This window comes from Salvelinus namaycush, chromosome 26 (assembly GCF_016432855.1).
Source record: "Salvelinus namaycush isolate Seneca chromosome 26, SaNama_1.0, whole genome shotgun sequence".
Taxonomy (NCBI): domain Eukaryota; kingdom Metazoa; phylum Chordata; class Actinopteri; order Salmoniformes; family Salmonidae; genus Salvelinus; species Salvelinus namaycush.
This window is the reverse complement of record NC_052332.1, coordinates 19,782,310-19,849,698: the sequence shown is the minus strand read 5'-3', so window position 1 is coordinate 19,849,698 and position 67,389 is coordinate 19,782,310. Positions and strand designations below refer to the sequence as shown.

Here is a 67,389-nt window from a genome sequence, read left to right as displayed (position 1 = left end):
CTAGCACACAGCTCAGACACCCATGCTTACCCTACAAGACATGCCACCAGAGGTCTCTTCACAGTCCCCAAGTCCAGAACAGACAATGGGAGGCACACAGTACTACATAGAACTCTATTCCACATCAAGTAACTGATTGAAGCAGTAGAATCAGATTTAAAAAACATAAAAATACACCTTATGGAACAGAGGGTACTGTTAAGCAACACAAACATAGGCACAGACACATGCATACACACACATGACCACATATGCACTATACACACACGTACGCATGGATTTTGTGTTGTAGATATGTGGTGGTTCAGTATGGGCCTGAGGGCACACACTTAGTGTGTTGTGAATTCTGTAATGAATGTATTGTAATGTTTTTAAAATTGCCTTAATTTGCCCGGACCCCAGGAAGAGTAGCTGCTGCCTTGGTAGCAGCTAATGGGGATCCATAATAAATACAAATACAAAACCTTGTGTTGTCAGGGATATTACAGAGTTTAACCGGTGCTGTACCCAGTTTGGGTAAGAACATGGGAACACATTGATGGTTAAATTAAAGTGCTATGCACATAGCCTACAAATGAAAGTTCCATTTTCCTAGTACCATACTTCTCTTTTAAAAGATGAAGTGGACGATGTTATGCCAATGAATTGATAAATGGCCAAATAAGTCAGTTACTGAAACGTCGGCATAGGTTACAGTTCATGGTTCTTATTGATATGCGTTATTATTTTGACGTTCACAGGTCCAGTGTGGCTCAGTTGGTAGAGCATGGCACTGTTGGGGGTTCAATTCTCAAGGGGGACCTGTATAAAGGAAAACGTATGAGCTCAACAACTATAAATAGCTAAATTGTAGAAATATAAACACTACTGAAGGCCATTAGGTTATCCCAAGACATTTGAAATATCTTCATGCCTAGAAGAGGATCCAGGCTTCTGTCAATTCTGAATGAGGAAAAAAATTATTACATGGGCAGTTTGGTAGAACTAATCCAGTCAAAATCGTCCACTGTAAAAACGGACATGTTGGGGTAATAATTACATAGCAAACATTCTATACTAGTCCTGTGCGAATAGGGCTTTAAATAATCCCACAGCACCCATGAATATGCTGATAGCCATTTAGGAGAAATGTACTTACTATGATTGTGATATATGAAATCAAATTAAGATGAATGCACTGTAAGTCGCTCTGGATAAGAGTGTCTGCTAATTGACTAACATTTGCTAAAATGCTAAAGTTGTCCGTGATGAGATTCGAACAAGCAACCTTTGGGTTGCTAGATATTTGCATTCTATAAATCTATCTCCCACCATTTAGTATGATTTGTTATGTTTTGTATGGTATGTATTCATTTGTGCATGTCCATCATCCATTTAGTATGATCACTTACAAATTGCAATTCATATGATATGTTATAATTTGCAATTCATACAATATGCTACGAATTTGCAATACGTATGATATGTTACGAATTCCAATTTGTTGTTGCTAATGTTAGCTAGGTGGCTAAAGCTAACGTTCACTAAGTGGCTAACGTTAGCTAGGCTAAGGGTTAGGGGTTACATTTAGGGTTAAGGTTATGACTTAGGTTAAGAGGTTAAGGTTAGGGTTAGGGGAAGGGTTAGCTAACATACTAAGTAGTTGCAAAGTAGCTAAAAAGTAGTAAGTAGCAAAAATGCTAATTAGCTAAAATGCTAACATAACATATCATACTATTTTGATTGTCCCAAATTTACCCATGCTGCCTATGAGACAAGGCTGGATGATTCGCACATTTGATGTGCAACCACATTACTAGTGTACCTGAAAGTATTGTAGTACACTTGTGTAAATAACAAGTAGGCCTATAAATAATTAATGGAGTGTTTTTTAAGAGGTACTTGTATGAAAGGAGAGGGATAATGAAGATTGTCTTTCGTATTTTTACCCCAATAAACCTTGGTTTGAATCGTCAAGCAGACATTTATCATTTGCAGTGCAGTCCACCAAAATCTTCTATTGTTATATTGTTGTAAGTCTGTCAAAGCAGCTCAGCTGACAAAGCTAGAACTTGCGGGAAATTAACAATTACTTAAAATACAGAGTCAGGGAAATGAGTCAGCAAAAATACATTTTGTTATGATAATGAGCACCTCCTCAGTATGAAGGAGGCTGCCCCTCCTCAGCGGTGGAGAATTCAATTTATTCACCATTAATGCAGCAACATGGAACAGCACTTTGCTGTTCTGAAGAGAAGACATCCTGGATATCAGTTTAACCCGCATTAACATGTGCTCAGAGGACGGTAATTGCAATGGCATTAGGATATTATGTCACTTAATTTCAATAGCTCTTTCTATTAAGGAGTTCTATTACCTAGGAATGGATGGGTCTGAATCCCTCTAGGAATCACTGTGTACAATATGTGCAAACATTTACTTACAAATACACTTCCCTTAGGCAGCATGGGGACACTTTGTAAACAGTGCTGAGTGTCTGCTGTGCTGCTGGTTTCTTAGAATTATACTGGAGATAAATGGAGTCTGCAGTGTGCAGTGTGCACTTCCCTACATACTTCTCTCTGGCTGATATCATGAATGGGTCATGAACATACTGACCATGCACCACAAACACTTCTCCCAATCTCCTTCTCTGTGCAATAACATAATGCCAGGGTTTAATTACCAAAGCCTAGCTCTTTCCAAAGGCAAATTACCAAGCCAGGCTGCCTTTTGACATGTACATACCTCATAAGCATATATACAATGGAGATAAGTGTTTTATGGGAAAGTGTTGTTCTTTACAGATGGCCTTGCTGGAGAAACATCTGGAAGCTGTTGAATGGGAGGCTGTAAGAGTCACTTGCAGGGCTGATAAAAGGGGGCTCAATTTTGTTTTCATTTAAATGACTGCGGATGTTATCGCACTAAAATACATCTGGAAAGGTTGTTTTTCATATGAATAATTAGAATAATTGAATCAGGACGCATATTCAAAACGTTAACATGACTGACCAAGGGCCAATGGTTTAAGTATAATCTCTAAATGTCTTTGTTGAACTAAACTGGACCCAACAGTTAAATGTTGCATGTATTGTTAGTCTTGGCCTTTTTCCCCTTTCTTCAGTATATGGAATACATTTTCTGTTGCATGTTCCGTTTATTCTACAGCATAAACAGATAAAGCCAGGTATAATGGTATCTGACTCCTTGTTTAAACAGATATTCTCTTCATCTTGTAATGTCCAGCCGCTATACAGTAACTACTGCTACATTAAGCTTACACAAAACCCTTTGGTTTCTTTATAGGAGACATGGTAAGGCCTTGCCTGAGCGGCCTCCTCTGTATTTTCTTCCTGCAGAATGGTGCTATTAATAGGTGCGAAACAGCAGGGGAAAGGTTAGCTTTCCATTGAAATTGTCTTAACGACTCCATTATCAAGGGGTGTCAAGCTCTACCACGACTCTGCTACCTACTTTGTGCCCATGCCCCAGAACAATTCCAGTTCAAAAGAGCCAGGCTTTCTAATAGCTCTGATTTGACACTCTCAAAGAAAAGGGGAAAGGATCAGGCCATTGGTTTGTTTTGTCTTATGCTCATGACAAGGAGATAATGATTGAATGGCGCATATACTGATTGGGTGTATCCTACTGACTTTGTTAAGATGAAATGTGTTAGTCTTGAGAGTCCAAACAATGACAATTGAGGAGGCTTAACATCTTAATCGTGAGATGGCACCATGTGATGTAGTGTTTTATATTACAACCACTAAACCCAAGTGTTATGCTGATGAAACCCAGAGTGTTGGCCCAGGTACAGTATGTCGCTACCACAGTCCCACACTCACAGTACGATTCCCACACTCACATTGTCAATGCTTTCTTCACCATCTGCCTAAAACAGAACAGAGTGCGAGTTCATTTATTGAGATATTGCTTGTCCTTGTTCATTGTTTAACTCATGTACAGTAAAGTGGCTCTTTCACTGCAGTTGAGTTGAGGTGAATGCCTTGTCTCAATCCCCATATAGGACTTGGTCATGGACAAAAAGTATAGATTTGGAGATCACAGGAACCTTGCCAGGAGAGATAGTGCATGTGATGATTTTTCATGCAGAAAGCTGCCGGTCCCTGTGAAGAATTTTGGTCATTATGTTACTTGGAGCTGGGCTCCTGCACCTTGGGTCAAAAGGAGAGGCAAGTGGAGCTGAGCTCCAGCATGGGTCCAAAGAGATAAGCATGATAAAAGGTACAATAAAAGTATGATAAACCAAGATTAGGGTTAGGGCAATGCAAAAAGTGTGTCAGGCATAACCCTAACTTTAGCCTTATGTTGGACACCTAAGTGGCGCAGCAGTCTAAGGCACTCCATCTCAGCACTAGAGGCGTCACTACAGACACTGGTTCGATTCCAGGCTGTATCACAACCGGCCGTGATTGGGAGTCTCATAGGGCTGCGCACAATTGGCCCAGCGTCATCCGGGTTTGGTTGGGGTCATTGTAAATAAGAATTTGTTCTTAACTGACTTGCCTAGTTAAATAAAGGCAAAATAAAATACAAATGAACCCTATCATCCCAAAATAGGTCTCCCCCACCTCTGAATTCCCAATTTAACCGCTGATTATTGCCTTCAAAATGCAAAAGACAGACTCTTGTGGTTTATGTAATGAAAACAATAGAACATAGATAACATTTTAATGAACTCAGTCAATCATTTGATATAGTGAAATCTGATGGATAACACTCTGTGATGTTTTGTCTTGGGCAAAAGGCAGAGGAACAAGAGTTATGTTCAACAGATGGTGGAGACCATTTGGATGGAGGGAGGCATTCTTTGCAGTGGGGGTGGAGCCATGAGCCAGTCTGAAATGCTTGAAACAGCTGACATAGTGAAAGGAGGTTAGCACGTGAAGCCTATTTATAGTAGGCCAAGAATTGTCTTTAAATTGTCTCACCTAGATTTGGTTTGTTTAACAGTGCTTGTTTTGCAGTTGAAAAATCATATCTAGAAAAAAATGTTAAAGAAAGAAAAATGTATGCACTCAATACTGAAGCTTCGTTGCTCTGGATAAGAATGTCTGCTGAAGGACTCAATTGCAAATGTAAATGTAAGAAATCAATGGTTAAATGTCTGGTCAAATCCCAAACAGACACAAATCTTTGCATTGTTTCACCAAATTTTAACAAAATTATTGTAGCGTTCGTTGTTTGAAGTAGAAGGGAACCAAGGTGCAGCGTGGTAAGCGTTCATGATATTTAATCAAACTGAACACTGAAACAAAATAACAAAGTGGAACAAAACAAAACCCAAACAGTTCTGTCAGATGCAGACACAAAACAGAAAACAACTACCCACAAAACACAGGTGGGAAAAAGATAGACAGCTGCCTCTGATTGGGAACCACACTCGGCCAAAAACAAAGAAATAGAAACATAGAATGACCACCCTAATCACACCATGGCCTAACCAAAATAGAGAATAAAAACCTCTCTATGGCCAGGGCGTGACAATTATAATTTCTTGTTTCAGGCCAGCAGGCGGGAACTGTCTGTAAATCAATATTTGTATGGCAAATTTCTAAGTGAAATACATCATAAATAACTTTTTTAACGTAATCAACTTGAATGTATTCCTTTTTACTTCATGAAAAACCCAAATATATTACTTAACCTTAACCATAACACCCTGTACATAGCCTCTTTATAATTATTTCATTGTGTTACTTTTTTTAAACTTTAGTTTATTTAGTAAATATTTTCTTAACTCTATTTTCTTAACTGCATTGTTGATTAAGGGCTTGTAAGTAAGCATTTGACGGTAAGGTCCACACCTGCTGATTTGATTTGAGTTGAGTTGAAAGGAGTAGAAATAGAAGAGAAGGGAACACATTTAATGAAAAGAACGGACCTTGAAACAGAGAAGTCTATTGGTGGTCGTAAAATGAAATGCAAATTGGATTTGTACTCCATGAAAGGGTACATTCCCTGCATACTTTTCATCAGTAGGAGGAAGAAGGAAACTTTCCTTCTTGGCTACAAATAAACAAAATATGCATAAATGAAACATCATCTTTAAACCTGGTGGTCCAAGTATTCAATTTGACATGGTGCTTTCTATTTTCAGCTAATCATGTTTATGTGAAGGAAAAAATATTTAATTTTGGATGGATTGTTGTTAGCAGAATCCAACCTTGGCGCAATACTTATTATGGAGAGGGGATGCATCTACAGCGATACGAGACATCCATTGCTTTGAAATGTGTTCATATAGTGCCAAGGCCTCAATGTTCTACAGCTTCAATAAAAGTAGTTGCTAAATACTCACACACACTTTGTATAGATTACATTAATATCTCAGGTCATATCTCAGTCCTCTTTTTTTCAGGGGGCAAAAACTTGTCATGGTACTGGATAGTGGGAATTTGATTTAAAGCACATGACATGTCTATTTGAGACAACCCTGTCTCATTAGCCCTGTTTGTACCTGGTTCTCTAACTTGCGTCCTTTGCCCTCTTCATGTCCACATTCTGATTGTGCCCACATTTTTAGAAAGGTGTAGACACTCAAAAGACACAATGTCATCTGATTGTGATCAGATCATCCTGGCCTGCCTCCGGAGGATAGTGAGACACACATTGTGTCTGGATATCTTACAAGTGTAGACAGCTCGTGAGAGAGAAACCATTTCAATCATAAATATTCCACCCTCTAAAATCATTGGCAGGTGGCATCATTGACTGATTACATCAATATGTGTCTTACAATAAATAAATAAATTGTATTTGGAAAGAATAGCTGTGAAATCATTTGCATAAAGGAAGGGACCAGGAAATCTGGTCACAATGCAGACACAGTGGACAGATAACAGACACATTTTAATACCATGTGTAGACACATTTCTGGAAATTTAGGCACAATCAGAATGTAGACAAGATAAAGACAAAGGACCCATGTTAGCACCAGCTATAAACGGGGCTTTAGTTACTGTCACTCGTTACATCCCAGCGAGCAACAAACGTTTCCAAAACTTTTGAGAACTTTCCCTTAAACTAACGTTTTCATAGGAATGTTCCAGTGATGTGCAAGGACTGTTTTCAAGAGACCATTCCTTTAATGTCAAATAGAACTTACCCAGAATGTGGTTACCATGTTCACCGAATATTTAATATTAATGTTATCCAAACGTTTCATTGGAACGTTGCAAGAGTCTTCCAGTTTTCAGTCTTCTGAGGGTTAGGAGAATATTCCATCAACGTCACACCAAACATACACAGAACATGGTTCCCATGTTCTCAGAATATAAGATATTAATGTTCTAGACACGTTTCATGGGAATGTTGAAAGAACATTCATGTGTCCAATGATGTTTAAAACAAAGGATGTTCTGTCATGGTCCCCTGTAGGTTTTTGTCTAGTTTCCAGCGTGTTTCGGTGACGTCCATAAAGACGTTTTGCAGTGGAGAGGATCAAAAGCTTCAAGTTCCTCAGCGTGAACATCACTGAGGACCTGAAATGGTCCCTCCATAATATATTTTTTACTTTTTGTTTATTGTTTATTGTATTGCTGGATATTACTGCACTGTTGGAGCTAGAAACATAAGCATTTTGCTGCACCTGCAAATAACATCTGAAAATCTGTGTACGCGACCAATAACATTTGATTTGGTTCACCATTCAGGGCCTTGATGGGCTCGGCAACAGTTATAAGGGGTGATCTGTAATGAAACACGTTTTTGGGGGGGAGAACGTCTCTTTGGGACTATCAGGCGACGTCCTAAAAACGTACTTACGGAAGTCACTGGAACAAGCCGGGAACTAGACAAAAACATCCAAGGTACCATGACAGAACGTCATATATTTTAAACGTCCTTGGACACATGCATATTTTGGCAACATTCCAATGACTCATGTCTCGAACATTAATATCTTATATTTTGAGAACACGGCAGCCATGTTCTGTGTATGTTTGATATGACGTTGATGGAATATTCTCCCAATCCTCAGAAAATTGGACACATGAAAGTTATTGCAAAGTCCCATGAAATGGGTCTAGAAAATGTATATTGGATATTTTGAGAACATGGTAACCACATTCTGGGTAAAATTCTGTTTGACATTAAGGGAATGTTCTCCTAACTCTAATGCCAAACATCATAAATAGGTTCTCAGGAGGTTTTTGCTAACATACAGTAACAGCCAAAAGTTGACACACCTACTCATTCCAGGGTTTTTCTTTATGTTTACTATTTTCTACATTGTAGAATAATAGTGAAGACATCAACACTATGAAATAACACATATGGAATCATATAGAACCAATCATTTTTTTCAACAAATGTAAATATATTTGAGATTTGAGATTCTTCAAAGTAGCCACCCTTTGCCTTGACGACAGCTTTGCACACTCTTGGCAGTCTCTCAACCAGCTTCACCTGGAATGCTTTTCCAACAGTCTTGAAGGAGTTCCCACATATGCTGAGCACTTGTTGGATGATTTTCCTTCACTCTGCAGTCCAACTAATCAAATGGCTACCCAGACTATTTGCATTGCCAGTACATCCTACCCTTGGATCTTTTGAACCATCAGTGTAAATGGCCACAAAATCGTGATACACAGTATCCAGATGTCTCTTAAACAAATCAGATGGATCGACACCCTCCCTATCTTTCTGTAGTCTCTCCAACACTTCTAGATCAACTACTGGAGGCGGGAGTAGTCAATTTGGGTTTACAGGAATAGCTACCGTTGGACTAAACTCTCTTCCATACAGTCCATTTCCCTCGGCTTTGTAGTACCCACCCACCCAAAGTTTGTGTTCTGTCCTTGCTCATGTTCCGAGCATGCCTGTAAAATCCCTTTCGAAGGATGAGACACCCCATGTCTCTGTAGGTTGACCCAATAATTAATTGCCAGCTGCTGTCTCCTAATCTACAATGAGATATCCCCCATCTCCACCTGTAGTGCAGACACTGGGGAGGACTGAAACGATCCACTACATATTCTGAGTCCTTGCCCCTGCATGACATCTAGCCTTTCCAATGAGGCCTGGGCTGCCGAACCATACACTATACTGCCATAGTCTATTACAAATCGGATCAATGCAACATACATGGTCCTCAATGAGTAACGCCCAGCCCCCAGTCCTTCCGGGTCAGCCTAGTGTCAAAGTATACCCCAAGGAACCTGATGGCCCCCACCCTCTCCAAGTTTCTCCCATATAACCTCAAGCGTACCTCATCTCCCACCTTCCTCCTGGTAAAGAACAATGTCTGAGTTTTCTCTACAGATAACCTGAATCCTCACATTAACTCCCACTGTTCTACCTCATCAATTGCTTCCTGTACTTCCTGACTATGTATGGCACATTTCTTCCCCTCTTCCATAAGTCCCCATCATCTGCAAATAACGACCTCCCAATATCGATCCTTACTGGAGAGTAAACAGCATTGATCATGATTGAGAACAACAGAGGACTAATCACGCTCCCCTGCGGTGTACCGTTATCCACCAGGTAGCTACCTGATAGACTTCCCCACCCTTACCTAGATAGACCTTCCAAACAGGAAATACTTTATCCAGTTGTACGTTCTATCCTCCTACCCCCATAATATCAAGCTTTATTAACAACCCCTCCTTCCACATCATATCATATGCCTTCTCCACTTCAAAAAAGACAGCTCAACAGTCTCCTTGTTCACCTGAGCCTTCCTGACCTCTGTTTCTAAGCAGAGCACTGGGTCCATTGTTCCCTTAACCTTCCTGAACCCAAATGGTTGTGGCGATACCTGCTCTCCAGGAATTAAGTTAGCCTCTCCATAATCATACACTACATGATCAAAAGTTGGAAGACCCAGCCACGACCCATCTTCAATGCTCTTACTGAGGGAAGGAGGTTGTTGGCCAAGATCTCGCGATACATGGCCCCATCCATCCTCCCCTCAATACGGTGCAGTCGCCCTGTCCCCTTTGCAGAAAAGCATCCCCAAAGAATGATGTTTCCACCTCCATGCTTCACGGTTGGGATGGTGTTCTTGGGGTTGTACTCATCCTTCTTCTTCCTCCAAACACGGCGAGTGGAGTTTAGACCAAAAAGCTCTATTTTTGTCTCATCAGACCACATGACCTTCTCCCATTCCTCCTCGATCATCCAGATGGTCATTGGCAAACTTCAGATGGGCCTGGACATGCACTGGCTTGAGCAGGGGGACCTTGCGTACGCTGCATGATTTGAATCCATGACGGCGTAGTGTGTTACTAATGGTTTTCTTTGAGACTGTGGTCCCAGCTCTCTTCAGGTCATTGACCAGGTCCTGCCGTGTAGTTCTGGGCTGATCCCTCACCTTCCTCATGATCATTGATGCCCGACGAGGTGAGATCTTGCATGGAGCCACAGACCGAGGGTGATTGACCGTCATCTTGAACTTCTTCCATTTTCTAATAATTGCGCCAACTGTTGTTGCCTTCTCACCAAGCTGATCGCCTATTGTCCTGTAGCCCATCCCAGCCTTGTGCAGGTCTACAATTTTATCCCTGATGTCCTTACACAGCTCTCTGGTCTTGGCCATTGTGGAGAGGTTGGAGTCTGTTTGATTGAGTGTGTGGACAGGTGTCTTTTATACAGGTAACGAGTTCAAACAGGTGCAGTTAATACAGGTAATGAGTGGAGAACAGGAGGGCTTCTTAAAGAAAAACTAACAGGTCTGTGAGAGCCGGAATTCTTACTGGTTGGTAGGTGATCAAATACTTATGTCATGCAATAAAATGCAAATTAATTACTTAAAAATCATACACTGTGATTTTCTGGATTTTGTTTTAGATTCCGTCTCTCACAGTTGAAGTGTACCTATAATAACAATTACAGACCTCTACATGCTTCGTAAGTAGGAAAACCTGCAAAATCGGCAGTGTATCAAATACTTGTTCTCCCCACTGTATGAGTCCGTTTCAGTACTCTAAATGCCCTGTTCCTACTGCTCACCATTACTCCACATTCCTCCGTCCACCATGGGACTGCTTTCCTCCTCCTTCTCCCATTCTTAGGTATAGCCTCAGTAGCTGCCCCCACTAAAGCTGTTCTAACCCAGTTAATCATACTGTCCACATATCCCCTCTCATATCCACCTGCTCACTCAGCTCCTGAAACTGATCCTACTTTGCCCTTCCAAACACCCACCTGCCTACTCCATCCACTGACACCTCCTCCTCTCTCCGGCCTACTTTGCATACTATGGGATAATGATCACTCCCCACTGTCGACTCCTCCCATACCTCCCACTCACAGACTACTGCCATCGCACTAGATACCAGAGTGAGGTCCCCTACAAAAGTCCAACGTTGGTTTGAGCAAATTTTCCTGCACACAAATAAATTCAGGCTTAATTTGCATATCCACAATGAACTGTTTGAACTCCTGCCCATTAGCCAACAGGCTTCGAGCATTCAATTGTAGTATTACCACCATAACTAAGATCCAGTAATACATGACTTCAGCCTCGGGTGATTGAGGTCATCTCAAACCTTTCCCATGTCAACCCTGACACTCAGATGTCTCTCAGCATATGACACCCTTCTCTACACTCTCACTTGCTGCACCTCCGCTGCCTGCTTCATTGCCTCACACCCACCATATGCCACACTATGAGCACCCCCACAGCACTTTGGTTGTACACCATCCCCACACTTCCCATGCGCATGTTCCCCTCCACACCTGGCACACCTCTTTTTCTCTTTCCTTGCTGTTGCCACATGCCCAAACCTTTATCACAGCTTAAAGGCTTCGGTACATAAGCCCTCACATAATAACTCCTATATCCTATGGTTACTTTATTTGGCAGTATCCACTTGGGGCTCCCGTGTGGCGCAGCGGTCTAAGGCACTGCATCCCAGTGCTAGAGGTGTCACTGCAGACCCTTGTTTGATCCCGGGCTGGGTCCCATAGGGCAGCGCACAATTGTCCCAGCATTGTCCGGGTTAGGGGAGGCCGGGGTAGGCCGTCATTGTAAATGAGAATTTGTTCTTAACTGACTTGCCAAATTAAAATTGGGCTATCTAACTCCATCTCTTGTTGCTTGCAATCTTTGAACATTCACTAGAACGCCTCCTCTGAAGTTGTAGCATACCTCCTTAGTGCTAACACTCAGAGGCACTCCTGTTATCACCCCTTTAATTCACTGCTTCCCTGCTTGATCAGTCCAGCTGCTCGACACCACTTTACACTTCCCTATTTGCTTCACTCTGAGAGCGTTTTCTCTCTGCGCCATGTCCTGACAGAACACCAACAAGATCCCATCTCTTCACACTTTAGCATAGACAACTTCCCCAATCAACTCTTTTATCACAGCCGTCAACCTTCCCCAATCAGACTCATTGCCCCAATTCCCCCTTCCTCCCTAAACTTCAGAATCACTTTATGCTCCTCCTCACCTCCATGCTACCCTCGCAACTTATCTTGCCCTTCCTCGGCACTCTTTACCTCCAAACTGCTGTACCACTATGCTCCATACTTGCCTCACTTTCTTCTCCATCCTTATCTCCTTTCATCTCTGACCCAGTCCCAGCACAGCTGTCCCGAACCGCCACCACACCAAGTAAAGTTTGATTGTTTGCTTATCAACGATTGATACCAGAGCTCCGATCAACCCACATTACATCTCAACCGAGTTCAGATTCCTATTCAGATTCCCCCAACGGCATAAGACAAGGGTAAGTGGACGAGGGTGTGTCTTTTATGAGTTTGAACCGCAGCCCTTGAGTCTTATCTCCCTGGTGTTTCATGACTTTCTGCCTGACTTCATGACTTTCATGACTTTCTGCAACCAAATACTGCACAGAAATTGACCATGATGATGAATCAACTAGTTATCAACACTGTTATCATGCAGCTTGAGGTAGAACTCAGCTGTTGTTGAAAGAATTGATGCTGTGGTCTTCCAACATGGCCACCAGGAGGCGTCGTGCGTCAACTGGCAACCCTCTATTGAGGCTAAAACGCATATGGTACACTTCTCTATGGTCCATTTCCTGCTTTGACTTCCTGCTTTGATTTCCTGCTTCTACTTCCTGCTTTTATTTCCTGCTTTGCTCCTATGAGTACACTCCATAGAGAATGACAGAGGCCTCTAGTGGCCAAAAGGCTGTTTTAGCATGAACGTAGCCATTGAGGGCTTCCACCATTTTAATGTAATCAACTGGGGGTGGGACAGACGGCTATATCAGTCCGCTAAAACAGGACTATTAAATGCACATTTTTCTCAAGTTTTTTATTTTGTTTTTATTAATATTTTGTTTCAATTCAGATTTTTCATGGGGTGCTGCAGAACCCTCAGCACCCCTACTTCCCATGGCTATGTAACGTGGCCAATAGCGTTAGAGCAGGTATTCCCAAACTGGGGTACGCGCAATGCCGTCGGGGGTACGCCAAATAGAAATGTGATTCACATTTTCAAACAGTCCATTTATATTTTCCAACCGGTCTATACATTTGGGTGAGGTTTTGTTCTCGCCTGAGTGGCCTCGTTTCACTGGCAAAAATAAATTTAAACCATCTAGTGTTCAGCGAAATAACAACACAATTTCAAATACAGGTAGCCTAGTTAAATAATTAACATCCAATCATTAACCGTTACTCCGCGTCCATAGAGACACATACCAGCTCTACTGGTAGTACTGCTACTACCATCAGTACTACACCTGCAACTGTTGACGACGCAAATTGTTCTGCTTCCACGAGCACATCCAATGCTAGCATCAGTAATTCTACATTTGTTGTTAGCCCAGCAAGCATAGTATCTGTACTGATGGTGCAAAAGCCATGACAGGGAGACATGGTGGAGTGGTAACGCACGTGCAAGCAGTTGCTCCCAACACCACTTGTGTACACTGCAGCATCCACCGAGAAGCTCTTGCTGCCAAAGGAATGCCTGACAGCTTGAAAGATGTTTTGGACACTACAGTGAAAATGGTTAACTTTGTTAAAGCAAGGCCCCTGAACTCTCGCGTATTTTCTGCACTATGCAATGATATGGGCAGCGATCATGTAATGTTTTTACAACATACAGAAGTGCTCTAATTATCAAGGGGCAAAGTATTGACAAGTTTTTTTGAATTGAGAGACGAGCTTAAAGTTTTCTTTACCGACCATAATTTTCACTTGTCTGACCACTTGCATGATGACGAGTTTCTCACATGACTGGCCTATCTGGGTGATGTTTTTCTTGTCTGAATGAACTGAATCTAGGATTACAGGGACTCTTCACAACTATTTTCAATGTGCGGGACAAAATTTAGGCTATGATTAAGAAGTTGGAGCTCTTCTCTGTCTGCATTAACAAGGACAACACACAGGTCTTTCAATCATTGTATGATTTTTTTGTGTGCAAATTAACTCAAGCTTAAGGACAATATCAAATGTGATATAGCGAAGCACCTGAGTGAGTTGGGTGTGCAATTACGCAGGTACTTTCCCATTAACGGATGACACAAACAACTGGATTCATTATCTCTTTCATGCCCTGCCTCCAGCCCACTTACCGATATCTGAACAAGAGAGCCTCATCGAAATTGCAACAAGCGGTTCTGTGAAAATTGAATTTAATCAGAAGCCACTGCCAGATTTCTGGATTGGGCTGCGCTCAGAGTATCCTGCCTTGGCAAATCGAGCTGTTAAGACACTGATGCCCTTTGCAACCACGTACCTATGTGAGAGTGGATTGTCAGCCTTCACAAGCATGAAAAAGAAATATAGGCACAGACTGTGTGTGGAACATTATTTAAGACTGAGACTCTCTCCGATACAACCCAACATTGCAGAATTATGTGCATCCTTTCAAGCACACCCTTCTTATTAACCTGTGGTGAGTTATTCACAATTTTCCATGAACAAATAAAGTTTTATATGTAAGATGGCCCTATAAAGAGGAAAATTATTGATTATTAATATATTATTATTTGTGCCCTGGTCCTATAAGTGCTCTTTGTCACTTCCTATGAGCTGGGTTGTGACAAAAACTGACACTCATTCTTATGTTTAATAAATGTTTCGTATAGTGTGTGTGTGGCAGGCTTACAATGATGGCAAAAAAACAACATTTGTGAGTGCGCTGACCCTGGTGCTAGAGGGGGTACGCAGCTGGAGGTTGAATGTTTGAAGGGGTACGGGACTATAAAAAGTTTGGGAACCACTGCGTTAGAGGATGGAAGCCCTTCTTTTGATCCTAAAATGAACACCATTGGCACAAAACGGTAGGAGTAGACCCTCCTGCAGCTGAGAGGCTTATGGTAGGCATATTATACAGATGATTTAGCCTACCGTTTTGGTTGGATCTTGAAATTATCCTATAAACATTAACCTCTCCCTCAATGTGAGCAAGACAAAGGAGCTGATCGTGGACTACAGAAACAGCCGGGCCGAACAGGCCCCCATTAACATCGACGGGGCTGTAGTGGAGCTGGTCGAGAGTTTCAAGTTCCTTGGTGTCCACATCACCAACAAACTATCATGGTCCAAACATACCAAGACAGTCGTGAAGAGGGCATGACAAAACCTTTCCCCCTCAGGAGACGATTTGGCATGGGTCCCCAGATCCTCAAAAGGTTCTACAGCTGCACAATCGAGAGCATCCTGACCGGTTGCATCACCGCCTGGTATGGCAACTGCTCGGCATCTGACCGAAAGGCGCTACAGAGGGTAGTGCGAACGGCTCAGTACATCACTGGGGCCAAGCTTCCTGCCATCCAGGATCTATATAATATGCAGTGTCAGAGGAAAACCCATAAAATTGTCAGAGACTCAAGTCACCCAAGTCATAGACTATTTTCTCTGCTACCGCACGGCAAGCGGTACCGGAGCGCCAAGTCTAGGACCAAAAGGCTCCTCAAAAGCTTCTACCCCCAAACCATAAGACTGCTGAACAATTAATAAAATCGCCACCGGACAATTTACATTGACCCCCCCCTCCCTTTTGTACATTGCTGTTACTCGCTGTTTATCATCTATGCCTAGTCACTTCACCCCCACCTATATGTACAAACTACCTCAACTAACCTCTACCCCCGCACACTGATTCGGTACCGGTGCCCCCTGTATATAGCCTCATTATTGTTATTCTTATTGTGTTTATTTATTTTTTACTTTTTATTTTAGTCTACTTGGTAAATATTTTATTAACTCTTCTTGAACTGTACTGTTAAGGGCTTGTAAGTAAGCATTTCACGGTAAAGTCTACACTTGTTGTATTCGGCGCATGTGACAAATAAAGTTTGATTTGATAGGCTAACTTTTAAACGAATAACCTATCAATTTACATTCCCATGGTGACTTTTCTAGTTGTATTCAAATCCAAGGCTTTACTTGTAGGCTACTTTAGGTGGGTACCTCAATGAGTATAAGAAAGGTATGAATTCCTTGAGTTTATTTTTTTTCTTCCCTTCATCCTTCATTAGGCCTAATTAAGGAATGACAGCGCTCAATGCCATCATAACTGCTTCAATTCCTTGATCCATCATTCATCCTTCCAGTGCCTAACTTACATAGCTACTGTGTTCTATTTGTTGTATTTTGGTATGTGCTTTTGTATATGCAATGCAGCTTTCAGCTGCCATGTATAGAATACATTTTTTGAAACAAAAAAACAACAAGGAATGCACTGCAGCCACAATGACTGCTTCCTCCATCAAACAGAGAATAAATCAAATCAAACTATTAAGCTAGAGAGCATTTTCTCAAATATCCCAAAGGTTTTAGTGCAATAAAATCTTGAATGCTAGCTTGAGCCAGTGATTTTAATGCTCTGAACAGTGAAGATCTTTCCAGCACTCCTGAAGCACTTATTTCAGAGCAGAGAGCTAGCTTTTAAATTGGCAATGTCATCCCTTCGCTCTTGGCTTTGTTGTAGAATATGTTGATTTTCCACAGTGTTTCTACTGTGTATACCTTCAGCTGGACTTCCCAGAAATGAGAGAGAAGCAGATCAGCAGGAGAGCGGAAATACCCCACACTTTCTTAAAATATGCAATGCTTGTTTCATCATGTTTTTAAACCTGGACTGAGGGCTGGGTATATTCTGGATTTGCCTGTCTGTTTTAGTCAGAGCCAGCTCAACCGTCGCTGCCTTGTTTGGCATTACAACGACAACAGTCCTGGCTAATGCTGAAGCAAATTGGAAGCCAGTCTGTTGTGCTTTAGCTTTTATGACACATGGACATTACAAAAGGCCTGTTATGAACCAGGGTCCCACTGGGCACAGACATCATTTCAACTTCCAGTTTCGATTTACATTTGGTTGAGTTTTCAACTAACATGAATTCAACGTCAAATAAACAAAACATTTCACCATGTCATTGGATTTAGGTTAAAAGTTGGGTGAAAAAAAGATGAAATTCCCTTACGTTGATCATTTTTTGTAAATCCATTCAGTATTCCACGTTGATTCAACTTCATCACAATTGTTTTTAAATGACGTGGAAGCAACATTGATTCAACCAGTTTTTGCTCAGTGGGCTAGTTTTAATAGTTATTGATGAGTGGTCAAAAGCTGTTGCAATCCTGAGAAGACAAGTCGATGGGCCTCTCAAAGTGTCTCTTGAAGGTAGATGAGTTTCTCTGAGCTGTGGGATTAAACATCCGGTCAAATGGATGATTTCAAATTAGTCTATTCTCAATTTCTGTGTCGAGCACAAGAATGTTTACTTTAGATGTGTGCTGTTATGAATGCTATTTTATGGGTAATAACCTACATTTACTCTGTCTGGGCTTAGCCACTTACAACCCTGTTGATGTAGCACTTATAGAACAGGCTGAATAAAACCGATGTTGTCAGATGTCCTCTGTAATCTCCATCTGAGATGTATTGTTTTTTAAAGATTAAATAAATGGTCACAAGTTCCCTTTATTGGAGTCCAAGACTGGAATATGAAATATCAATTCAGATTTCACTGTCATTTATCTCCCCATAAATGGCCCCCTTTGTGACAAAAGCTTTAAAATCCCGTAACATTTTCCCATTCTCTCGTCTGACCGAATTAAATGGGGTTACATAACTTTTCAATTGACACCTCTACAGTCCTTCATTCATGTCCTGGACATCGGTTGTAATGATACGACCTAAGGGAGTTGAATGCCCATCTCTAAAGACTGCGCCAGGATACTGTGGCGGGGTGCGTTCCACAGCTGGATCAATCATTCAGTTTCAGTGTCAGGTGCCCTTGTCTGGCTCCACGGGGCTGTGTGACATCATCGCCCACCACCCGCCCATCTCTAAAGGAGGCATCGGCTGGTGAAGGGTCTCGTGAATAATTTAGGAGCTCTGGTGCACTTTATAACCTGGCCTGCAAGGCTGCTTGAGACATTCACTGTAAGTGCATTAGTATGATAGTAGTAGGGAGAAACAAGCCTTTATTGACTAATTTAATCAATAGCAGCACTTCTGTTGAAAAGGACTGGGGGTGCGCTGGACAGATGATTATATAGGATAAGATTAACTACAGAGCATTGGTGGCAGTGAAAGAAACAGTTCTAGAATACTTTTCTAATTGGGGTGAATTAGTTTCCCATATTCTGTTGAATAGGCCTACCAATGAACAGATGTTGGCTGCAAAACAGACAATAAGAAAAGTTATTCGTGATGATTCACACCGAGTAATTTACCATTAATTTCCTTGTCTGAGCGAAGAGCCATCTGTGACAAAATCCACACATAACATCCTCATGGCAAGGAGATTACTTTTTTCAACAAGATAAAATCAAATCAAAATCAAATCAAATGTAATTTGGGCTCCCGAGTGGCGCAGCGGTCTAAGGCACTGCATCTCAGTGCAAGAGTCACTACAGTCCCTGGTTCAAATCCAGGCTGTATCACATCTGGCCGTGATTGGGAGTCCCATAGGGCTGTGCACAATTGGCCCAGGTTTAGCCGGGGTAGGCTGTCATTTAAAATAAGAATTTGTTCTTAACTAGTTAAATAAAGGTTCAAATGAAAAAATATAAAAAATGTGCCGAATACAACAGGAGTAGAACTTTACCGTGAAATGCTTACATACAAAAATATGTACAAAATAAACTAAAGTAAAAAATAAGTAACACAATTAAATAACAATAACGAGGCTATATACAGAGGGTACCGGTACTGAGTCAATGTGCAGGGGTACGGGTTAGTCGAGGTAATTTGTTCATGTAGGTAGGGGTAAAGTGACTATGCATACATAATAAACAGTGAGTAGCAGCAGTGATAAAAGCAAAGGGGTGTGAGTGTCAATGCATATAGTCCGGGTGGCCATTTGATGAATTGTTCAGCAGTATTATGGCTTGGGGGTAGAATCTGTTAAGGAGCCTTTTGGACCTGGACTTGGGGCTCCGGTAACGCTTGCCATGCGGTAGCAGAGAGAATAGTCCATGACTTGGGTGACTGGAGTCTTTGACAATTTTTTGGGCCTTCCTCTGACTCCACCTAGTATAAAGATCCTGGATGGCAGGAAGCTTGGACCCAGTGATGTAACGGGCTGTACGCACTACGGTCGGATGCTGAGCAGTTGCCATACTAGGCGGTGATGCAACCGGTCAGGATGCTCTCGATGGTGTAGCTGTAGAACTTTGAGGATCTTGGGACCCATGCCAAATCTTTTCAGTCTCCTAAGGGGGAAAAGGCATTGTCGTGCTCTCTTCACAACTTTCTTGGTGTGTTTGGACCATGATAGTTTGTTGGTGATGTGGACACCAAGGAACTTGAAGCTCTCAACCTCTTCCACTACAGCCCCGTCGATGTGAATGGGGGTGTGTTCGGCCCTCCTTTTCCTGTAGTCCACGATCATCTCCTTTGTCTTGCTCACGTTTAGGAAGAGGTTGTTGTCCTGGTACCACACTGCCAAGTCTTTGACCACCTCCCTATAGGCTATCTCATTGTTGTCGGTGATCAGGCCTACCACTGTTGTGTTGTCAGCACACTTAATGATGGTGTTGGAGTTGTGCTTGGCCATGCAGTCGTGGGTGAACAGGGAGTTCAGGAGGGGACTAAGCACGCACCCCTGAAGGGTACCCCTGGGGTGGCCCGTCAGGAAGTCCAGGATCCACTTGCAGAGGGAGGTGTTTAGTCCCAGGGTCCTTAGCTTAGTGATGAGCTTTGTGGTCACTATGGTTTTGAACACTGAGCTGTAGTCAATGAACAATATTCTCACATAGGTGTTCCTTTTTGTCCAGGTGGGAAAGGGCAGTGTGGAGTGAGATTGAAATTGCGTCATCTGTGGATCTGTTGGGGCGGAATGCAAATTGGAGTGGGTCTAGGGTTTCCGGGATGATGGTGTTGATGTGAGCCATGTCCAGTCTTTCAAAGCACATCATGGCTACCAACGTGCCAGGGGTCGGTAGGCATTTAGGCAGGTTACCTTTGCTTTCTTGGGCACAGGGACTATGGTGGTCTGCTTGAAACATGTAGGGTTTACAGACTTGGTCAGGGAGAGGTTGAAAATGTCAGTGAAGACACTTGGCAGTTGGTCCGCGCATGCTCTGAGCACATGTCCTGGTAATCCATCTGGCCCCACAGCCTTGTGAATGTTGACCTGTTTAAAGTTCTTGTTCATATTGGCTACGGAGAGCGTGATCACACAGTCGTCCGGAGCAGCTGGTGCTCTCATGCATGCTTCAGTGTTGCTTGCCTCGAAGCGAGCATAAAAGGCATTTAGCACGTCTGGTAGGCTCAGGTCACTGGGCAGCTCGCAGCTGGGTACGTAATAGTTTGCAAGCCCTGCCACATCCAACGAGCTTCAGAGCCGGTGTAGTAGGATTCAATCCTAGTTCTGCATTGACACTTTGCCTGTTTGATAGTTCGTCTGAGGGTATAGCGGTATTTCTTATAAGTGCCCGGATTAGTATCCTGCTCCATGAAAGCGGCAGCTCTAGCCTTTAGCTCGGTGTGGATGTTGCCTGCAATCCATGGCTTCTGGTTGGGATATGTACATACGGTCGTCGATGCACTTATTGATGAATCCGGTGACTGAGGTGGTATACTCCTCAATGCCATTGGATGAATCCCAGAACATATTTTTTTATTTCACCTTTATTTAACCAGGTAGGCCAGTTGAGGACAAGTTCTCATTTACAACTGCGACCTGGACAAGATAAAGCAATGCAGTGCAACAAAAAACAACACAGAGTTACACATGGGATAAACAAAAGTACAATCAATAACACAATAGAAAAATATATATACAGTGTGTGCAAATGGAGTAAGGAGGTAAGGCAATAAATATGCCATAGTACCGAAGTAATTACAATTTAGCAAATTAACACGGGTGCTAGATGTGCAGATGATGATGTGCAAGTAGAAATACTGGTGTGCAAATGAGCAAAAAAGTTAATAAAAACAATATGGGGATGAGGTAGGTAGTTGGATGGGCTATTTACAGATGGGCTATGTACAGCTGCAGCGATCGGTAAGCTGCTCAGATAGCTGATGCTTAAAGTTAAAGCGATTTTTGCAATTCGTTCCAGTCATTGGCAGCAGAGAACTGGAAGGAAAGGTGGCCAAAGGAGGTGTTGGCTTTGGGGATGACCAGTGAGATATACCTGCTGGAGTGCGTGCTACGGGTGAGTGTTGTTATGGCTACCAGTGAGCTGAGATAAGGCGGAGCTTTACCTAGCAAAGACTTATAGATGACCTGGAGCCAGGGGGTCTGGCGAGAGCCAGCCGACGAGAGCATACAGGTCGCAGTGGTGGGTGGTATATGGGGCTTCGGTGACAAAACAGATGGCACTGTGATAGACTGCATCCAGTTTGCTGAGTAGAGTGTTGGAGGCTATTTTGTAAATGACATCGCCGAAGTCGAGGATCGGTAGGATAGTCAGTTTTACGAGGGTGTGTTTGGCAGCGTGAGTGAAGGAGGCTTTGTTGCGAAATAGGAAGCCGATTATAGAATTCATTTAGGATTTGAGATGCTTAATATGAGTCTGGAAGGAGAGTTTACAGTCTAGCCAGACACCTAGGTATTTATAGTTGTCCACATATTCTAAGTCAGAACCGTCCAGAGTAGTGATGCTAGTCGGGTGGGCGGATGCAGGCAGTGATCGGTTGAAGAGCATGCATTTAGTTTTACTAGCGTTTAAGAGAAATTGGAGGCCATGGAAGGAGTGTTGTATGGCATTGAAGCTCGTTTGGAGGTTTGTTAACACAGTGTCCAAAGAAGGGCCAGATGTATACAGAATGGTGTCGTCTGCGTAGAGGTGGATCAAGGAGTCACCTGCAGCAAGAGCAACGTCATTGCAGAGAAAAGAGTCGGCCCGAGAATTGAACCCTGTGGTACCCCCATAGAGACTGCCAGAGGTTCGGACAACAGGCCCTCCGATTTGACACACTGAACTCTATCTGAGAAGTAGTTGGTGAACTAGGCGAAGCAGTCATTTGAGAAACCAAGGCTGTTGGAGTCTGCCGATAAGAATACGGGGATTGACAGAGTCGAAAGCCTTGGCCAGGTCAATGAAGACGGCTGCACAGTACTGTCTTTTATCGATGGCGATTATGATATCGTTTAGTACCTTGAGCGTGGCTGAGATGCACCCGTGACCAGCTCGGAAACCGGATTGCACGAAGGTACGGTGGGATTTGAAATGGACAGTGATCTGTTTATTAACTTGGCTTTCAAACACTTTAGAAAGGCAGGGCAGGATAGATATAGGTCTGTAACAGTTTGGGTTTAGAGAGTCACCCCCTTTGAAGAGGGGGATGACCACGGAAGCTTTCCAATCTTTAGGAATCTCGGATGATATGAAAGAGAGGTTGAAAAGACTAGTAATAGGGGTTGCAACAATGGTGGCAGATAATTTTAGAAAGAGAGGGTCCAGAATGTCTAGCCCAGCTGATTTGTACAGGTCCAGGTTTTGCAGCTCTTTCAGAACATCTGCTATCTGGATTTGGGTGAAGGAGAAGTTGGGTAGGCTTGGGCAAGTAGCTGCGGGGGGTGTGGAGCTGTTGGCCGGGTTTGGAGTAGCCAGGAGGAAAGCATGGCCAGCCGTAGAGAAATGCCTATTGAAATTCTCAGTTATCATGGATTTATCGGTGGTGACAGTGTTTCCTAGCCTCAGTGCAGTGGGCAGCTGGGAGGAGGTGATGTTATTCTCAATGGACTTTAGTGTCCCAGAGCTTTTTGGAGTTAGAGCTACAGGATGCAAATTTCTGTTTGAAAAAGCTAGCCTTTGCTTTCCTAAGTGACTGTGTGTATTGGTTCCTGACTTCCCTGAAAAGTTGCATATCGCAGGGACTATTCGATGCTAGTGCAGTACGCCACAGGATGTTTTTGTGCTGGTCGAGGGCAGTCAGGTATGGAGTGAACCAAGGGCTATATCTGTTCTTAGTGCTACATTTTTTGAAAGGGGCATGCTTATTTAAGATGGTGAGGAAATTACTTTTAAAGAACAACCAGGCATCCTCTACTGACGGGATGAGGTCAATATCCTTCCAGGACACCCGGAAAGGTCGATTAGAAAGGCCTGCTCGCGGAAGTATTTTAGGGAGCGTTTGACAGTGATGAGGGGTGGTCGTTTGACCATCCTGATTGAAAACAGCAGAGGTGTATTTGGAGAGCAAGTTGGTCAGAATAATATCTATGAGGGTGCCCATGTTTACATATTTAGGGTTGTACCTGGAGGGTTCCGTGATGATTTGTGTGAGATTGAGGGCATCTAGCTTAGATTGTAGGACGGCCGGGGTGTTAAGCATATCCCAGTTTAGGTCACCTAACAGAACAAACTCTGAAGATAGATGGGGGGCAATCAATTCACATATGGTGTCCAGGGCATAGCTGGGAGCTGAGGGCGGTCTATAACAGGCGGCAACAGTGAGAGACTTATTTCTGGAGAGATTAATTTTTAAAATTAGAAGCTCGTACTGTTTGGGCATACACCTGGAAAGTATGACAGAACTTTGCAGGCTATCAATGCAGTAGATTGCAACTTCTCCCCCTTTGGCAGTTCTATCTTGACGGAAAATGTTGTAGCTGGGGATGAAAATCTCCGAATTTTTGGTGGCCTTCCTAAGCCAGGATTTAGACACGGCAAGGACATCAGGGTTGGCGGAGTGTGCTAAAGCAGTGAGTAAAACAAACTGAGGGAGGAGGCTTCTGATGTTAACATGCATGGAACCAAGGCTCTTACGGTTACAGAAGTCAACAAATGAGAGTGCCTGGGGACACACAGGGCCTGGGTTAACCTCCACATCACCCGAGGAACAGAGGAGGAGTAGGATGAGGGTACAGCTAAAGGCTATCAAAACTGGTCATCTAGTGCGTTGGGGAGAGAGAATAAAAGGAGCAGATTTCTGGGCGTGGTAGAATAGATTCAGGGCATAATGTACAGACAGGGGTATGGTAGGGTGCAGGTACAGTGGAGGTAAACGCAGGCATTGAGTGACAATAAGAGAGGTTTCATCTCTGGAGGCACTAGTTATGCTAGGTGAGGTCACCCCATGTGTGGGAGGTGGGACAAAATAGGTATCTGGGGCATGTTGAGTGGGGCTAGGGGCTCCGGAGTAAAATAAAACAATGATAACTACTCTAAACAGTATACAAGGCATATTGACATTAGAGAGAGACTTAAAGCGAGGCATAAAGCAATCACAGGTGTTGATTGGGAGAGCTAGCTAAGACAACGGGTAAGACAGCAACAGCTAATCAGCTAAGACAACAACAGTAAAATGGCGATGAATGGGCAGAGAGGGTCAGTTAACTACACACAGGGCCTGAATTCGAAGGCTGGGGCCGACAGATAAACAAAATAAACAAAATGGAATACCGTGATTAATGAACAGTCCAGCAGGCATCAGCTATGTAGCCAGGTGGTCATAGGGTCCAGTGAACAGCAATAGATGAAACAGGGAAGTCGTTACTACACAAGCAAGCGGGACACACTCTGTTCATAAAGTTAGCAGGCCGGGGCTAGCAGAAGCGTCTTCACCGACATCCGACAAAGGCCGGTTGAGGGCACATCGGACGGAATTACGTCGGCAGACCAGATGTGATGGATCGGCGGGGCTTCGTGTCGACAAAGGGTCCAGGCCAATTGGCAAAAGAGGTATTGTAGGTGGAGTAATTTCGTATGCTAGCCTGGCTCGAGGCTAACTGGTGCTAGCTTCGGGACAAGGGCATTAGCCACTATAGACACTCGGTAACAGCTAGATAGTTGCGATGATCTGATGCAAAGGTCCAGAGCTTACGGCAGGAATCCGGCGATGTAGTGGCTTCTAGTCGTGTTAGTGAAGAGTCCGGGAGGCATCAGCTGTGTAGCCGAGTGATCATAGGGTCCACTGAGCAGGCCGGGAGATGGGCCTGGCTCAAAGGCTAGCTTCGGGGCTGGGTCACTCGGTAGCAGCTAGCTAGCTGTGATGATCTGGAGTAATGGCGGAGAAAAGCAGTCCGGAATTCTCAGGATTGATATCGCGCTGTGCAGACTGGCGGGTATTATCCAGGGAAAAAGCGGCTGGTGTCTGAGCTAGAGGTAAAGGCCGCTAACAATGACTAAATAGCTAGTAGCTAATTGGCTGGTTAGCATCTGATGGCTAGCTTCTGATTGAGGTTCTAGCTATAAGGTCTAAAAAATAGCAGATCCGCATCACATTGGGTGAGGCGGGTTGCCGGAAGGTATATTTAATTTAAACATGGAAAAAGAGATTGAAATATATACAAATATATATATATATATATATATATATATATACAAAATTTACACAAGACAACGACAAACACGTCTGCACTGCTACGCCATCTTGGATAGGGTATTCAAGTTTGTGCTAGCAAAATAGTCCTGTAGCGTAGCATCCGTGTCATCTGACCACTTCCGTATTGAGCGAGTCACTGGTGCTTCCTGCTTTAGTTTTTGCTTGTAAGCAGGAATCAGGAGGATATAATTATGTTCAGATTTTCCAAATGGAGGGTGAGGGAGAGCTTTGTACGCATATCGGTGTGTGGAGTAAAGGTGGTTTAGAGTTTGTTTTCCTATGGTTGCACATGTGACATGCTGGTAGAAAGGAGGTAAAACAGATTTAAGTTTGCATGCATTGAGGTCCCCGGACACAAGGAGTGCCGCTTCTGGATGAGCATTTTCTTGTTTGCTTATGGCCTAATACAGCTTGTTGAGTGACGTCTTAGTGTCAAGCGTTTGTGGAGGAAAATAGAGGGCTGAAATGAAAACTCTCTTGGTAGATAGTGTGGTCTACAGCTTTTCATGAGGTACTCTATCTGAGACGAGCAATACCTTGAGACTACCTTAATATTAGACATCGTGCACCAGCTGTTACCGACAAATAGACACACACCACCACCCCTTAGCTATTCTCTCCTGCCGATGCATGGAAAACCCAGCCAACTGTATATTATCTGTATCGTCGTTCAGCCACGACTCGGTGAAACATAAGATATTACAGTTTTGATTTCCCGTTCCTAGGATAGTCTCGAACGCAGCTCATCCAGTTTATGCTCCAGTGACTGCACATTGGTTAGTAGAACGGATGGCAGAGGTGGGTTCCCCACTCGCCGACGAATTCTCACAAGGCACCCTGATCTCCGCCCCCGGTATCTCCTTTATTCATGTGAATGACAGGGATTTGGACCTTGAATTTCCATCTTTTCTTCAAGCGAACGATGGGGATTTGGGCCTGGTCTCGGAGAAGCAGTATATCCTTCGCGTCCGACTCATTAAATAAAAAGTCTTAGTCTAGTTCGAGGTGAGTAATCGCTGTTCTGATATCCAGAAGCTCTTGGTTGTAAGACAGAGAAATCCCGAAAATCAGTCTTCTCACAAAATCATCTGTAACATCCGAATGGTTTGGCCTACAAACTATTATGACCCCTCTATGGAAAGATGAGACTCTCAGGAACACCGTGGTGTACTCGTCTGAAATCGGTACAGCTGATCTGCCAACTTCTGTCTGTAGTGTCTGAACAGTTTGGGTTACACACTAATATGACCCCTCTATGGAAAGGTGAGACTCTCACGAACACGTACCCAAGGCATCACAAGACTTGTCTTAAGATTCCTGGTACCAGTTTTTTTTTTTTTATGAATGGAAGTAGACATGGAGACAGTTATTGCCAAAAAAATAAAATACAAATCCTGATCTTTCATACAGCTCTCAGATATAGGACAGACACTTCAGAACAAACTTCCTTTAGATTTTTGGGGGGAACTATCTGTTTTTCCATGTAGTTAATCAGTTATTCAATGCGTTTGTATGAGCTAATAGCAGTAAAATAAAATTTAAAAAGTATCAAATAATTGTCTGAAATATTATTTTTTATACTTCACAGGGTCTTAAAATTCAAAATCAAATAGCTAAATGATCATTGCTATTAACTTCTTTAAACAATTCCATATAGCTTAGTATAACCCCCCCTCCCCAGTTTAGACAGGGCTTAGACTGTAGAGGGTTAAGGCTTAGATTCAATCAGATCTAGTGATAGCAGACACCTGCATAGAGGATGTTTGGCGGTGTAGGAGGTGGAACTGCGTTTAACCTGGTGAGCAGCTGCTCTTGCAATCATTGTCACAAAGCCACATCCATCCCACTGGCCCGATGTTCAGAGCGAAAAAGTGTCGGCTGTATAGAAAGAATTACGCTTAAATTGAAAATACCTTTAAATTGAATAAGGGTGTAGATTACGTAAAATATTAATGTCACATGCACAAGTTCAGTAAAATGCCTTTATTGCAAGCTCTAAACCCAACATGGCAGTGATCAATAACAATGTAACTGTCACGCTGGTATGAACGATTCGGGAGACAGGCGCAAGAACGCGTAATATTTTTTTATTTATTACGCCGCAATTTACGGCGTGCAGTGTAAAGGCACGCGGACGAAGACCAAAGGAACACGTAACAAAAACACAGGGTTGAAACCCAAACAAAAGAGCGTAAAGAGAGAGTACCTCGAATAAATAACACTAGCGGACAATGATTAACACACGGGACGAGACCCGTAATCATCTGCACAATCCACAAGGGCACGAACGCCAAAACACACAGCACAGGTACGGTCATAGTAACAATAATCGACAGCACCATGGTGAACAAAGGGCACGTTATACAAATACAATCAGTGGGAATAGGGGGCAGGTGTGCACAATGAATGTTCCAGAGGAATCCGTGACAGTAACACTAAAAATAACAAGGTAAATCAAAACACACAAGATATAAAAATAAGAAGAACACAATAAAGTAAGTAAGCATACAATAGACAGGGTCAGTTCCAGCACCATATTTACAATGTGCAAGGATACTTGATCGATAGAGGTAGATATGTATAGGGGTAAGGTGATTAGGCATCAGGATATACTTTTGTATATATAGTGTATGTGGACACCCCTTCAAATTAGTGGATTTGGCTATTTCAGCCACACCCTTTGCTGACAGGTTTATAAAATCGAGCACACAGCCATGCAATCTCCATAGACAAACATTGGCAATAAAATGGCCTTGCTGAGGAGCTCAGTGACTTTCAACGTGGCACCGTCATAGGATGCCACCTTTCCAACAAGTCAGGTTGTCAAATTTCTGCCCTGCTAGAGCTGCCCCGGTCAACTGTAAGTGCTGTTATTGTGAAGTGGAAACACTAGTGGCCCTAGTGTTGTACTGGGCTGTCAGCACCACCCTCTGTAGCGCCTTGCGATTGAGGGCAGTGCTATTACCATACCAAGCAGTGATGCAGCCAGTCAAGATGTTGTCAATGGCACAGCTGTGAACTTTTTGAGGATTTGATGGCCCGTGCCAAACCTTTTCAACCTCCTGAGGGGGAAGAGGTCCTGTCTTCACGAATGTTTGGACCATTTTAAGTTCTTAGTGATTTGGATACCGAGGAACTTGAAGCTCTTGACCTGCTCCACTGCAGTCCCATCGATGTGGGTGTGCTCGTCCCCGTTTCCTGTAGTCCACGATCAGCTCCTTGGTAATACTGACGTTGAGGGAGAGGTTGTTGTTCCGGCCAGGTCATTGACCTCCTCCCTGTAGGCTGTCTCATCATCGCCGGTGATCAGGCCTACCTTCGTCGTGTCGTCAGCAAACTTGATGATGGTGTTGGAGTCTTGCGTGGCCACGCAGTCATGGGTGAAAAGGAAGTACAGGAGGGAACTAAGCCCACACCCCTGTGGGGCCCCGTCTTGAGGATCAGCGTGGCGGAGGTGATGTTGCCTACCCTCACCACCTGGGGTCTTGTCGGCCGGTCAGGAAGTCCAGGATCCAGTTGCAGAGGGAGGAGTTCAGTCCCTGGGTCCTAAGCTTAGTGACGAGCTTGGAGGGGACAATGGTGTTGAACGCTGAGCTATAGTCAAAGAACAGCATTCTCACATAGGTATTCCTCTATAGGTGGGTGAGGGCACTGTGGAGTGCAATTGACATTGCGTTGTGTATGGATCTGTTGTGGCGATGTACGCAGGAGTACGGAGATCTGATTTACAGAATGGAGGACGAGGGAGGGCCTTGTATGCTTGCTTGTGGGTAGAATAACAATAATCTAGGACTTTATCGCCCCTAGTAGTGAGAGAAATGTGTTGATGGAAGTTGAGCATCACGTGCCTTAATGACACAGAATTAAAATCTGTGGCAACCAGAAAAGCATCCTCTGGAAGTAAGTTTTTCTGCTTGGTTATAGCCTCGTACAGTTCGTTAAGTGCCAGCCTGTTCTTGTCCTGAGGTGGAATGTATACAACAGTTACAGTAACAGCTGAAAACTTCCTCGGGAGGTAAAAGGATCGGCATTTGACCATCAGGTATTCGAAGACGGTTGAACAATGGGTTGGCACTTCAACCAAGCTCGAGTCAGCAAACCAGTTGTGGTTTGAGGCTAACCCCTCCCCCCCTCGATTTCCCCGACTCCACTGTCCTGTCGGGATGGTGAATGGAGAGTCTATCGAGTTGGAAAGCCATGTGGTGTATCTTGTCCGAGAGCCATGTTTCAGAAAAGCAGAGAATATTGCAGTTTCGAGAGTCCCGTTGGTAGAAAATCCGCGAATGGAGGGAAGAGGTGGTCGGTTTTCCCTTCAACTTAATCTCGCCAGGATCCCCCTTTCTTGCCTCTGTAACGTCGTCGTTTCCTCTTGGGTAGCCCGAAAATTGCCCGGAATTACAGAAAGAGCCCAGGGCAGATGAGTCGAAGTTGAAGCTGGAATTGAGGTAAGTAACTGCCGATCTGATGCTCAAAAGTTCTTGTCGGTTGTAAGAAATGATAGAGGATACATTTCGAGAAAATAAAGTAAAAATACACAACAAAAGAATTACAAAATAGCTAAGTTGCTAAGTTGCCAAGGAGCTTGCATAACAACGGCCATCCTGTATGGCTCCATTTATTTAAATTTTATTTTTTTACATCTCACATTCCAGTGTTCGAACTTGTTAAAAAGGCTGCATGGGATTTCTATCAATGTGACTATTTGCACCCAATGGCAATGTTCGGTTTAGGTATAATGCCGGGAGCCACTTATGGATTTGTAAGGTCTAATGCAATTCCACCTCCGAACACAGCCAAAACAACCACCTTGCGGATGTCGGCTGAAGCAGATCTGATTGAATAGAGCCCATATTAGGCTACCTCTATACTATCCACTGCAAACTCAGAGTCATTGAGGGAATTGTTTATTAGTTTATTTATTTATTTTTTATTTCCCCTTTATTTAACCAGGTAGGCCAGTTGAGAACAGGTTCTCATTTACAACTGAGACCTGGCCAAGATGAAGCAAAGCAGTGCGACAAAAACAACAACAACACAGAGTTAGTGGGACGTATTGGGATAGAAGCTCAAGGTAATTTCTAAGAGAATGATGAGAGATGTAGAATATAGAAAATCTCAAGAGCTTAATCATGTTGATAGTAATGGATTGTCTCTTGAAGGGAATTGCCTACCGTTCTTGTAAGGTGAAAGTAAAAGAAAAGTGAGGCTCCATGCCATTCTAATTTATGGATATGCTTACTCAGCAATGTGCGTCCACGCAGTGTTTTGGCGAGCTCTGCGTTACAAATTCACTACACAAACACACTGCTCTTACAATTAGGTCATCCCAGCTGATGCTAGAAAAACTTTTACTGACATTTTTTTTTACATGGACATATTCATCAATTTAATTCTCCATCATGTTAGGTAAGGAAACAGGTAACGGATAGGCATGTGTTATCTCATTCCGGTTAATTGAAACACAATCAAAGTCATGATTGAATTATGATGATGCATGGACAGCTGTTCTCTAAAGAATGCATTTTGATTGGTAGAGAGGTGAACACACTCACAGGAACAGTGTCCAGGTGCAATGGCCTTCTCGGGGAATCTACTGCCACACACACTCACAAAAACGAAGGAGACGACCAAGTGACCCCAGAGGTAGATTTACAATGTGTCAGCAGCAACCTCCCCCTCCTCCCTACACACCACTGAGGATTTATAACATGACTGGAGAAGTTTTGGTTTGGCTGACTGACTTACCGAGGTCAAATTACAGCATCTTGCAGCCTGCTCTAGCCACATGATGAAAGAGTAATCATACAGAATCTTAACGTCACTCTAATATCTGCCCATAGACTTCCGGCTACATCTGGGGACTTTTACACTATGGTTTCAATGTTGGGTAGACTTGAAATCCTACGAAGTCAGAGCCAATTGCTCCTTCGTATTGTGGTGTACGTGTCTAAGTCAGTCTGGAATATAACCAGTCTGGTATTAATAAATTGTGTATAGGGATTGGGGTGGAAATATGGTTTTGGGAATCAAGAGTGGAGCTATCTTGAGCATAGATTACAGTACAGGACATGGTGGGGATAGACTGATAGTATAGAATGATATGTTTTGGAAATCTGCCATTTTCTGTCAGATTTTGCACTTCCTTCCTGGTTGAACAGCATTTTCCACAGAGGGTTTCTTCATGAAACCCAATGGGACAGCTGAAGAACACTTTTTTTTTTATCCCTGTTGCTAAAAATCTTGTTGTATCCTATGTTTTACATGAAATGTTTCTTGATGTAGTCATACTGAGAAAGCCAGTGGTTCCAAGAATGAAGGGGCAAAAATGTTGGTTTAAAAATAACTAAATAAAACAAGACTTACGGGCAATCTTGGTCTCATTATTTCACATATCGTAAACTCAAAACATCAACAAAGTACATTGGCATTAATCCCTCAAAAATGTGACTATTACTTAGAAGGGTTTGATTCAACTCATGATAATAATGGAGTAAAATGCTAACTTACATAACAGGCTCTAGCACAACAACACAGTGTCAATGTATCACATTTCTATGGATAGAAATGCAAAAAAAGGGTATTACAATTTATCGGATTTGACTGATCAAATATAAAGCTAACTATCATCAACGTCATGCAATGGCAGCTTTGCCATTTTGACAAGGGAATTAATATACAAATACTATGTTACCAGTGTATCTTGTGTATGGTTACAAAGTCAGATGAATTGGGAAGTTCTCAGTTCTTTGAGCAAAGGCATCCAACAAACAATTTCAACCTTTTAATTTACTGAGTGGGTTTGGCTTAGTCAGACAATGCGCAGTGTAAGGATTCATGTTGTACAGGCTGTTCAACAAATGTGAGGGTATGAACTTGGTTGGATAAAGAAGATGAAAGAGCTGTTGCCATTCAATTCTTACACAGAGAGGTTACGTCATTTAGCAAATGCTCTTACCCAGAGCAACTTGCAGTAGTGAGTGCATAAATGTTTAATACTGGTCCCCCATGGGAATCAAACCCACAACCCTGGCATTGCAAACTCCATGCTCTACCAACTAAGCCACACTGGACCTGTGTGTTCCACTCACTAAATTGGAATGAACCAATGAGTGATTCCTTTTCACACCTGGTTGAAACAGACCAGTGTTCATGCCACAATAGGAGCCTTTCTTTCCTTCATGTGCCATTGAGCAGCAAAGGTTGGTAAAGTTCAGGAGGCACACCAATTTTTATTTAAAAATCTATAAATTGTGAAAATGAATGCCCCTGTGTTTATTTGTGCTTCACTTTTAGGGCCAGAGACTTCAGTCCGGTTGCCAGCTGCAGACCTATTAGTACCCCACAAAACCCCCTAACATCACAGCTGTGGCGTTGTGTTTGTTTGACTTTGTCATTATTGAATTGAGACATGCAAGCACAGTGGATGTGAATTGAGAATGTGTATTAACTCATTTTGAAGGGTGCACTTGTTAAGTCCTGACCATCTCGGATAATGTTTAGACTGAGAAACACTTCCAAACTGTTGACTCTGGTCTTGGACAATTCAACTTTGGGTGAGTTATGTATCTCAGAAATTTGAAAGGTGTTTCTGAGGCCAAGTTTTCCATTCTTTCTGGACCTCAATGCTGACTCCTGAATTCATTTATTGAGGAGGGCTTGAATAAACACAGAATATGGCATGAGCTTTTGTGCCTTAGTGTTGATTGAATATGTTTGAATAAGGATTATCCCAAAGCTGCCTTCAAGCTGTCATCAGAGAGTGTGTAATTTGATGTAATTCTTCACGAATCATAAATACAGTTTTGACATATGGTATATGGTTGTTATTCAATATTCAAACAATAGCACACAGGGTAATGAGAGAGCGGTCATTCAACACTACGGTTGAGTGGTCACTCCTCTTTTCTATCTGCTATTCCACTATGTCATACGACCGGTTTCCATGAAACTTCCACAAAAAAAACGAAAGGCCAAAAATCCAGTGTTCCAAGCTGCTTCAACCGTACGGCTTCAAGCTCCACAGGAGGAATCTGTCTTGTAAACTGATCTGGCTGGCCAGTCATGACCTCAGCCTTCAAGCATGAGTTCTCAGCATGGGTCTGGGTTTAAAAGAACAGCTTTCCAGTGTAACTGAGACTAATTAGCATCTGTCCCTATGGAGAGCAGCAGAAGGTACAGTAGAGCTGAAAAGATGAACCTATAGACACTCTTTAAGTAACATCCCCTTATGCCTATGATGACAGAAGGTAGGCTAAAGAAAATAGGCTAAGGAGCTATTTGTTTTCTGAAGGAGATTATTTTATTTTTCCCCACTTTGCATTTATTGTGATCTTAAAGCAATTTACTAAAGCGATGTTTTTGTTTTTTAATTCTGCAACAGATTCATATTTCTCTGAGTGCTGCAATGTTAACTCGCAATGTGAACTGTACAACAAACTACAATAAACCAAGTTTTCAATGCCAAATAAAAACTTATCTTTGTAATATTGCTCAGTTGGTGACAGCTTAATCACAGTATGTTGCCAAGCTGTTGTCCAACAAACAGGTTGAGAGCTGTCAGCAGATCTGTGAATGATGGTCTGTGATCATGACGGATACAGAGGGAACTCTGTGAGATGACAGGTGGCCGTGAACAGCATTAGCTCTCTGAGAATCCTCTTGGGGGTCTCATGGAACAATGGTCCCTTGAACCTCAGCTGTGGATGGGCTAAAGTGATAACTTTTGCCTCTGCTGTGTCCATTAGCTTGATGTGATCAATTGTAATTGACGCTGCTTGCTCCAGGACGGATTGAGTCCTGTTCTTTTAATGGGATCCTCATATTCCTCTTGAGAATACTCAAGGTCTTATTCTACAGCTTTGCTTGCAATGGAGCCCCCGAGCAAAAATATTCACTACAGTGCCTGAAATAAAGCAAGGTGACATTGTTCCTAAACCAGAATGTGGGTTCAGAGGGTAGGCTAAACTCAGAATGTGGGTTCAGAGGGTAGGTTAAACCAGAATGTGGGTTCAGAGGGTAGGCTAAATTCAGAATGTGGGTTCAGAGGGTAGGCTAAATTCAGAATGTGGGTTCAGAGGGTAGGCTAACCTCAGAATGTGGGTTCAGAGGGTAGGCTAAACTCAGAATGTGGGTTCAGAGGGTAGGCTAAACCAGAATGTGGGTTCAGAGGGTAGGCTAAACCAGAATGTGGGTTCAGAGGGTAGGCTAAACCAGAATTTAATTACGTTTGCAATCGCAACAAATAATCTGCTCAGACCCCAACCAAGGAGCATCAAAAATCGTGCTATAAATTCTCAGACAACACAAAGATTCCTTGATGCCCTTCCAGACTCCTTCTGCCTACCCAAGGACGTCAGAGGACAAAAATCAGTTAACCACCTAACTGAGGAACTCAATTCAACCTTGCGCAATACCCTAGATGCAGTTGCACCCCTAAAAACTAAAAACATTTGTCATAAGAAACTAGCTCCCTGGTATACAGAAAATACCCGAGCTCTGAAGCAAGCTTCCAGAAAATTGGAACGGAAATGGCGCCACACCAAACTGGAAGTCTTCCGACTAGCTTGGAAAGACAGTACCGTGCAGTATCGAAGAGCCCTAACTGCTGCTCGATCATCCTATTTTTCCAACTTAATTGAGGAAAATAAGAACAATCCAAAATGTCTTTTTGATACTGTCGCAAAGCTAACAAAAAAGCAGCATTCCCCAAGTGAGGATGGCTTTCACTTCAGCAGTAATAAATTCATGAACTTCTTTGAGGAAAAGATCATGATCATTACAAAGCAAATTACGGACTCCTCTTTAAATCTGCGTATTCCTCCAAAGCTCAGCTGTCCCGAGTCTGCACAACTCTGCCAGGATCTAGGATCAAGAGAGACACTTAAGTGTTTTAGTACTATATCTCTTGACACAATGATGAAGATAATCATGGCCTCTAAACCTTTAAGCTGCATACTGGACCCTATTCCAACTAAACTACTTAAAGAGCTGCTTCATGTGCTTGGCCCTCCTATGTTGACCATAATAAACGTCTCTCTATCCACCGGATGTGTACCAAACTCACTAAAAGTGGCAGTAATAAAGCCTCTCTTGAAAAAGCCAAACCTTGACCCAGAAAATATAAAAAACTATCGGCCTATATCGAATCTTCCATTCCTCTCAAATTTTTTTGAAAAAGCTGTTACGCAGCAACTCACTGCCTTCCTGAAGACAAACAATCTATACGAAATGCTTCAGTCTGGTTTTAGACCCCATCATAGCACTGAGACTGCACTTGTGAAGGTGGTAAATTACCTTCTAATGGCGTCAGACCGAGGCTCTGCATCTGTTCTCGTGCTACTAGACCTTAGTGCTGCCTTTGATACCATCAATCACCACATTCTTTTGGAGAGATTGGAAACCCAAATTGGTCTACACGGACAAGTTCTGGCCTGGTTTAGATCTTATCTGTCGGAAAGATATCAGTTTGTCTCTGTGAATGGTTTGTCCTCTGACAAATCAACTGTACATTTCGGTGTTCCTCAAGGTTCCGTTTTAGGACCGCTATTGTTTTCACTATATATTTTACCTCTTGGGGATGTCATTCGAAAACATAATGTTAACTTTCACTGCTATGCGGATGACACACAGCTGTACATTTCAATGAAACATGGTGAAGCCCCAAAATTGCCCTCGCTAGAAGCGAGGGCAATTTTGTGCCATCCACTTCCTTATGTCTGTGTTAAGGAAGCCATCCACTTCCTTATGTCTGTGTTTCAGACATAAGGAAGTGGATGGCTGAAAACATTCTACTTTTAAACTCGGACAAAACAGAGATGCTTGTTCTAGGTCCCAAGAAACAAAGAGATCTTCTGTTGAATCTGACAATTAATCTTGATGGTTGTAAAGTCGTCTCAAATAAAACTGTGAAGGACCTCGGCGTTACTCTGGACCCTGATCTCTCTTTTGACGAACATATCAAGACTGTTTCAAGGACAGCTTTTTTTCCATCTACGTAACATTGCAAAAATCAGAAATGTTCTGTCCAAAAATGATGCAGAAAAATTAATCCATGCTTTTGTTACTTCTAGATTAGACTACTGCAATGCTCTACTTTCCGGCTACCCAGATAAAGCACTAAATAAACTTCAGTTAGTGCTAAATACGGCTGCTAGAATCCTGACTAGAACCAAAAAATGTGATCATATTACTCCAGTGCTAGCCTCCCTACACTGGCTTCCTGTTAAGGCAAGGGCTGATTTCAAGATTTTACTGCTAACCTACAAAGCATTACATGGGCTTGCTCCTACCTATCTTTCCAAGTTGGTCCTGCCGTACATACCTACACGTACGCTACGGTCACAAGACGCAGGCCTCCTAATTGTCCCTAGAATTTCTAAGCAAACAGCTGGAGGCAGGGCTTTCTCCTATAGATCTCCATTTTTATGGAATGGTCTGCCTACCCATGTGAGAGACGCAGACTCGGTCTCAACCTTTACTGAAGACTCATCTCTTCAGTAGGTCATATGATTGAGTATAGTTTGGCCCAGGAGTGTGAAGGTGAACGGAAAGGCTCTGGAGCAACGAACCGCCCTTGCTGTCTCTGCCCGGCCGGTTCCCCTCTCTCCACTGGGATTCTCTGCCTCTAACCCTATTACAGGGGCTGAGTCACTGGCTTACTGGTGCTCTTTCATGCCGTCCCTAGGAGGGGTGCGTCACTTGAGTGGGTTGAGTCACTGACGTGGTCTTCCTGTCTGGGTTGGCGCCCCCCCTTGGGTTGTGCCGTGGCGGAAATCTTTGTGGGCTATACTCTGCCTTGTCTCAGGATGGTAAGTTGGTGGTTGAAGATATCCCTCTAGTGGTGTGGGGGCTGTGCTTTGGCAAAGTGGGTGGGGTTATATCCTTCCTGTTTGGCCCTGTCCGGGGGTATCATCGGATGGGGCCACAGTGTCTCCTGACCCCTCCAGTCTCAGCCTCCAGTATTTATGCTGCAGTAGTTTATGTGTCGGGGGGCTAGGGTCAGTCTGTTATATCTGGAGTACTTCTCCTGTCTTATCCGGTGTCCTGTGTGAATTTAAGTATGCTCTCTCTAATTCTCTCTCTCGGAGGACCTGAGCCCTAGGACCATGCCTCAGGACGACCTGGCATGATGACACCTTGCTGTCCCCAGTCCACCTGGCCGTGTTGCTGCTCCAGTTTCAACTGTTCTGCCTGCGGATATGGAACCCTGACCTGTTCACCGGACGTGCTACCTGTCCCAGACCTGCTGTTTAACTCTCTAGAGACCGCAGGAGCGGTAGATATACTCTTAATGATTGACTATGAAAAGCCAACTGACATTTACTCCTGAGGTGCTGGCTTGCTGCACCCACGACAACTACTGTGATTATTTGATCATGCTGGTCATTTATGAACATCTTGTCCATGTTCTGTTATAATCTCCACCCGGCACAGCCAGAAGAGGACTGGCCACCCCTCAGCCTGGTTCCTCTCTAGGGTTCGGCCTTTCTAAGGAGTTTATCCTAGCCACCGTGCTTCTACACCTGCATTGCTTGCTGTTTGGGGTGTTAGGCTGGGTTTCTGTACAGCACTTTGATATATTAGCTGATGTAAGGGCTATATAAATACATTTGATTTGATTTTAATGTGGGTTTAGAGGGTGGGCTAAAATCAGAATGTGGGTTCAGAGGGTAGGCTAAACTCAGAATGGCTGTTAGGCTAACTGGAAGTGTAGGACACGTGTTTTTTTGAAGGTTGAACAACAAAAATGTAATTGTAGAGGATACAGATCAATGGAAAGATCTACATCCTTGGGGAATAAAGATTCATGAACAGTTTAGACTACAGGTAGTCTAGCGGTTAGCCAGTAAGCAAAGGTCGGTTTGAATACCTGAGCAGACATGGTGAAAATGGGCAATGTACCCTTGAGCAAGGCACTGAACACCAAGTCGCTCCAGTTCTATGGCTAACCCTGTAAAACACATTTGGGATTACCAGGTCATTGTTACCTTGGGTTCAGATCCAGACCCTTCCATTTTTGGGGTTACAAAAGCAGAGGACTTTGATGGACCAGAGGCTGACCAACAGCAGAATAGAACTGACCTGAATAATGTCTGTACAGATGCTCCTTAGAGTGCAGTGAGAGGCCTTGAAAAGGAGCCGCTCTGAGCAACTGGGTCAGCCCAGCCATGTCCCAAAAAAAAAAAACGCCTTACAGCTTGAGTGTCTGTAATGCATGTGAACACCGGCCATACTCAGTTGCCATTTCCCCTCTAAGCCAGTCAAAATGTCATTACTCAAGCAGTTGAATGCCTACGAGAATTTGTGCTCTTTGGCAGATGTTCAAGTGATAGCTAGAAAAAAGCCAATTGTAAATGTGCCATGCAAGCACCAATAAAGGAAACTAGCTGCACATCACATGAAATTGCCAAGACAGCAACTAATGCACTAGCTCCTTCTAGTGGACAAGAGTAAGTATTACAATAAGAATACCTTCAAAATCAAAGTATTAAACAAAAGCATAATTTAAAAGTTTATAAAATGTTTATTGACATTACATGAATATACAGTCTTGATCATACATGCAAGTTACATTGATGGCCAAGTAGAACTTACCCACTTTAGGTCAATGCATTTAATTACCAGGAAGTCCAACACCCAGGTGTTGGAACACAAGCTATACACTTCCCAACACTAACATTTCTCCCACAATCATTAAAACTTTACTAAAAAAATTAAAATCACATAAGTCATACATTCTGTACAGTACAAGCAGCACATAGCTCCAGTAGGCATCTCATAGGGTGAGTTGTTTTGCAAGGTCCTTGATCAATGAAGACTTAAGCTGTGAAATAGTGGCAATTCTCATCTGCTTCTGACTAGAGTACTTGTTCTTAACCGTCTGAAACAGAGTTAAAAATCAGGGGGACAAGGGCAATTTCGTAGAATCATTTGAACGCTAATCATTGGTGCATGTATAGTGACATTCACAAAGCAAGCGGCAGTACTTTGTATGATACTCACCATGTGCTTAGTTTGTCCCTCGTTCACCTTCAGAACATTTTTTGCGATGTGCTGCATGGCAGGGACCAGGCTGTCTTCTGTGTAGTTCATGTAATGCTGTAGTGTGGAACTCTGGGGTGAGGACAGAAATACAGCAAGTAAGAAGACTAAGCAATAGCGAACAATGTCCTCGTTTCACTGGTCAGGAAAGCTTACAAAATGGTGGATGCCATTCAGAAAAGTGAAGAGAATTTAATAAACTGATGACATCTTACCCATTCACCGCAGTTGAAGACCTTCAGGGTGAGGGCAAAGGCTGCACTGGCCACCTGGGAGGGAGGGAAGTGCACCATCTCGTAGTCTACCATGGTGAGCTCCACAAAGTACTTTGCCAGGGTGTGGTGCTCAGCAGTCACCTGGAGAGAATTTAATTGGTGTGAATACAGGCCAGGGCTGTCCAACCCTCTTCCAAAGAGCTACAGTCCTATAGATTTTTGCACTAAGGCTAATCTAGTGCACCAGATTCTAATAATTAGCTGGTTGATAAACTAAGCAAGTTACACCTGTGGTTGGAGCAAAAACCTACAGGAAGGTAGCTCTTTCAGAACAGGGTTGGAGAGCAACACAAATGGGTGTCAGTATTGAAGGGGGTTGGCATACCTCGCCAATCTTTGAGGCCCTTCTGAGGAACTGGAGGGGGAGAGGACGGCCAAAGCTGAACTTGAGCACCCTTAGGATCGTCATCTCCATGTCCCTGATCTGTGCAGTGGTGTAGGCCTGGTCGGTAACATAGGCGAAGTCTAAGATCTCCGGAGGGTACATCTCCTCGTATTTGGAGGCAATGAACATGGCTGTCACACCAACAAGCTGGAGCTGCTTTTTGGGCAGTGGGTTATCCTGGTGAACGAGATGTCAATCAATTGGGACCTTTCACACACATAGTAATAGGGGCAAATTATTTGTGGTTCTGTCAAACCCATTTTGTTGATCTGCCCCAACTTGAAATACTGGATTGGCAAAAAATAAAGCCTACTAGCGGGTTAAATGACATGTCTGCTACATTCCCACCACGTGGCCTCCTGAGTGGCACAGTGGTCTAAGGCACTGCATCGCAGTGCTAGCTGTGCCACTAGAGATTCTGGGTTCGAGTCCAGGCCCTGTCGCAGCAGGCCGCGACCGGGAGGCAGCGCACAATTGGCCCAGTGTTGTTCGGGTTAGGGGAGGGTTTGGCCGGCAGGGATATCCTTGTCTCATAGCACTAGCAACGCCTGTGGCGGGCTGGGCACAGTGCACGCTGACACGGTAGCCAGGTGTACGGTGTTTCCTCCGACACATTGGTGCGGATGGCTTCCAGGTTGGATGGACATTGTGTCAAGAAGCAGTGCAGCGAGGTTGTGTTTCGGAGGATGCATGGCTCTAGACCGTCGCCTCTCCCCGAATCCGTACGGGAGTTGCAGCAAGACTAACTACTACCAATTGGATATCACGAAATTGGGGAGGAATAAAGGGGTGAAAATAAATTCCCACAACACTTCAAATAGTTTCAGATCAGGATGTCTAGGATATAGTTGGTCAAGGGAAAATTGCCACTGACTTATTACCTGAAGGAAGCGATCAATGATTCCCACAGTCATGAACATGGTCTCCTGCAGCAGGCGGAACTTGATTTGGACCTGGACAAGCCAATCGATGAGGATAGCACGCATGTTGCCTGTAATTTCCTGTCCCTCCAGATATTTGGGTTTGACAGCCTGATCAATCTGCAAGGGGAGATGACAGAGGGTCATGTATGCAACAGGCACATGCGCAGTAAGATAATGCATTTGCTGGACATAGTTACGCCATTTCAGAACACCAACCTCAAGTTTCTGGAGATATTTGTAGATGTCCTTCACATAGTCACTGCAGAGCATGGGGTTGTCATAGTCATCAGCATCTACATCCTTGATATTAAGTAGGACATCTGAGAAGGCCTGGCACAGCTCGTTGGGAGCACAGCCAGATGTCTCCATAGGTGTGGGAGACATTGGCTCAGGCAAAACCTGTCAGATAACACCCAACGTTCATATTCAATATGGGGTGTAGTGGTGAACAAAACGGGAATGGAGAGTTCAGCAGATTGAAGGCAAACAAAAATATGAAGCAGACAAATTGCCCATCACCCCAGAAGTCTCACCTGAACAGGGGGAAAAACTACTATTTTTGGTGCTTGAACCACCTGGGCCTTTTCAGTCCGCGTGCTGGTCTTCCTGTCAACCACCTTAGTGGTTTCTGCCTTTGCATTCTGTAGAATAATTGAAGTGCAGTATTTTAGTACAAAAACAACAAAAAAAGACATGGCAACTAGATCGTAAGCCATACATATAGAATACGTTTCCGGAATCTCACCTTTTTCAGAGTCTGTCTGGGGACTCCAACATTTCCGATTTCGCCGAGCGCCGCTCGTTGTCTCAGTGTAGGCTTAGTTCCCAGAACAGCCTTGCCCGGCAGAGTAGTTTGGTTCTCTGAGGAAGCCAGACGACTCTACCGCAATAAAAGAAACCATGTAGCTAGATTGATTCACAGTCAAATAAAACAAGGGATATCGAACTCTGAATGATTACAGTACGCAAGAATGTCACGAGAAGGAAACATTTTTGCAGATGCACGAGGCGATTCACTCATCGCCATTTGAGCTCCAAAAATTCTAAACTAATGCATAGAAAAAATGAATCAAATACTACGACTACATTACGAGAAATTCCGCAAAATATAAAACTTACTCTGGTCATAGGGAGAGCCATTTCGAAAGGTGAGTTGGTTTGCTGAAGACAGAATACACTGATCTGTACAATACCAAAGGGTGAATGACCGTGGTTTAAATGCAGGCTTACTCGAATCTCATTCGCTGCGTTCCCAAATTCATTGTCATCTGATTGGATGATATGCAGCCGCTTAGAATGCGTTCCTAGGACAACCAGTAATGACGACAGAATTCATCTTTTTTTTAAGACTTCCGCCTCCTTATAAATAAGAAAAATACGTTTTGTTTCAGTTGAAAACAAAGGCACTTTATTGTACTTAATTACGGTTTACCAACTTGTTTTTTTGTTTGTTGATGTTTTCTACTATGTAATGAATTATATATTTGCAAAGATCTTTTTATTTATTTTACTAGGCAAGTCAGTGAAGAACAAATTCGTATTTACAATGACGGCCTACCGGGGAACAGTGGGTTACCTGCCTTGATCAGGGGCAGAACGACAGATTTTTATCTTGTCGGCTTCGGGATTCGATCCAGCAACCTTTCGGTACTGGCCGAACTCTCTAACCACGAGGCTACCTGCCGCCCCTAGGAGCACCATCAGCTGCTAATTTCCCCAAAGATTCTTAAAAACCTTCGATTTTGGCTCTGCTTTTCTTTGATAACTCCACCATCACAGTTGCATTTTATGTAATAAAGTGTACACTTGTACTGCACTGTTATTTGACTATTTACGGTCTTCTTATTACTGCATTTGTGCTAGTCATGTAGGAAACAGGACATCATGCCCATACAACACACATTTATTATATTGTGTTAACCTCTGATCCCATAAATGTGCTCTGGAGGCACATCAGGCTCTCCACATATCTTGTGCATAATTACTCTTCTAAAAAAATGGAGGTGGAATAATCAAAGAACATAATAAAGACAGTGGTTGTAGTCCAACCATGATAAAAGTTATATATTCAATTTTTATTTCACATGAACTGCACACACACATAAATGCAAAAAAAAAAAAAAAAAAAAATCTAAAATTTGATTTGGTACCACAGAATAAGTTACATGATACATGTTCCATCTTTCAGATAATTCATGGACTCCATTTGTTGTGTCATTGCCAGAACATCATGGAATCCAGTAGTGAGGCCAGACATGTGCTGGAAATAGGCCTCCTTCTCCACCTGGACAGATAGATTATTCACCCCGGCATCTTTCAGAATAGCAGTCACCTATAAATGACAACATGAAAATGGTTTGAGATGTATTATTCATGAAAACACAATTAACTTAACCCAATAAATAATCAAGAAACATTTTTTTTCCCACTCGCCTGCTGTATGATCCTCTGCTCCACAACGTCTGACATCAGCTGCAGGTGAATCGTTCCTGCGATGACACTGGCTGAGTGTCTCCAAAAGTGAGGGTCGCGGTAAGATAGCACACCTTCTACTTTCTCAATCTGAAAGAACACAAAAATACCCAACCTGATTATTCATTGTATGGTCCGCTCTTCAAACAATATCAATCAACCCAACATGATTATTCATTGTATGGTATGGTCCACTCTTCAAACACTATCAATCAACTGAACACAAATCTAATGTACTTAATTACAATATTTCAATTTTGATTTACTTTACTATGTAAGTACAGGTTTTGCTATCCAACCTTTTCCAGGGCGATGTTGAGGTCCTTCTCATGTTCAGGAGGCGTCCTCAAGAGGAGGACCTCGGCTGCATCTGTCAGCAGCGGGATGACACTGAGGAAGATGAGGGTGGAGATGAAGAGGGAACAGATGGGGTCAGCGATCAACCAGCCAAACTGACGAATGAGAATTGTGGAGATGATCACACCAACACTGCCCAGGGTGTCAGCCAGCACGTGCAGAAAGACACCTGGAAAAAAATACGCATTTAAAGCCGTGATTAAACACTGACTGTGGTCCGTCATACAGTTGAAAACAACGAAGAGCAAATGAGCACCTAATTTGGACGTACATTCATAACACCTCTCTTCAGCTCAGCTCTACAAGGAATTATGAACAGCTTTTATAATGTGGATCACTCACCTCTCATATTGGCATTCATGCCCCCGCCATGGGAGTGGCCATGGCTGCTTCCATGACTGTGTCCATGACTGCTCTGCCCATGCCCGTTTCCACTGTGCCCATGTCCCCCATGAGAGTGCCCGTGCTCGCTGTGCCCATGCCCGTGGGAGTGGCCATGATCATGTGATGAACAGTTGCTTTTAGCGGCACCGTGGGAGTGGGCGTGGCTGAAGGCACAGATACCCACTAGGTTGACGAGGAGCCCTCCAACTGACACAGGCTAGGGAAAACACAGATGCTGTGTTATCAGGGTTACCAGACGAACATTTGTTTAAACTCTTTTGGACAACCTACATATTATTAGGTAGAGAAACTTGAATATGTTTGATACAAATGTTAACATGATGAACATAAAGAGGCATTATGAGAAGCTGTAGACATGGTTAACTTACTGTCAACATGTCTGTGTTAATGTTGGGAGGGTCTACGAGTCGTGTGACCGACTCCACAAAGACAAAGAAAGCTATGACCATGAGGAACAAGCCATTGATGAATCCAGAGAGAATTTCAACTCGGCCATATCTGCAAATTGAAACAGAACATTGATCAATCACATTTGAATTTCTAAACTTGACAATAATAGCTCCAGATAAGAATGAAGACGTCCAATTAGGGCTGGGCGATATGACGATATATATCGTGTGACGATAGAAAAACTTCTATCATTTCATATTATGCTCTATCGTTTATTTCGTTGTGTCGCAAATCACACTCTATACGGCAATATTTTTCGTCGATTGGACGACGCTTTGCGTTCTTCCACACGTGCAGAAGGAAATTTGCAACACAAACAAACATGGAGGAGAGTGAACATGACACAAAGCACGGAGCCCGTATCTAAAAGAGGGGCTACTTCGGTCGCTTGGACGTGGTTTGGGTATCAAAAGTCTGACACGGGCCAGAAAACCGTCCTCTGCAAAATATGCCGCAAGCCGGTCCCGAAAACAGGCTCAAACACCACTAACCTCTTTTACCACCTACACAAGAATCATGTGAAACAGTACGGAGAGAATCTAAGGATGAGACCCAAAACAGTACAATCGAGTGCTCAAAACAAACCACCGACTCAGACATTGCAAGAGGCTTTTGCCCACGGCACACCACATGGCAAAGAATCACAAAGGTGGAAGGAGATAACAGCTGCCGTTACAACTTACATCTGCAAAGACATGGCCCCAATATACACTGTCGAGAAACTGAGGTTTCGTGAGTTGGTGCCAACACTCGACCCAAGGTACCAAATGCAAATTGATAAGTGACAAGTATTAATGCCAAAATAACATGCAAAACAGGCAAGCCCCCCCCAATTTTTTAAAATATTATATATATATTTTTAGGCCTATATTTATTTTGCTTGCAACTATAGTTGAAGTGTTTTCTATTTACCTTTTTAGGTTTCATAAATTTGGTTACATTCTTAATTGAAAATGTGCACAAAGGTTCTAAATAAAAGGAGAAATAATCATATGAGTAAGTACCTTTTATTTGTTGATTATAACTCAAAATGTAATAAGAAATAGGCCTTTACATGTGGTCATTTCATATAAACTATTTATTCATTGAATTTACAGAAAATGTGCTATATCGTGATATGATTCGTTATCGGGATATGAAATTACTTATAAATCGGGATATGAGATTTTGGCCATATCGTCCAGCCCTACGTCCAATACCTCTTAGAGCAGCTTATCTCCATTACTGAGCTTACCCATAAGAGAATATCCTGGTTGCTTTCCAGCGTGTCATGAGAGCTGCGAAGAGGCCCAGCACGAGAGCAGAGCAGTCAAACAACATGTGGAAGCCATCAGAGATCAGGCCCAGGCTGTTGGTCCACACACCGTAGAAGAGCTCCACAAACGTGAAAGCCTAGAACGTGGAAAACAAGAAGTAACAAGCAATTTAGTCAACTAATCTTAATTTTTAGCCACCGCAAAAAGCTCTGTAGATAAGACATGGTACTGAAATTCTCAAGTCTAGATCACCCAGTCCAGTCATCTGATATTCAGTCCTGTGTATTCTCATACCTGAGGTTCTACTTACCAGATTGAGACAGAGGAAGTAGAAGATCTGTCTGGAATCATACTCCTCCAGGATCTGTTTGAGGGAGTCTTTGATGAAGCGGGGCAGAGACTGGGACGTGTGCTGCAGGGCGTCCCCCATGAAGTTATACAGAGGGGTTCCCTCGGGGGAATACCCCACCAAGGTCCCCTTCTGACCCTTCTTCGATGGTGACGACAAGATGCTGTCAGCTGAAAACAGTGAGAGAGGGGGATTTACGGTATATGACATGCTCAATGAATGCCACCTGAAAGTTAGACTACTTAATGTCAGTCCTTGCTCTGACAAAAACTGTCTAGCCACCATGAAGTCAGTCATTACTACTGCCGGTACTCTCACTCACCCATGATGAAGAAGACTGCACTGACCAGCACCCCCCCAGAGAGCACATGCTCTGTCTCTGTGCTCTCTTGCTGGGGGGTCTTGCTCATGGTCCGGAGCTGTTCCGTCAGCGGGTGGGTCCAGAAGTTGGCCAGCAGCAGCCCGCTGAGGAAGAGAAAGATGGAGCCGTAGCGGGCACACCTGGGAGCCTCCATCTTGGTGATGCAGATGGACTCTACATAGAACTCCAGGATCATTACAGAGAAGATGATCATCCCAAATGGCAGGATAAGAGCCGACCATGACTCCACTTTGCTCTGGAAATTTAGAATAACAGTTTAGGCACTTTGTACTCTTTATGCAGTAACAAATACCCAATTGTTTGGGCTCTTAACCTTACTGAGACAAAATATTTGTAAAAAATCTGATAAACCTGCATTATAGATGCCTTAGAACTGTGCTTTCCCATATTATCCATCTCTTACCTCTGTGGTGGCTGAGAGCACTATGACCCAGGGCAGCAGGACTATGGAGGAGACCAGGTTATCCAGGGCATAGAGGCGTTTGGCTCCCCCGATCTCCACAGACAACTTCCTGGAAGCTGTGTGGAAGCCAATCTTCAGGCAGAGAGACACCACCAGCAACACAACCCCACCCTGAGAAAGAGAGCATTAGTGGCTTAACTTTTCTCAAAGTGTGGAGAAAGGAGAGAAGATGGAGTTGAGGCACAGGGAAGATTACATCCACTAGACAAGCAAATACTGTACTTGTGATGTGATTGATTTCCTTACCTTGTGATCTGCTACCCCCAAGAATGCAATAGCAGTATAGAGAGCATGAGTGAGGGCACTGTCATGGTGTCCTTCAGCTAGAAGAGCAGATGATTAAGGGAAAGACTATAGAGGTTAGACATTATGATCACCCATTCAGAAAAAAAATAATGCACTTGTATACCCCTATTCTATCATGCATTTCAGAAAGGATACGATGTTCCGCCATCTTCGCCATGAGGTCATCATTGTCAAAGAGAAGGAGACAGATGACAGCGATAATGAAGAGAGCAGCACCTCTGGTCTACAACACAAACAGACATGTTGTCATTCACAACATCCACTGGGGTTTGGAAGACATTGAAATGAAGATTGATAAGACTGTTTAGAAAGAACATTAAAAAAACAGATGCACACGAGTGCTTACCTTGGAGGGGCCACCTCCTGAGCTTGTGAATAGAACACTGAGGAGTGCGATGACCACCACATCGCTGTGCTCAAACAGTAACAACGTCCTGAGCAAGAAGGGAAAAAATAGGATCTTATCAAGGAGTGTCTGAGGTCGTACAAGTAATGACATCAAGAAACAAAACCCTCCATTCAATCAGACGGCTGACATGACATCTTACCTTAAAGGTCCACAGAGAGTGAGACCAAAGAAACCCAGGAGGGAAATGATGCAGCTGATGACCGAATGTTTGAGAAGCTTGATCCACTGCAATAAAGATGGGTGAGGGTCACGTGATTACTCCTGGAGTGCACATGCTGTCTATGACACATTATTTGTGTCTCCGAGTAAGACCTGAAAGCAAGGCAAAAGCATACCTGTCTCTTTGAAATTGCTTTCCCAGAAGAGAATGGTTTTTGGAAGAAAACCAAAATCACTGCACACCTAGACAGGAACAAGAGACAGATGTACTTTCCATTCATAACAGAATAAACTCAGATTTTAAATCGGAGGAGAAAAGGGTAACCAGGAGCTACTCACCCCAATTTTAGTATGAAGATGAACTGAACAATATGGACAACTTTAAGGAGGTCATATGATTCAAAGATCCCAAGTGCCTTCAACACCTTGGACACAAGCAGTAACACTATGTACCTGGTTAGCCTGAAAGAGAGAATACCAAATGCAATCTGAGATCATGAATTTGCCCACCTAGCTAAGGACGACTAGTGATGACAATCAGTGACATAAACACAGCCATGATGTAAACAATAGCCTCACTTCTACTGTAGGCTAGCATTGAACAGAACATACAAGCAAATACTCTGAATTCAACTAATGTGGTACAATCGTCACAGGATAAATAGTTAGTCAGCGAAGAAAGCAACTGACCTAGCTGAGGAACGCTCAGCTCTGTTCTCTCTTGAGCATTCCTCAGCTACAGCTAACCTAAGCTGCCTAACCACAACAATTTAACGTTACTAGAAAACTAGAGGGCTTACCTGGCATTCGGTACTTCAACCCTGCCAAGCTGTCCACTGGAAAGTACATTGCTGCTGTATTTGTCATCCATTTTTAAAGCTAGGCTGAAATTCAACAAATGTAATGATCCATGCGACCAGGCTGGTGGTTGCTAGCGAACGTTGGCCTTGTAAAGTTGTGTCAAAGAGATTAACGTTACTATAGTAGCTGTTGTTAGCTAGCTAGCCGGCTAGCTTATCATATAATTCAACAAGGCATCGTAGCTAGCTAGTTAGCAAGACCTCCCTCTTACAATACAGATGCAGACCATGTTCGTTCAAATATCCGGCATAATTAAGAATATGGTATCATAAACTATTTGTAAAATTGCTTCCAAAGGAAAGAATACCATCCCAGATGGTTGCGGCCACACTTCCGGATACTGTAAACGTTTCCACGTCACAAATTCGCGAACCTAATGCCGCGTTCAAACAACTTGGAGCACGGAAAAATACGAGGTCAAATCATGACGTTAGTGATCTTCAGGTCGGAAAGTCGGAGCTCTAGGCATAGGCCCGAGCTCACGAGTTGAATTCCGATTTGGATGACCATTCAAATCGATTTTTCTCAGTCGACGCTTGTTTTTTCCGAGTTCCCAATGGTTTTGAACGTACTAGAGTTCCCAGGTCCGAGTTCCCATCAGTTCTGCTTTGTGCAGCCAAAGTGAAATTATAGCCTTTCCCCAAAACATTTTATATTTAGACTTTGGATTACATATTTTATACTGCTGTAGGATACCTAAAAAGATACATTGATTACTGCTCTTACAAAGAGTTTTATGAATACATAATTCCAATATACTTATTTAGTAAACAAACCACATATGAAGGCAGCACTAGCTGTCAAGCTCTTATCTGTGCTTTATGTATGCAGCTATTTGTAAACAGGTAGGCCTTCAATATTTTCAATATGTTTTTATTTATTTTAGTAATGCAAGAACATTTGGTATGTACAGTCTTCAGAGAGGTCCGCACAGTAAAAGCAGGATTTTCTCATAATATCCCTTGTCTCCTCCTGTTTCACAAAGGAAACGGGGTAATGAGTTAATGTCAAAATAATTTAATAAAAAATCTCCAACTTTCTCCTGATTCTCACCCAGTGTTGTGTTGTGTAATTCACCAGGGTGTGCTCCTGTAGGTTTTTTTTGTACATGGTCTCAAACTCTTCCATCACCTTCTTCAGGTCCACCTCAGAGCGGCTCAGCAGGCATCCTGATCAGAGTTTCATCACACGTACCGTAGCCCTGGAGAGGAGTTTTATATCTTTACCAAATACACCATCTAATACAGGTAAGCACCAACGCACACACGCATGAACACACACACACACACACACACACACACACACACACACACACACACACACACACACACACACACACACACACACACACACACACACACACACACACACACACACACACACACACACACACACACACACACACACACACACACACAGATGAAGAAAGCAGGCTTGCAGCAGACACTTTACTACACTATCAAAGACATACAGATCAGTTGAATATAAATCACAGAAATAGAGTACAATGTATCAATCATGATAGTGGAGATGACCTCACCAATGTCTATGAGGCAGTCCTCAACGTCCCCCTTCGGCTCCAGGTCGAGTGCTTTGGGCAAAGCCACAACACTGAAATCAGAATACTTCTGGAATGCTAGGAGATAAAAATAGACATTGATTCATTCATGATTAAGGACAGTCTTAAGAATCTTTCTTTCTGTGTGTCCGTTTTATGTGTGACCTGTTTGTGTGTGGTTACATTACACCTGTTTGTCTGGGTGTGTTTGGACCTCTGTTGTGTGTTGGAACCTATGTAGTTATTTTGTACCTGGCTATTTTGGAGACTCTGCAGGCCTTCTGTGTGTTTGTGTGTGTTTGTACTCATTAATATGCCTTACCTTTGGCGAGCTGTGGGCCGCTCCTGCTGCAGGAATGTCAATGAAGACGGCGACATCAGTCCCTTTGGTATTCTCTCCTGCCTCAAAGAGAGCCTAGGAAACAATTTTACCACATTAGAGACTGACTATGTGCCCAGACATTATCATGGAGTTATATTATTGCATCTACTATGTTGTTAAAGGTCCTACCCTTGCACCCTTTTTGGCAAGATCGATGTCCACGTCAGTGTCTTTACTCCTGTCAGCCTTCAGAAGGGCCAGAATTGCGGGGGTGAAGTCTCCACTGGTCTCACATTTAATGACCTTGTCCAAGTCCTTCTGGTATTCTGTAGGAGAAAGCGAGCGAGACATTTATAACGCTTCAATACATCCTTACACTCATGATCGATCTTGAAATGAACACATATTCACACTATCCATGAAGGTCCTCTTGATCTGACAAATCTCCTCGTGTGTCCTTGATGCCATAATTTCTACCAGAAGATCCTAATTTGTGCCCAAACGCTATTGAACAAAACAAGAACCATATCGAATAGCAATTGAAGCATAGACCTGCCCTACAGTACATGATAATATTGGTCACAATTGGTCACCAAATAAAAGGGTGTGTGTGAACATTTGCAATTTCTTTCAACATGGCGCAGGATAGACAGCAAGGGAGAGGAAGAAATCAAAGAGCTCGTAGACAAGGGGCCTGTCAAAGAGGTCAAAGAGGTGGGCATGGGCCCCGTCAAAGAGGTGGGTATCAGAGAGAGGGAGGCAGACGACATGGAACATGTGTCTAAAGTCCAGGCCATCGTCGTTGACCATGTGGTAAACAGAGGCCTTACCATGGCAGAGGCTGCTAGATTAATTCACCCCAATCTGAAAAGATCAACTGTCAATTCGATCATGAGAACATTTCGCCAAGAAAACCAGTAAGTCTGCAGAATATGCACTCTGCTTTATCATTACATTTACAGTAAATTACATGTTACAGTAAATTACATACAGTAAAAAAACATGTTAGTGTTCTTACAGTATGATCTATTGACAGTATACACTGTTCTACCCTCAGAATTGACAGAAGACCCTGTGGCCGTGTGCTGACCGACCAGCAGGAGTGAGCAGTGGTGGAAAAGGTGAGAGCCAGCAGTGACATATGGCTGTTCAAAATAAAGCAGGCCATTGAGGAGACCGATGACACCTTTATCAATGTGGCATCCACCAGCTTAACAACAATCATCTGCCTTTCGAAGAGGCACCAGGTATCTATGAAACACATTTACCTTGTGGCTTTTGTGAGAAACAACGACTGGGTGAAACAACTGCGGGCCTAGTATGTTCAGGTACAGCACTATATTGTAAGGCTCTGTATTTATTTTCTTAGTCAACCTTGTGTTCTGTTTCTTTGTGTTCTTGAACATAGCCCTGTCTTTCATTTTTGCTCGTTGATTTCCCCTGTGTTAGTTACTCACCTGGTCTCATCAGCTCCTTATTTAGTTCAGTTCATTCTGTTTGTGCCTTTGTGAGGTATTGTTCGCTTTGACTCTACTAAGCCTTCTCCTAGCTCGTTTGTGAGAAACAGTTATAGCCTCCAGTCCTAGTTTTGATTCACCTGCCTGTTTGCCTACCTGTGTATGACCATTGCCTGCCTGTGACCACGATTCCTGCCTTCTGCGAAATAAACACCTGCTGCGCTCTGCGCGTGAATCTACACCTTTTTCTCCCTGAGTGTTCATTACATATATACTGTATTACTGTTACTATTTGATGTACACGTTACTTCACAATATCATATTGGAACTATACTGTAAAAATAACTAACAAAAATATATTTTAGAGGGTGATAGTGCTTGATGCTGCTGTGAACTATCACAAGTATATCTTTGTTGATGAAGCGGGCTTTAACCTGGCCAAAACTTGGCAACTCATCGGCCAACGGGCGACCGTCCAAGTGCCTGGACAACGTGGGGGAAACATCTCCATGTGCGCAGCTATCTCTGAAGATGGTGTGGTATAACGTAGGTCATTACTTGGATCCTATAACACTGCACACCTCATTGTGTTTCTCAATGAAATTGAGCAGGACTGTCAAGGTGGAGAAGTCACCGATGACATTGTGTGGGACAATTTCAGGTTCCACCATGCAGAGGGGGTTCAGGCATGGTTTTGGGCCCATCCCCGATATGTGACCCTGTTCCTGCCCCCATACTCTTCTGTCCTCAACCCTATTAAGGATTATTTTTCAGCATGGATGATCGCCGTCCTCATGAGCTTGCCACCTTCCTTCTGGCAATGGACGAGGCTTACGACGACATCAATGCAGACCAACGTCAAGCTTGGATTTGCCAAGCCAAAAGGTTTTTCCCGCGATGCATGAACAATGAGATTCACAGTGATGTGGACGAGAATGTATGGCCAAATGCTCAAGAAAGGCTTGATGCAAATGAATGCGTGCTAAATGTTATTTTATCTTAATTAATTTAATTTGTTTCATTTGAACACGTATCTTGCATTGGATGAACTGGTAGTTAAAACGACTAAGTTGAAAATATAGAATTATGTGATTAAACCAATGTTCTCATTAGATTTCACAATAAACGTATATTTTGAATCAGTGGTTGTGTGGTGAGAGATGTTCACAATCCAAATGAATGCACAACGGCAAGTTTTGAATGAAAGACTGGCTGTGTTACAAGTGTGACCAGTTTGGAGTTTTGTACTAAGAGTTGTGAAAATATACCAAAAAACTGTATTGCTGTTTACCTTTGTAGCTTGTCTGAGCTGGTGGGCATCAAATTAGTCAGGGGTCATCAGCAGGGCCAAAACCACATCCTTCAGATCTGACCTCAGAGCTGACTTCAGGTCATCAGTCAGAGCCTGAAACAAGTTAGAGGGGAGGGGACGAGATGGGACAATGTTGTGACTCATATGCCCAGAAGACTGCTCATAGACTATTTTGATTTGTTGTCTCTGCCCATTGCTCCTCTTCACCAGAACTGTCATAGTCACATCCTCATCCACTCCTGTAGAGGTAATATTGATCATTAATAAAAACACAACAAAACCGACTGAGTGAATAGTTAAATAAAGGTTAAATAAAACATTTAAATTAAATAAAAATAGAAGCCCATTGGATAGAAACTGGTTGAATCAACATTGTTTACACATAATTTGAACCACAAAATGTAATGTGATGATATTGAATCAACGTGAATGTGGAATTTGTCGTTGTTGATTTCACGTTGAATTCACGTTAGTTGACAACTCAACCAAATGTAAATCAAAACCAGACGATGAACTGACGTCTGTGCCCAGCGGGAGGGGGGCTTGGAGGTTGACTATTCTGATACATGGTGTTCTTACCTTTGACTTCAGTGGCTTTCTCAAGAGCTGTTGCATCGCCACTAGCGCTTAAGTGTGGATATGGGGCTACTGTTCCATAATATACAGGCTTTGATTTACCAAACATTTGTGAGTTGTCTTCCATCTTTCCAGCTGTTATGTCTGTTTCCATCTCTACAGCTGATGTGACGGTTTCAATCTCTACTGTTTGCGACTGTTTCCATCTTTACAGCTCGGAATTTAGTTATATCTGTGAAAATAATTCCTGTAAGTACAGTGTAACAGGTGTTGTAATTACTGACTGTTACACTGTACTTATCTCAGTCAACTTAACCCTATCACTAGTCCTCACACTAATCCTAAGTAATAGCAGTATAATTACAGTGTACTTGTTACACTGTACTAACTGGAATACGTACACAGTAATAAGGGCAACTGTAATGTAAAGTGGTACCAACAATTTCATAAACAGAATTATAATTAAAGCTTCAATAAGTAACTTTGTTTGCGACTTGACCAAATTCACATAGAAATATGAGTTATAGATATGTTATTCTCATTGAAAGCAAGTCTAAAAAGTGATAGATCAGCTGAAAATACAATATTTTGGGCTCTGGAAAATATATTTCACAGATGGTACAATGACTATCTACACTGTACTTCCTTGTTTTGTCACATAAACTGAAATTAAGCAAACTTTTAGAATTTTAGCAACCAGGAAATGGTGGAACGATTTCTGCATAGTGCACCTTTAAAGAGAATGAGCACAAGTGCATCAATACAGAGCTAGACGGATTACCAGGATGTGTCTTCACTGACATTTTCAACCTCCCTGTCCGAGTCTGTAATGCCAACATGTTTTAAGCAGACCACCATAGTCCCTGTGCCCAAGAACACTAAGGTAACCTGCCTAAATGACTACAGACCCATAGCACTCACATCTGTAGCCATGAAGTGCTTTGAAAGACTGGTCACAGCTCACATCAACACTATTATCCCAGAAACCCTAGACCCACTCCAATTTGCATACCGCCCTAACATATCCACAGATGATGCACTCTATTGCACTCCACACTGCCCTTTCCTACCTGGACAAAAGGAACACCTATCTGAGAATGCTATTCATTGACTACAGCTCAGTGTTCAACACCATAGTGCCCTCAAAGCTCATCAATAAGCTAAGGACCTGGGACTAAACACCTCCCTTTGCAACTGGATCCTGGACTTCCTGACGGGCCACCACCAGGTGGTAAGGGTAGGTAACAACACATCCGCCACGCTTATCCTCAACACAGAGGAGGTCAGAGACCTGGCCGTGTGGTGCCAGGACAACAACCTCTCCCTCAACGTGATCAAGACAAAGGAGATGATTGTGGACTACAGGAAAAGGAGGACCGAGCACGCCCCCATTCTCATCGACGGGGCTGAAGTGGAGCAGGTTGAGAGCTTCAAGTTCCTTAGTGTCCACATCACCAACAAACTAACATGATCAAAGCACACCAAGACAGTCATGAATAGCACACAACAAAACCTATTCCCCCTCAGGAGACTGAAAAGATTTGGCATGGGTCTTCAGATCCTCAAAAGGTTCTACAGCTGCACCATCGAGAGCATCCTGACTGGTTGCATCACTGCCTGGTATGGCAACTGCTCGGCCTCCAGCCGCAAGGCACTACAGAGGGTAATGCGTACGGCCCAGTACATGGGGCAAAGCTTCCTGCCATCCAGGACCTCTATACCAGGTGGTGTCATGCACCCAAAAATTGTCAAAGACTCCAGCCACCCTTTTTGTTAGTTTAAAAAAAAAAGTTTAAAAATGTAAGTGCATTGTTGGTTAGAGGCTTGTAAGTAAGCATTTCACTGTAAGGTCTACACCGGTTGTATACGGCGCATGTGACTAATACAATTTTATTTTATTTTATTTGAATGTTAGAAAACCTCACCTGTTCACCTGAAGAGATTGTCCTGAGTCGCAGTTGTCTTGATTGTGTTGTTCACTACTCAACAACACACCTTGCAGTGTCTCCACCATTCACTTCTCAAACCCCTCCGAGCCTGACAACATTTTATCCCTCAAGCGAACCTTGTTCAACCACAACAGATTTAGCATACTAGTGCCTGTGTTAAAGATTACAGTAAGAAGCAGAAATGCTGCAAATCAGTCGTTATGTAGTGGGTTTGATTGCGGTGATGTCTGATGTTCTCCTCCAACACAATAAAAGTGATAAGCATTTCATGACATACCATGAAGACGTGTTGTGTTAACAAAATGTTACGTCAAAGTCAGATTCATTGAGTGAAATACAAAGCCAGTAGGCATGTACAGTATGTGAATAAAAGGTTGAAATGTGTTTTCCCAAACCGTTCCAAACACAACCGTTCCAAATCTGTTATTCCAAACTATTTCAAACACGAGGCAAACTCAATAAAGACACAATAGCAGTTGAATAATTGTATATCTCTTTATACACTGAGTGTACAAAACATTAAGAACACCTTCCTAATATTGAGTTGCCCCCCCCACACATGGATGCTGGCCCACGTTGTCTCCAATGCTTGTTGTTTCCAATGCTACCCACAGTTGTGTCAAGTTGGCTGGATGTCCTTTGGGTGGTGGACCATTCTTGATACACACAGGAAACTGTTGAGAGTGAAAACCCCAGCAGAAAAACCCAGTTCTTGACACAAACCAGTGCGCCTGGCACCTACTACCATACCCCATTCAAAGGCACTTAAATATGTTATCTTACCCATTCAACATCTGAATGGCACACATACACAATCCATGTCTCAATTGACTCAAGTCTTAAAAATCCTTCTTCAACCTGTTTTCTCCCCTTCATCTACACTGATTGAAGTGGATTGAACAAGTGACATCAATAAAGGATCATAGCTTTCACCTGGATTCACCTGGTCAGTCTATGTCATTGAAAGAGCAAGTGTCCTTCATGTTTTGTACACTCAGTGTACAGTCCCCAACCTAATCCAAAATGTGAATTTGTTCTTAAGCAATTAGTAGCTCAAATCCAACACTTTCTTGTACAATTCAATACATTTGCAAATTCTTTAGTTAAACAATTGTTAGATTTATAAAAAATCTTGACTTTTATTTTTCTTCTGGGTGCTAGCGTCTTGGAGGTGGCTGTCCTCTCCCCCGTCCTCGCCCTGGTCCCCCTCCTGGTCCCTGCTGACCATTTCCAGGCAGAGGTCCAGGCCCCCGGGGACCCGGTGGGCGGGTCACTGCGCCTCGAGCGTTGGGATTTGGTGATGACAGGGACACGTCTTTCTGCAGGTTCACATCCTTGCCTGCAGTTCCTGGCCTCACCTTTGTAGACTTTCCACCTTGGTCTGCTTTATTGTCTGGTCAGGGAAGACATAGGGGGAGTGCATTGGCTCAAAGTCTAAACAAGTACAACCATATTTTTGCTCATGCAACCTGGACATAACATAGTAAATCCAGGACTCTCCAATTAGTATGATATGTTATGTTTTGTATGGTTTTTCTATTAATTTGTGGATATCCATCATCCATTTCGTATGATATGTTACGAATTACAAATTGCACATTGTACAATATGTTACGAATTTGCTAAACTTATGATATGATACGAATTCCAATTTGTGGTGGCTAACATTATCTAGGTGGCAAGGTGGTTAACGCTAACGTTGGCTAGGTGGCTAGAGTTAGCTATGGTTTAGGGGTTAAGGTAAGGGTTAAGGTTAGGGGTAGGAGTTAAGTTAAAGGGTTAAGGTTAGGGAAATGGCTAGCTAACATGTTAAGTAGTTGCAAAGTAGACAACAGTTGTAAGTAGTTGCAAAGTTGCTAATTAGCTAAAATGCTACATTCGTCCGTGATGAGATTCGAACATGTAACCTTTGGGTTGCTAGATGTTTGCATTATAAACCTACCCATCCACCCCAACCAACCATCCTATTTTTGTTTTTGCCTTAAGTAACTTTCTGTTTTATGTAACCATACCAAACAGAACATATCATATTAATTTGAGTGTCCCCGGAGTTACGTTTACCATGTTACGTCTAGTCTATGAGACCAGGCTGGCTCATGATATCATTGATTTCAGCCATATTTAACATCAGGTCAAACAAGATCACCTGCGTTGCACTATCGAAGCTAAGGTTTCATACACATTTAACGTGAAGGTATGATGCTCACCTGCACCTGTCTCTGGTGGGGGAGCTGGGGGCAAGAGAGAGCGGTTGGGGAGCAGGTCCTCCAGGTCCTTCATGACCTGGTCTGTGCTTTCAGTGTTGTTCCTCCTGTTCTTCTCCTCATCTCTTGCCTAAAGAGAGACAGAGAGAGTGTGTGTTTGTGTGTGTTTGTGTGAGTGAGTGATAGATAGATGAAAGATAGATATATACATGTAGATAGATAGATGATAAGGAGCAAGTGAGTATTTAAATAACAGTCAAAAGTTTTTTGAACACCTACTCATTCATTTTTTAAAACTATTTTCCACATTGTAGAATAATAGTGAAGACATCAAAACTATGAAACTGTTGGAAAAGCATTCCAGGTGAAGCTGGTTGAGAGAATGCCAAGAGTGTGCAAAACTATCATCAAGGCAAAGGGTGGCAATAAAATATATTTTGATTTGTTTAACACTTTTTGGTGACTACATGATTCATATGTGTTATTGCATAGTTTTGATGTCTTCACTATTATTCTACAATGTAGAAAATAGTTTAAAAAAATAAAGACCCTTGAATGAGTAGGTGTCCAAACTTTTGACCGGTAGTGTGTATATTAACCACATAACATTTTTACGTGAGACTGAATTAATTTGAAAAACCCTCAGACTCACCATCTGCATCTTCTTCTTCAGCTCCGCGTTGGCATGTTGGTACGCCTCAGATACCGAGTTCAAATAGTAGATAGCCAGTCTGTGGGGAAGTACATATTCATCTGTTTACAAATGTAGATATGCAGTATCCTAATATATATATATATATATGTGTGTGTGTGTGTGTGTGTGTGTGTGTGTGTGTGTGTGTGTGTGTGTGTGTGTGTGTGTGTGTGTGTGTGTGTGTGTGTGTGTGTGTGTGTGAACGTATGTGTAGCTATATACTTTTCTACTCACACCATCAGTAGCACAGCTGGTATAATGAGGCCAGGGTTGGCTGCATAGCCCATCAGTGTTCCCAGAAAGGCAGGCAGGTCCAGGTCTATCGTCTCCATGATGACATCAAACATCTTGGCCTTCCCACTGTGGAGATCACATATTGTGTGAGTCTGTATTTGTGATTTTTTTGTGTGAGTATGTAGCTACAGGTATGTGTCCTTACATATTGTATATTGTTCGTCTGTGTTTATGTGTAGAGATGTGAGTGCATTTGCAGGGATTCTCCTCTGTGAATGTGTATGTCCTACAGAACAGTAAACATGCCTGTGTGTGTTACCTGAATGGCCCACAGTCAAAGGAGGGTGGCAAAGTCATGATGGTGTAGACCACAGGCAGTAGACTGAGAAAGAGGATGAGAAGGAGGAGGCCCATGTAGAAGTTGTTGGATTTGGAGGCTTTGAAGACCCTCTCATGGGGCACGTTAGTGGCCATTACGGCCCAGCACTGGTAGTACATGGAGGAGAGGAGACGCAGGACGTTTATCCCTACCAGCCCTGGAGCATAGAATGCACCCATCCTGAAAAAAAAAAAAGAGAGAAAGACACACACACACACACACACACACACACACACACACACACACACACACACACACACACACACACACACACACACACACACACACACACACACACACACACACACACACACACACACACACACACACACACGATCAGCAAAGGGAATATACTACATGAGTTCTATAGTTCTACAACCAGAATAGAAATATCTCTTACCAGATCATTCCTTGGTTGAAGACCAGACCAAGAACGTTGCCACTGATGTCAAACTCTCCATACGATGGCTAGAGAGGGAGAGACAATCCATATCACAAACAGTGGTTCAAACTCCTGCCTGGCAACAAAAATGTAGACCTCTAGAACATCCCCGCCAATGGACAAGATAAGACATTTGTAACAATGACCAGTGGAGCACGTACATATGTGGCTTCAAGGTCCCAGCACCAGCAGTAGTTGAGGAACCTGACAATGACAGCCCGCGCAAAGTCACCAATCAGGATGGTCAGGTAGGTCACCTGGATGTCTGAAACGGTCAGCTTCACAAACTCCTGTCGCATGATGAACATCACAGACAGGGCTTCACAAAGGTACATTGCATACAACAGAAACAATGACCATATCACACCAGAGATGAGGATATCAGTAAGGTGTCAGTACTATGCCGACGGCGGTCTCCCAGCATGGCCCCCTGATGACATCAGAGGGGTCCATGGGGGGTGGGGTGGTGTCCGTGTCATTGTTGTAGAGGGTGAAGTTAGCGTAGTATTCCTTCTGGGCCCAGATGGACGCATTCCTAATGGACACCTCCTCCTCAAGCTGAGGGGAAGGAAGGAAGTCATCGAATCACAGGTCATCCATTACAATGCACTACCCATTCATCCCAATGACAATGCATCTCTCTGAGGAACATCAGTCCTAAGAGTATGAAACCAATCCCTCACTACAGGATGCACTGCGTTGTTTACAGAATACGTAACTCAACCGTCCCAGTATTAAACCTTATCCTTCTCATTGACCCTTTCTTATTATCCCAAAAAGGATCCTGTAATTCCGCTCTCAGTGTAAATTTAAGATGAACAAGAAAGAGCTAACGTCTGGTAGTGGCCTAAAGTAGTGTGAGGCAGCCTTACAGTACCTTGTTGTTGACCTCATCAAACAGGGCAAACAGGAAAGTGTAGAGGTTTCCCAAAAAGAGGGCAAAGATGCGCCCCAACTGCCATTTGAGGGCGATCCGGGGGTGGTACTCCTCCAGCTCAGCAATGGTCTCAAACAGGGGAGGACACACCAGGCCCAACAGGGACATGATGAGCTCCAACTACACAGTGGGATAATGGGAGGAATCATACCATCTCTCCACTACACCACCACTTTACACAACACCATATGATCAAACATATTTCGGTGATGAAATAGAGAGGGAAGTTTGTTTTGTCATTAATGAATGAGATAAAGAAAATGCTACACTATTATGACATAATATCACTATAATTTATTCCAAGTAGAAACTGATTCCATTGGTTTCAAAGGATGTACATGGCATCAACACCATTCTCCAAGCATTACCTCGTTTTTCTCGTACCAGCTCAGGTCGTCCCTGTTGGCAAATTCCTGGGACCTTTTCACCACAAAGAAGATGAGGTAGCCACTTCCTCCCAGGCAGCAGATGATCATGAAGTTGGCCAGCACACGCAGGAACCTCCTCAGGTGGATGTTCTCATCCTTTTGGTTCTCCTGCTCATCCACGATGGACTCCTGCACTCAGACAGACAGAAAGACAGTTAGATTATGGGCCACTAACATGTTTAAGTGGTGCTGTGTAATTAGTGGGAAATAATATATGTAATTATATTGGATTGAATACAGTAGAGAATACTCAGAAGAACATCATTCAAAAGATCAGACATTGTGATGAAGTTGCGAAAATAGAACACATGTCTCCATGGTTACCTTGAAGCTAGTGGTGATGGAGGCGTACTTGTTGTCAGCCGTCTCGGCGTTGCCGATGAGGTAATCCCAGCTGGTGAACATCTTCCAGGCAAAGGTGAACTCCCCGTCATCTCCGTCCCCTCCCCCCACGTCAGCATTCTTAGCCATTCTATCAAAACATATATGAATGACAGTGGAGAAAGGCCGTCATCCAATTTCAGATCAAACACCATGAACAAACAAAATGATTTGTATTTATTTGTTTATTTTGATCCCCATGAGCTTTTGCAGAAGCAGCAGCTACTCTTCCTGGGGTCTATCTTGATGTGTTAAGCTGTGTTTGACATGTGTGTGACATGGGATCATATTTTATAAGTGGGGGATTGGGTGGTGACTCACGTTCGTATCACCACCATCAGGCTGTAGCCAAAAGTCCCCACTCCTACCATGAGGTAAGACAGCGGGAGGCGGAACTTCAGCAGCCCAATGGTCCTCTGGTTGTTGTAGTAACCATAGAAGAGGACTGAGTATTTGCAATATCCCTGTGAAAAAAAGAAGTGATCGCAAGTGATGAACTGCGCTCTTATAGTGTACCAATAAACTGTGTCTTCTGATCTTCACGGGTGTCTCCAGACCCATGCTGATCATTTAAATAGTTCAGTATGAAATATCATCACATCATATGAGCCTGAACTCTTTGATATGGTAATATTTGATAGGCTTTCATGCAGAGTAAATAGAGGGTAGCCTATCTCGACTGCATGTTTTAACCCACGTTGAAGTCCATGAGGACAGAGTAGTCTTGAGCAGTGGGCTGCTCAGCTCTGGGCACTGTCTTTCTGGGAATGGATCCATACGGAAGTCCCATCAGAACCTGGAGCCATAAAACATTTAAATAATGATTGATAGACTGCTAGAGTATACATTAGAGTTGTATCTATGTGTTACAACTCTTTGTGAGGCGGTTTTACCTCTGGGATCACAACCAGTCCGAAGGTTAAGCCAAAGAGGACCATGTTCATGCCATACATCCAGCGCAGGAAGATGAAGTAGGAAGCAACTGAGGACCCAAAGTGACCTGAGGGGAGAGAAGTGACCTATAGGGTTTCTTCACTAGGTTGTAGCGATCAGCTGTCATTCAACTGGTCTTTGTCAATCAGCTCAGTATATTACTTTATCTTGTGTCGTGACCTGTGTTCAGGAATATTTTCAGTATTTTGGTGTTTCGAAAGTGTGGGGTATCAGGTAACTCACTTTCAACCTCTTTAATCTTTCGTTCCCATGGTATGCAAGTCGTTTTGAAATTTTCAAAATCTCTTTGGAATTTGATCCATTTCTGGCGAAAAAGAAAGACAATCATTTTTATAGCCTCGTATTTTGACAACCACAAAAAGCTAAGTGGCAGAAAATCATATATTGTGCTCATGGTTCCATACCTTCGTCATCATGACTTTATAGGCATAAAACTTCCTGCCTTTTCCTTTTCCCAAAGCCCCTTCAAATTTATCCACAAATTCTTGACATTCTCTGAGAACAAATCATAAGGTTAGCAACAGAACAGCTACAGTCAAGCTCAAATAAATTGATAAAATTAACAAAATATGAAAATAATTCTGACAGGAGGTGTAGAACATACTTTAAAATGGGGTACAAAAACACAGCTATGATCAATGAATAGAGCTAATTATTATCTGAAAGTGTATCTCAACTTCATCCTGACAGCATATGTCATTTTTCCAGTAGCCTATGCGAGTGCAATCAGTCAACTCGTTCATTACTTCAGATGTACCAGCCTCCTCTTCATTCGCCAGGGCTTGTTCCTCATAATAGCTATGACCTTCTTCTTCTCCTCCACCTCCTCCTTCAGTCGTTCCATCTCTCCCTCTGACATGGACTCTTCCTCTGAGTCTGTGTTAGAGTCTGTGTCTGAGCTGGGAGTTAGATAGAAGATAGAGGAAGGGAGACAGAGTGGAACAGAGAGTGGAAGACAGATTGTTAGGAGAGAGCGATCGAAGGGAAAGAGAGGTCAGTGATGGAGAGAGACAGAGAGAGAGAGATAGTTGGAAAGGTTAGACAGGATGTCCCTCTATTTCTCTTGGTGCAAGGGTAGCAAATATTGTATAATACAGTTAAATAAGGTATTTGACCCATTATTTTGATTCCTGTGCTGTTTAGTACTACGTTTAGAATCTTGGGCCTTGATTTCCACTCAAGATACCTGCTCTCTTTCTTCTTCTTCTTCTTCTTGTCCTTCTCGTCTTCCTTCTCCTTTCCTTTGCCCTTCCCTTTGGCATCTCCTTTCTTATCTTTGGTCTCCTCTTCTTTCCCCTTCTTTCCCGTGGCTCCCTTCTTGTTTCTCTTGTTCCCCTTCTCCTCCTCGCTGTCCTCGTCACTGTCCTGGGCCTTTCCTCCTTTCTTTTTGTTTGCTGCTCCTTTATTTGCTGCTCTTCCTTGTCTTCTCTTGGGGGTGTCATCCTCACTTTCATCGTCGGTGTCACGTGACTTAGCACCTTTCTTCTTATTGGCTCCTCTGCGGTTTCTGGGGGCCTCCTCTTCCTCCTCGTCCTCATCATCCTCATCAGCTGGCTTTTTGCCCCTGCCGCGGGCTCCTCCTCTGCCAGCTGCCGGTCTTCTGTTCCCTCTCCTTCGACTGGTGTCATCTGTATATACACACACGCACGCACGCACGCACACACACACGCACGCACGCACACACGCACACACACACACACACACACACACACACACACACACACACACACACACACACACACACACACACACACACACACACACACACACACACACACACACACACACACACACACAAATGTATGCGCGAGAACACACACACAACAGCTCAACACATGCAGAAATATACACTTTTAGCACAATGTAAAAAAATACACTAATACAGATAGAGCTGAAGCTTTTTAAATATCAGGTCAATTCTAACAACCGGTGTCAGTAGCTGTCCTCCTTCTTCACAGAGAAAGACACCACTATAAGCTCTGCTTTATACGGGTCAGGTGAGAACTCATCTCCGCTTACCCTCACTGTCACTCACGTCCCCATCGATCTCGATTCCAACTGAATGACAACGCAAACAAATAAATGTCCACCACTCATTCAAACATCTCTAAAATGGCCCAGCATGAATCTATAAAGGAATTTTGCATTTGCATCTCATATAAAGTCTTTATATCACCTCAAAGCCAGAGCATAAAAACATTAACAACTGAGATTCTGAATCCCAACTCACCATCCTCAATCTTCGCCGCCACATCACTCTTCCTAGGCATGGTGGTTGGCGTGAGATATTCTCTGAAGGTACTGGGACTTTAACTGGACTGAATGCACCAACCCCTCCCCAGGTACACAGAGCCAGAGCTCTACCAGGACCTGTACCTCGCTCTAGTAACTAACTCCCCATCACTATGACAACTACAGCATGTGACCTGCCTCCATAGGTGTTATATTGTTTCTGGAAACAAAAACATGATATCATAGCTGCAGACATCAAGGAGTGTGTAACTTAATCACAGCAACAACAACAAAAAAGTTCCAGCATGATCTGGTGTTGGTTTTCTTAAATAAAACCCAGAGAACCCCCATAGGGAACCTGAGGAACCATTTCAGTGGACAGCATCTGTGTCAGACAGAAGGTTAAGGGAGTGGACCTTCTCTACGGTCCATATAGCAGCAGAAGGACAAGGACATTTAAACAGTTAGAGACACTCTCACTCGTCTGGACATCAGACACCATGACCACACACAGACCAAGACGAACAGCCTTAAAGATTTAATGAAGGTTTAGGTTTCCTTTTCAAGACCCATTAGGCAAACCTCAAACACATTAGACACATCTTACACATTACATTTGCTATTGATACAATGCCTACAGAATATTGGAGAGCTATTGCCCACAATGACGGTGTGAGAATGTACAGCGGTTTGTGTAGTAACACATATAGTACACACACAAAGATACAGAGCACACACCGCTGAGCCTGTCGGCCCCCATTAAATAATGAAGAGGAGCTCATCTTCCACAGCCAAAACGACACCATCACACGCTCCTCCACCCTGTCAAGTAGAAAACACACACACGCACACATGCATAAAACATTGCATCTATCACCAGTATCATTTAAAAAAAAGTGCAATCATAATATTACAATTTCATTTTTCCAACCAATAATATTCCAGAAATGATTCCACCTTCAATGAAAATGGAAACCAGGTCATCATCAACAGCTTTCATGCCAACGTAGTCATCATTCTAGTCTGAAAACTTCCGCGCTTCAAAATGACTCAGATGATTTTAAATCAATATTTAATGCATTTCTGCCATGAATTGTGCATGAGTATTTAATGTTAATGCTTCCAGTCTGGAGGATGCAGTAATATCACTTTAAGGGTACGTTTACCCGTTTTTTGTTTTGTTACAGAGAAAATAGTTTTTTAAACATTTTGCTGAGTTATGTTTGAATTATCCTGTTTACAACATCAATAACAACACTAACAAAAATAGTATTGAAATATAGATTTATGGGACAGTGAACCTTAAAAAAAAAAAAATTGTGCAGAAACATTCAGAATGGCATTCTGATGTAATAGGAGTTGGTTTGGAGTGTTTTCTAACATACTTTGGACACATTTTCATAATGCATTGTAATCAATGGGCAAGTGATGACTAATGGAACAAAATATTTTTTAAAAAGGGGGTTCGGGATCAACTACAAACACAAAAACTGTGAAAAACGTATATATGTAAAAATGTTAGACAGGACAGGAGGAATGTTTAGTCTGTGCTGAAAAAAACACTACAATCATGTAAAGCCACTCAGTCAATGGATATCACAAGATCTTGAAAAGACAAACTAATACACGGTTTGTGTGTCCGTTTTGCAGGGGAATACAGCAGCTACATGTCACCTTGACTTGTGCACAAATCAGCAAGGAACAGAGATCTGATAAGGTGGTGACGAAAACAAATGATCAGTGAGAGCAGTCTCCAGCCTGTCACCTACTGGACAAGAAGGATATTATCATTGGGTTTGTGATAATCTCCCGTGGGCACCCAGTTGACCAAATTACACAAGATTTTACTTCTGGGTTAATAAAGATTAGTTTTGTGAACAAAGAGGTGTTTTGTTCGAGAATCAGATGGTTTAGCAATCTTAGAAAATAAAGTGTGAGGAAATTCAATTTGTGTAAAATAAAAAGTACCTCCCTGTACGGCCTGTTATTCCTGGCCTTATAATAACTATGTCACTTGACAAGGACAAACAGTGTTTCTCACCACTTAATGATATATTGTAATAGTGTACAATTGATTGATATTACTGATCAACCCATACAACTTACTTATGAACTATGCAGACAAGCAGGTATACTAGCAGGTAGACTAGCCAATGGACATGTAGG

At 43.0% G+C, this 67,389-nt stretch overlaps 3 protein-coding genes and 1 pseudogene across 3 annotated transcripts; all 4 read right to left on the bottom strand.

Annotated features, from left to right (window-relative positions):
- Window positions 1-39,174: 39,174 nt before the first annotated feature.
- ccnb1 (cyclin B1) lies at window positions 39,175-42,499 on the bottom strand. The gene is made up of 9 exons (XM_038964942.1): window positions 42,415-42,499; window positions 42,041-42,175; window positions 41,829-41,936; window positions 41,512-41,694; window positions 41,254-41,412; window positions 40,313-40,549; window positions 39,928-40,068; window positions 39,674-39,784; window positions 39,175-39,551 (listed from the first exon to the last, which is right to left on the bottom strand). The coding sequence occupies exons 1-9, from the start codon at window positions 42,433-42,435 to the stop codon at window positions 39,447-39,449; spliced, it is 1,200 nt and encodes a 399-aa protein (XP_038820870.1). The 5' UTR covers window positions 42,436-42,499; the 3' UTR covers window positions 39,175-39,446.
- Window positions 42,500-43,349: 850 nt separating this feature from the next.
- Window positions 43,350-49,525, bottom strand: slc30a5 (solute carrier family 30 member 5). The gene is made up of 16 exons (XM_038965390.1): window positions 49,104-49,525; window positions 48,643-48,765; window positions 48,480-48,546; window positions 48,284-48,369; window positions 48,082-48,169; window positions 47,871-47,958; window positions 47,676-47,752; window positions 47,370-47,540; window positions 46,907-47,201; window positions 46,546-46,754; window positions 46,214-46,371; window positions 44,898-45,027; window positions 44,467-44,725; window positions 44,067-44,293; window positions 43,729-43,857; window positions 43,350-43,627 (listed from the first exon to the last, which is right to left on the bottom strand). The coding sequence occupies exons 1-16, from the start codon at window positions 49,172-49,174 to the stop codon at window positions 43,457-43,459; spliced, it is 2,349 nt and encodes a 782-aa protein (XP_038821318.1). The 5' UTR covers window positions 49,175-49,525; the 3' UTR covers window positions 43,350-43,456.
- Window positions 49,526-50,181: 656 nt separating this feature from the next.
- LOC120020991 lies at window positions 50,182-54,516 on the bottom strand (annotated as a pseudogene).
- A 2,979-nt stretch (window positions 54,517-57,495) lies between these two features.
- tmc2a (transmembrane channel-like 2a) lies at window positions 57,496-65,261 on the bottom strand. The gene is made up of 20 exons (XM_038964657.1): window positions 65,222-65,261; window positions 65,011-65,049; window positions 64,178-64,619; window positions 63,738-63,890; window positions 63,396-63,486; window positions 63,214-63,295; window positions 62,931-63,037; window positions 62,735-62,833; window positions 62,359-62,501; window positions 61,981-62,128; window positions 61,597-61,785; window positions 61,169-61,348; window positions 60,691-60,849; window positions 60,453-60,581; window positions 60,250-60,317; window positions 59,790-60,029; window positions 59,471-59,596; window positions 59,195-59,273; window positions 58,546-58,672; window positions 57,496-57,731 (listed from the first exon to the last, which is right to left on the bottom strand). The coding sequence occupies exons 1-20, from the start codon at window positions 65,259-65,261 to the stop codon at window positions 57,496-57,498; spliced, it is 2,877 nt and encodes a 958-aa protein (XP_038820585.1).
- Window positions 65,262-67,389: the final 2,128 nt, after the last annotated feature.

Excerpts from the sequence above, each read along its gene's own strand:
- slc30a5 (XM_038965390.1), bottom strand. The coding sequence starts at position 49,174 with ATGGATGACAAATACAGCAGCAATGTACTTTCCAGTGGACAGCTTGGC. Across the intron at positions 48,170-48,283 it reads ACTCTCTGTGGACCTTTAAG|GACGTTGTTACTGTTTGAGC; the intron begins GTAAGATGTCAT and ends CTTCTTGCTCAG. Across the intron at positions 43,858-44,066 it reads TCAACATCGCCCTGGAAAAG|ATTGAGAAAGTAGAAGGTGT; the intron begins GTTGGATAGCAA and ends GTGTTCTTTCAG.
- tmc2a (XM_038964657.1), bottom strand. The coding sequence starts at position 65,261 with ATGCCTAGGAAGAGTGATGTGGCGGCGAAGATTGAGGATG. Across the intron at positions 62,129-62,358 it reads CTGATGGTGGTGATACGAAC|AATGGCTAAGAATGCTGACG; the intron begins GTGAGTCACCAC and ends ATGTTTTGATAG. Across the intron at positions 59,597-59,789 it reads TTTGACTGTGGGCCATTCAG|TGGGAAGGCCAAGATGTTTG; the intron begins GTAACACACACA and ends TGATCTCCACAG.
- ccnb1 (XM_038964942.1), bottom strand. The coding sequence starts at position 42,435 with ATGGCTCTCCCTATGACCAGA. Across the intron at positions 41,695-41,828 it reads TAGTTTTTCCCCCTGTTCAG|GTTTTGCCTGAGCCAATGTC; the intron begins GTGAGACTTCTG and ends GTTATCTGACAG. Across the intron at positions 40,069-40,312 it reads GGGCCTCAAAGATTGGCGAG|GTGACTGCTGAGCACCACAC; the intron begins GTATGCCAACCC and ends AATTCTCTCCAG.